This window comes from Charadrius vociferus, unplaced genomic scaffold, assembly GCF_000708025.1.
Source record: "Charadrius vociferus isolate BGI_N301 unplaced genomic scaffold, ASM70802v2 scaffold92, whole genome shotgun sequence".
Classification (NCBI taxonomy): Eukaryota; Metazoa; Chordata; class Aves; order Charadriiformes; family Charadriidae; genus Charadrius; species Charadrius vociferus.
The window spans coordinates 1,447,102-1,518,314 of NW_009647874.1; the positions used below are offsets into that span (position 1 = coordinate 1,447,102).

The 71,213-nt window shown below is 41.4% G+C and overlaps 2 protein-coding genes across 2 annotated transcripts; one reads left to right on the forward strand and one right to left on the reverse strand.

The window, feature by feature from the left end:
- Positions 1–2,724: 2,724 nt before the first annotated feature.
- Positions 2,725–50,343, forward strand: UXS1 (UDP-glucuronate decarboxylase 1). The gene is made up of 14 exons (XM_009883063.1): positions 2,725–2,752; positions 5,583–5,631; positions 7,711–7,754; positions 11,812–11,872; positions 16,388–16,470; positions 22,797–22,901; positions 24,393–24,452; positions 26,783–26,904; positions 36,867–36,986; positions 41,993–42,036; positions 43,281–43,341; positions 44,889–44,946; positions 47,408–47,511; positions 49,502–50,343. The coding sequence occupies exons 6-14, from the start codon at positions 22,844–22,846 to the stop codon at positions 49,631–49,633; spliced, it is 759 nt and encodes a 252-aa protein (XP_009881365.1). The 5' UTR covers positions 2,725–2,752; positions 5,583–5,631; positions 7,711–7,754; positions 11,812–11,872; positions 16,388–16,470; positions 22,797–22,843; the 3' UTR covers positions 49,634–50,343.
- A 7,813-nt stretch (positions 50,344–58,156) lies between these two features.
- Positions 58,157–64,168, reverse strand: LOC104284702 (chromosome unknown open reading frame, human C2orf40). The gene is made up of 4 exons (XM_009883064.1): positions 64,075–64,168; positions 62,798–62,845; positions 60,351–60,508; positions 58,157–58,318 (listed from the first exon to the last, which is right to left on the reverse strand). The coding sequence occupies exons 1-4, from the start codon at positions 64,166–64,168 to the stop codon at positions 58,157–58,159; spliced, it is 462 nt and encodes a 153-aa protein (XP_009881366.1).
- Positions 64,169–71,213: the final 7,045 nt, after the last annotated feature.

Below are 71,213 nucleotides of genomic sequence, written 5' to 3' on the forward strand. Positions count from 1 at the left end.
CAAGCTGGTCTTGGCATAACCTTTAGGGCAAGGAAACTACAAGTCAAGGAAGTCCTGTGTAAGCCATAGTCATACTGCTGGTTCTGCAGCTGTGTAAGCCCATTATATAAACAGTTGTGATACACATTTAGAAAAAAACCCAACAAAACCTTAATTCCACTGTAGTGCAAAACCTTACTTCTGATCTCTTCAACCTTGATGTAAGCTGTATGTGAACACACAGTAGCCGAAGAGGTTCTCTGTAGAATTGTGCATTCAGAAGCCTTTTTGAGGGCGCTATGTTCAAGTGAGTTTCTGCAGCACTTCTCTGCATGTGAGAGAGGCTTCAGAGTTCTTCAGATCCCTCCATCTGGTATTTCCTATGTGGTTTATTTTGCAGTTTCTTTTTTTTTTTTTTTTTTTTTTTTTTTTTTTCTGTTTTTTTTTTTTTTTTTTTTTTTTTTTTTTTTGCAATGGTACAAAAATATGTTTCCTAGAAGTTTAATGGAAGGTCCCGTACTCCTACAGAACAGTGTTATCAAGCATAGTATTTCTGGAAGTACTCAAATGCCTTTCTGAGCTCCCCTTCCCTGCTGGGGACACTGAGTACACACAATTAACACATTTTCTTTAGGAAGCCAGTTTCTTGTATGCAATGTAGCTGCACTCTCTTTGCAATGAAACTGGCAGGGTGGTATTTATCGTGCAGCTGGCAACTCATTTTTCATCAGTTACTGCTTCACCAACTAAGCCCAGATGTTTCCTGCCACTGTGTAAACAATATGTTACATTATTTGTATGGGTTTCTGTAGCCCAGAAAAATTACTCAGCTATACTTGCAATCAGTTATGTATAACTCGAGAATTCTGTAGCTGTAGTTGCCAGGTGGTCATCATTCACTTGGGGGGAAAAAAAAAAGGCATTTTTCCATTAATGTTATCACAAATTAGTCTAAAATCCTAGACAGAGGGTAAATAACTTGAATTTAATTTACTGATCAACACTGTATCCCTTTTTCCCATAGAGTATTTACTTTATCTAATTAACATAAAACCCACAGTGTTTTTTAAATTCAGTTGGATTTTATTGGTCAGCTGTTCTAATATAAAGCTTTCTTATCTTTTCCCCGGAAGACGATAGAGGTTTTATGATGCCACGACAGATATCACAGTGGCCTCCTACAGTTTGTTTGATAGTCTGTCATGGATTCATTTAAGTTACTCAGTAGGTAAAAACAGTTCAGTAGCTTTGCCATCCCCTGAGTGATGTAACAGCAACTGCATTACTGCATCCTCACCCATGTCCTCCCCGCTCCTTTTTCCTGGGTGTGCCTCATTTCTTCTCTTGCTTGGAAGATGGCTGTGACTGTAGCAGCGTTTTTTGTTTTCTTGTTTCTGTAACACCTCATTGTCTGCTTGATATCAGTAAGTAATAATCATGAAAATGTATGTGCCAAGCCTGAATCTAGGGAAAATACTTCCTTAGCTTCTACTTGAGACCTGAAGTGCAGCTTACAAAAACTGAGGACACTTTCGAAGCTTTCTATATGTATGTTAATACTGCATATAGGCGGCTACTCCTTCTTAAGAACCAGTGGAATTTGGATCCTTAGGTTGAGCCTTTTCTATTAAAGTGCAATTGCAGAATGATTTTTTTTTTTTTTTTTGATGGCGATATTCTGGGTATATTTCCTGTGTTGCTTACTGTTGCAGAGTCCCTTACGTAACTGTTCTGTATTAACCTTGTTTGTCTTGATGATCTGAAGTTGTCAGCTCTTTAGTGTAGGCTGGTTTATGGCTTCTCATTTTTTCGATTTAAACTACATTCTGTGTCCTAGTTGAAAGTTAAAAGGAAAATCAGTTTTCTGGTAGTCTTCATGTAATCACTTAAACCTTGAATAGTTTCAGAAGATTTTTTTTTTTCTAGTAGAAAATAAATTGGGCAGATGAATCTTTTTGTGAACACAGAGGAACAGCTGATACGTTTGCTCTGCTATTTTACACTGCAGTTTGTCATCTTTAAAACTTCTCAATACAAAAAGAGTGTAATAAATGATCTTTGTTTGCTTAGTGAGGCATTTGGTTATGTTGCTTAGGTACCTTTTGTGTCTGCATCACAATGTATGCATATTTAGAGGGAGAATTCACATGCACACAAGTACTTGCTAAGTTTAATTCAGGACTGTTCTGACAGCTCTTTGGACTGGTGTGGCTATCACATGTAGTTGCCAGTCTTTTTACTCTTATCAGTCTGCAGTTTCCAGTTTGTGTGGTTCAGGTCTACAGGACTTCTTTCTTGCTCTTGCTGGGTTTTTTCAGTATCCCTAATAAACAGGTCCAGAGCTCTGGTTTGTTTAATCTGTGTGTTCTGTCAAATTATAGTTCAGAGGATTCTCGTACATTTTGTTTATGTAATATAATGTGGGGATAATAATCAGATAAACATATCTGCTGATTTAGTAGTTCCAGGTGTGCACTGGAATCCAAGTCTAGTCCTTTTTTTATTGAATTACTGTCTTTTCCTACTTTTTTTATAGTCGCATGTAATTTCATCAGAAATCATCCCATACTCTTAAACTGTGTTCTAGTCACTTTGTGCATGTATATATATCACGTATGTAACTTATTTAGATAATTTGTGATTAACATACATAACATCATTTTAAATTCCTTTTGATGATAACAGGGAAAAATGATCTCAGGTACTGTTATATAACACTAACGTGTCTCTTTTCTTATTTTCCAGCTGTATGGGGAAACTTTGTCAATATGAGGTAATGTATATATTTTTTTAATTGAATATCCTTATCTGAAATAAGATTAACTTACCTTTCCCATCAGCATGTGTCACTGCATATCCAGTAGGGAGAAAATAGAACAGCAGCTCACATTGTTGTTTGGATAGTTGCTAAGCAGCTGATACCATTTTTTAAATACAAGGTGTTCAGTCTCAAACAGGGTTATACATCTGCTGCAAATCTCGCCTAGATCTTGCTGTCACTTCAGCATCTGCCTTTCTTTACACAAATTAATCTTCTGATTTTGGAGATGCTTCCAGGCAAGTTGCTTGGTGTAGTTGCGCGCTTAGGCTTGGATTCTGCTTTTCCTCAGCACAGATCTGACCATATCTCAGTGACAGTATAGGCTTAAACATTGAAGAGCACTAGATCTTCCACTGCTTGCCATGATTATGTTTCTCTACCTAGAATTAGAAATGTGGTTTTGAGGGCTTTTCCTTCTCCACAATTAATTGGGAGGGAATCCGATGGTTTAACTACTGAAAAGCAAAAAAATCCTGCGTTCTCTCTCAGAATTTTTGCCTTAGAAATAGGAAAGCACAGCATACACATGGAATACATGCAGATTTTCACAATATTTCTGCTTGTATGTGAGTTTTTGTCCTCTGGAAAAATTCACCGGCAAGACAAAACTGCAAAAGAAGGTGAAGAGAATATGAGGACAGTCTGTTCCCTACAACAAAGTCTTTGTGCATAGAGGACAACATATTTCACCACGTTGTTTTGCCAGTAAAGGGTTTTGGTACGCTGTTGCCACACGTAGCAGCACAGAGTAAAGAAGGTTTGAGGCAAAGTAAGAAGATGAATGAATTCTCTGTGGGCTTTTCTTCACCCAGGACAGCTTAGCCTGGGATCTGTTCCTGTTCCCAGCTATGCGCTTTACTTCTCATAGAGCTTCCCACCCTTGCTGCAGTGTTCAGCTGTTGGGCAAACAGCTGCTGAGCTGCTGGGCCTTGCAGATGGAGATAGCATTTAGATTACCATGTTATCGTGACCAGCAAACTATGGCAGCTTAGCAGCTGTTACATGAGCAGCTGAGCATGTCATAAGGAAGGACAAGAACCTCAGAGAGGGGTTTGAGGAGGGCAGGTGGGTGTGGGATCCAGTGTGTTAATTCCCTGATAAGCTGTCCTTACAAATTCTACTACTAGCTGCATCTGACTTCTTATATGTGGTGTCCATTATAGAGCTATTGAGGGGGAAACCTTTTACTTCTGAAGGTTTGATGTTGGTCCTCAGCCAATAAAATTGTCTTTGTTAGGAGGAAGAGCTCATTAAAAACTAAACCGCAGAGTGCCAGTCCTTAAGTTCCACGATTTGTGAATAAACAATAGTAGGAACTATTTTTGAGGGAACTTTTTTGTATTCTGAGAGGCTTCCCAAATTTTTCTTGCTCATTTAGCACAGAGGAAAGGCTATGTGTTCCACAGATTGCTCGCATAGCTTTTTGTAGATTTCTGTTATTTAGGAAAACATTTGAAAAATTAACAAGAATTACTTCACATTGCTTCCTTGTAATAAATTCATACTATGATAACTTGAGGGTTTTCATTTGCCTCTATTATAATAAATTGCAATTTGTTTTGAAAGGATGGTTCAGGATCTGTGCGTCTTAATCTAGGAATTTGCTGCACTCTACTGATATGACAAAACGAATCTGGTCAGTAAGTTTTTTGCCTCAGTAATAGGCTGAACTGACTTTTTAGTAAGAGAGTTTTACAGAGGGATATGAAGGGAATCATTGCTCTGACTTCTAACAGTGTGGCATATGTATATCTGCTTAACAAAGGATCTTCTGTTTCCCGAGGTGTAATGACTTCAGGTCCCAAGTGAAGGAGCTCTGTTTTATTTGAAAACACTCCATTTTATGTTGGATACCCATGAATCCTCTAGTATGCAAAAACTTACTACTGTAAGATAAATAATTCCCCTTTCAGAAGATTTAATTGGAAAAAAAAAAAACAACCACCACAACCCAAAACTATGCAAACTTAAGGAAAATTGTATAGACTAGATACAAGAGGTAAAATTTAAAAATACATATTTTACACCTGTAGAAGTTTACTCAAAGAAAGAACCCAACTAATTGAGATACTTTACACCATTGGATGCTAAATAAGGCCACATATATTTGTGCAAGACACCATCTTTTCTTAGATGGTACTCTGCTTTCACAAGTTACCTTGACGTTCTTCAGTATATAAGCTTGGCTTCATTTCAAACAAGTAGCATTTGTGCGCTAAGTTAGTATTGCCCATCAGATGGTCATTTAAGACAAGTTTTGGTTAGGTTTTTTTTTCCTTGTTTTTGTAAAAATTCAAAATCAAAACTAGACACATTTGCCCTTTTCTCTTTTTGATTGAAATTGCAGTTACAGTTGTGATATTAAAGGAAAACGTTTTGTTAGCATACCTGTAGCATGCAGTAAACAGAGACTCTCAAAAAACTGTCTTACGCATTTGCATAGTAAAGCTACACTCAAAAATGTTTCTGCTGACCCCACCTTAGTGCAGTAATTAGACACTTTTCTACAATGAAATTAACTTTCTCTGTAAAATCAATGTCATCTTTGTTGCTATTATTCTCTCCTGTGGGCTTGGTTCAGTTTCTGCCAAACTTGGTGACGAGACTAACTGATTTCAATGGGAATGGGACCGTCTGCTTCATTGGCTCTGGGTGTGTCTTTGAAATAACACTAACCTGGATTGCTTTGAAGATATTGTCCTAGCAGGAAAAGCATGGTGCAGGTGCAGTGGAGCAACTGTTGCTTAGGTGTGGATTATGATTTTTCTTTTCTTGCCAACAGGTCTCTTCAAGAAAATGGGGATCAGAAGGTGGAAAGTAAAATAGAGGAGGTTAGTTTGCTAATAGTTGTAGTCTGTTTTGTTTTGAGGACTCAGTTTCCCCCATTTTGTATTGAAAGGGTGTATTTAATTCTATCTTATCACTCTCCATTCCACTCAAAGCATTGGATTTGTGTCTGTACATGAGTTTTTGAACTGTTCTTTACTATAATGGAGTTTCTGCCATAGGTCTGTGACTCATATTTTTAATTTTTTCCTCTAAACCTTTCTTGAAAGTAATAGCTCTACTGTCTTATTTGCTGCAGAGACTGTGGTAGAATCCTCCCGAGAACTGTTTTTTTTTCTTATTGAATGAAGGATATACACAAATTCTTTCTTCTGTCGCCCCAACAAAATGTTAAGTATATATAAGTTTGATTAGAAATTTGAACACTCCCAAAAATGCTTTGCTTTGTCCTTAACTAATGAACAAATGTAGCGGTGTTTGTGGTCGGGGATGGTGTGCAGTACCAATGCTTTAAGCATAAGTCCTGGCAATTGCTGGAGTAGGCATAGGTATTGAACACACTGGTGGTCCTGAACTTCTGTACCAATACCTCTGAATTTCCATTCCAGCCTCACTTTGTTGTGAAATATTACGAATGTATGCAACAGATCTTTCTCCAGAAGTTTTTAGACTTCTAGTCTAATACAATAAAATAAAGAATATAATAGATACAAAAGTCTGTGAGGCCAATACTCCCTACCCCTTGTCTGGGTGTGTGTGACCGTACTACCGTAGTCTGGTGTGTCTAGTGTCTTGTATTCCAACAGGTTTATATAGCTAATCATTCCCCTGGACACAACAAGAAATTGCTTAAAATCAATGGAAGGATGGTGTTCTTAGTTCTCTCTTTTTTTTTCCTTTTTTGTTTTTAAAATTCTGGTAAACCTTGCATAAGCATTCTAAAAATCACAGTTTAACAATGGTTAAATGCTTGAAATTCAGTGGTTACTCTAAGAAATCAGAGTTACTCTAAGGTCTGAGAAGTTGAGCATTTCTAGATCTTGTTTTTAAAGCTTTAATTATACAGTATCTTGAACCATCAGAATAAGTACAACTGGTTCAAGAACTATTTGCTGCTCTACAGAGCTAGATATTTAATGAATATAAATGACAATACTGTATTTCCTCTTAATATGAATATGGAGCTTATTTCGGTTCGTGAAGTTCCTGAATTGTCTAGCTTTAACCAGCAATATTTGTATAAAACTAATTAATAGTGATTGGTGATGTGTTGCTGTATAGTACCATTTCAAGTGGTAACCGTCTGATAGCTTTCAACTTATGTATGGTCCTAGATGGTAAATTTTGTGACAAGGTTTTAGTAAATTTAAACACAAGAGTTCAGTGACTTACTGAAGTTTGGCAGGAATGTTAGAAATTTGGGTCATGTGATAAAGAACCTGAAACTAATGCTGACTTAAGTGGTTCTCTCTTTCAAAGCCGTGAAAATGCAAACAGAAGTCTTGGTAGGTGAACTGTATTTTCTAACAAGTTTCATTTTAGTATTTTTTTTTAAAAGCCTAGATATACCCTTGAATCATGATGTAAAACATGTCTTAGATTTTAAACATGATGTTTATTTAAAGTTACACACCATGTTCTGAGAGAGTTACAGCCTTTGCACTGGAGCTAATGCTTCTGCATCTGTGTACTCTTTCAGTATATGTATCTGCTGTCCATTTAAATAGCTGAGGTTTTACTGACTGTCTTATTGTAATGTTGCTTAATATAGATAGGCTTTGACAGCCTTGGACAAGTCACTTGTGACTTCAGTTAGCCAAATAGGAATCATTGGATGTTCTTATCAACAAGATTGTGGTACTCCTAGCCTCGATGTTTAGTTTTCAGTGGTAAGTTAAGGGATTTCACACTGTACTGGGTGATTTGTTTTTTGCCAAAGAAGGTTCAAGGATTTTTTTGACATAAAGGATGCTTTAAGATGCAAGTTTTCTGGAGTGTCTCCAGTGAAGCTTTTCATAGGAGGCTGCCATGATTTTTACTCTAAAGTAACTTTCTATACGCATGTATTGTGATATGAATCTTGTTCTGTTCTTCAAAGGTTAAATATTATTCCTTTATTTTAGGCTGTTGCACCTCTACGGGAGAAAATCAAAGATCTAGAAAAAAGGTACATGTTTTTTGCTAAATTTGGGAAGCAGTTAAAAAGATCAGTTTCTGTTCTGTAGTGGTCAATACTGTAGTTGTCGGCTTGAGATAAATGTTTTGCATATACCCTCAGTGCCTTTGGATTTTGATCACATCTAAGTGAGGATGTGGCCTTGAGTGCTGGAAGATATTAATGCTCAAGGTATTCAGGTTGATTGATCCCCCTAAAGTAAACTGGGAGTGCTAGATTTTTGTAAAGTTCAAATCCTGGGGAGGAGCTTGCTGTTTTGAGTCCAGCTGGTGAATGGACTACTGTGATTTAGTAAGTCCAACCCAGGTGTGTGCTAAAACATGCTGGTTTCAACTGCAAGAGACTGAAAATGTGTTTTACCTCATATTTCCCACACTTGTGATCAGTTACCACCGTTCAGCTAACGCACAGTGATTTGCCTGTGAATCTTAGTCTGTGCATGGTGCTTTGGGTGAGCCCGACTGACTCGCTTCTCTCAGGATTTGTAAGGGAATCTGGTACCTTGGATTAAACTGCATGATGTGATTGAGGAAAAGCAGACAGGCTGTTTGATGAACTGCAGGTATTAAATATGTACCGTAGTTCCACAAGCACCTTAAATTGAGATAGTTAAAAAAAAATTAAATAAATCCAAGCCTGGTCCATTTCTCTCTGGCTGCTTGTGTCCATCCTGCAACAATGTTGCCTCACTTTTATGCTAGCAGAACCACTTTGAGTGCTGATAGTAAGCTGGATGGGGAAACCAGGTATTTCAGTCTCTCTTTGCAAATAACTCACTCCCCAGCCTGGTTGCCTTTCTGGCAGATCAGTCCTCACGGGCAACTGCTTTACATCACGAAATAAGGTCTGGAATAGGGGTGGGAATTGTCGGCTCTGGCAAGGACACTGCTGCTTTTGACAGTGGTACTGTTTCACAGGTGGCACTGTTGATCTCCCAAGCAAACAGCTAGCTGAGAATGCTGTATGACAAAGGGCCAAATCTGGACTTATCCAAGCAGTACCAGTAAGCCTGAATGGTTATGTATGGCATACTGGTGGTTGTGTGCTGTTCCTCTGGAGAGGGTAGCAGAATCCCATCGCCCTTGGCCAGCAGTATGCTGGACACCCACTGTGTTTTGAGTTGTCTTGCCAATGAGCAGTTACCCCTCCTTCTCCCTCCCCTCCTGTAGTGAAAAAGAAAGAAAAAAAAAAGAGAGAAAAGAAAAAAAAAAAAAAGTTGTCAGTTCTGTTCATTACAATGGATTGGAAAGATTCAGTGGCCTGCCACATGCAGTATATTTCAGTGGGAATACTGATCTGATTGCTCATCTCTTAATATAAGCATGAACTTCATGGATGAAAGTAGGCACTGTATTGGCAACATGAAACAAATAGACTGTGTCACCTGTAGTAGTTGCATGTGATACTACCATACCCATTATAATGGCCAAATTATAGAGTAAAGATTTTATGTTCAGAAGAAATTTTTGATGTCCTGCCTTTGTTCAGTTGACTTTAATCTTTAGTGATAGCCCAGTATATCTTCAGCTTCAGTGGTTGGCAATTCAGGTATTTCCTTCTGCCATTCACAGAGGACCTTTGTGGGAGGTTATCCTGTTTGACACTTTTTTTTAAATAATTGTCATATTTTGTCCAAAGGAGCAATGAGTTTTTCGGTGAAATCAATAAGTTAAAACTTCTCCCAGGAGCCATCTAAATGCTCTTTTCAAGTAGTATTTGCAGTATATTGATGAGCCTTGTTTCAAATGTCTAGCAATGAGGAGGAAGAATAATTTATTTTTTTTTTCCCCTCTGTATGATCTGATCTGGGAATTATACTTCCACAAAGTATGGGCTTATGGTCTCTTATGGCCCATGTCAAAATATGGGCCCTTATTGTTGTTGGGCTTTTCAAATAGTGGAGCCATTTACCTGTGATGGTTCAACTGCATATGGGTTGTTGCAATTAATAATTTCTGAATTTTATACCTATGTAAAATGACAGTAAATAACTAATCGCTATTAGATCCCTGAAGGCTGATCCTGCTTGCAAAGCTTACTGTCTAGTGTGGATGGTTTTTTTTTTTCTGTCATAAACTGATAAAACCTGAAAGCAAGGCATCGTCATGCTTTTGGGAAGCAGGAAAGACAAGAATTCCTTAATGTTAGTCTCATGACAAGAGATTGTTTAACTGAAGCTGAAGTTGGAATGTTTTTATTCATAATTTGCACAGCAAAAGCATTGCAGTGTAGTTATCAAAGCAAGCGTTAGGTCAAGATAAACTTAAGATTGTTGCCAAAAGATAAACATTCAACTGGATCAGTTTCAGACTCCTGCCCACTGCCGCTAAGCCTAGTAATGGTGTAATGGAAGGAGCAAAAATGGTTGGGAGGTACCTGTGGCAGCAGTATTACTGCATGCTGGATTAACGTGACCTTAAAATAGTGGTCTTCAAAGTGGAGGAGACTGACTTTTACCTTGCATCAAGTTATTTGGCACTTTACTTTTTTTCCAAACTCCATAAGCTTCTCGTTGTTACTGGTGGATTTGCCTTTCTCTCACAGGAAGGCTGTGTTTTACGTGTCTGCATTATACTTATGCATTGCTGTTTCTTATTGCTTCTCAGTTTAAATCAAAGAAATAGAGTTACTGTTAGTGAGCCATGTGGTGATATAAGGCAAGTGTAGGTAGCTTCTTATTTCAGTTTTCCTGTATGAGTAATATTGGAAGATTCCGCTGCTGTATTTCCCCTATCCAGGAAACTGAAAATCACTTTCACTCTGGGATGAAAAGTTGACACAAGTACAGAAGCTTTGCCTCTGAAGAATTCCTGTTGAGCCAGTACTGCAGGTTAGAAGCAGATGAGGTGCTTCAAGATCAGAGGTGTAGGGTCAGTTCAGTCAGGTACTGCTTGTGAGTAGATGAAACTGTAATTTTAGTGTGAAGTCTTGGCATATGTACCTCCTGCGTGCTACATCCAATTGCATCTCTAGCATGTCGACTTACTAGAGAAGAGTAATCGTAGTTTGTTTTCTGTCCAGTGTCATGCTGATATTTAGTTAAAAAAAAAACTGAGCTATGAAAATATTGCCAAGACTACAATGCTAAGTACTGAAAGAAAGAAATAAAATAAAATTCACACCTTCCTTTGGAGGAGTTTGTTGCTGTATGCAAAATGCATGCCAGTGGGGAGAAAAAGAAGTGATACAGTTCTGTGCCCATGAAATCATCTAAGGTTCCTAGGATCAATTTTAAGCTTGAGAGAGCACCTAAGAGTTGTATGTCACATAATTTTGTTTTAGGATGTTTTAGTTTTGATTAAGTTCCTGTAAAGAATAAGGTATAAAAAAGTAAAGTGAAAGTAGCTTGAAGACCATCAAAACAATGGCAGTCTAGCTATTTCTGGGGAAAAAAAAACAACAAAACCCACTAGGATTAGCTTTCATACTGAGTAAGCTCTTTGGCAAAAATTGAAGTATCTTAAAAAGAGTTTCTTTGATATTCTGATGGTAAACTTTACATTGATTACTGTGAAACTCTAGGGAGAATTAAAACATTATATTATAAACTTCATATTTAAACTTTAAGAAGAAATGTTTGAAGTCAGTGTGGTAAGTCAAAACAACTTACTTTCTTTTCCAGAACTTTTAAGATGATTGTTTGCTTTTTAAAATTTAAAAAAAAAAAAAAAGTCCAATAGTTGCTTGTGTTTTATTGTTTTTTGGTTTTTTTTTTTTAAATTTTGGGATGTCATGCCTGGCACTAGTTCTGCTCTCAAAAGGTAGAAGTCAAGTGATTCATTCTAGAAAATCAGCTAAGCAGAAATTTTAAAAGCACTTTTTGCAGAAAAATGTTGATGCTTCTCACATTGCTTTTACAAAGTATAGGCACTTTCTTATCTGGGCCTAGGTCCTTCTTTAGAAAAAAGGACTAAACATACCCATAGCAGAACTTTAGGAATGGGAGGTTGCCAGAGCACTTCTTCATATTTAGAAGACAGATATGTGAAAGAAGAAGCAAGGCTGAAACTTACATAGTTTTTTTTCTTTATTTTGAAATGTTCTGTAGCTTCACCCAGAAATACCCTCCAGTGAAATTTTTATCAGAAAAGGATCGTAAAAGAATCCTGGTAAGTTGGTATTTACTCAAGGGTTGTTTTTAGGAAATAATAAAAAAAAAAAAGTTCTGTGGAACGTAATCAGTTTTGTAGGATTAAGTGAAGATGTGAGCAGGAATAAAGTAAATTACCTTGTATGTCATGTGTGCTTCACAGGGTTTAGAGTAGTACTTCACTTATTCTGTGTTGACATACTCAAACTCAGCATATGGATAATACACTTGGGCTCTGGTTCGGAGGTTTGACTTGCCAATTAAGCTACTGTTCTCTGCTTGTAACTTCTCAGGACTGCATTGCTAAAGGGTCTTTCATCTTGTGCTCCCAGATGACTTAAACTTGCAGAGACCGGGATACTACTTAGGCACATGTTGACAGAAAGCTTGTGTGACTGAATTGGACAATGCTAGTCATAAGTCTAGAAAAGTAGCTGCTCTGCAGCACTGTTAAGAAGGACCCGTTAATTAGACTGAAGGAATGCTCATCTTTCTGGTATCTTCGATGTTGTTTCTGATATTTTGAAGCATCACGGGTGTTTTAGGGTGGAAGAAGAAGGTAAGTTAAGGACAAGTAGTCGTCAAAGGCATTCTTAAACTCAGCAAAATGTGCTGCAACATCAGCTTTCCAGTTTTGTCTACAATCACTTTTGAAGTTAGCTGTGTCCTAATTTTTTTTCCTTGTTTCTGTCTGTCCTGGGTAAAAAAACTGTCCCCACATTTTGAAGAGGCAGAGAAAGCATAGCTACTTAAGATGTGTAAATATAGATTTATGAATTTCTGCCTCTGTAGTAGAGAGCAGTGTCTGGGACAAATCCCTGGTAAAGCGCCTCACTTATCTGATGTTCTCTGCTTTGATGCTTTAAAATTTTGAAGAAAAACTGAAAAGATGCAATTAAAAACAAATTTTGGTTTTACTGCTTTATCAGACAATAGCAGTCTTTACTGCTATTGCAAAACTTCATAAAGAATAAGTGTTACCAAATTAGTTTAGTTTTTCAGTGTTATTCTGTCATTTTTATGACAGTCTGAAGGAGATAGACCTTTAGGCTCCCTGTTCGCTTGTTGAATGTGGAAAGTACACTGAGGAAAACATCAGAGAGGCTTAATTCTGAAAATTCCTAAAATATTCCTGAAAATTCTTTTGAATAGCTGAATTCAGCTTATTGAGGACTCCTACAGACCTTGCATGACGCTTGGAAGTTTCTCAGGAGAAAACACAAGAATTGGCAAGCCAAGTGAACTTTGGTAGATAATTTGCTTTGTATTTTGTTGATACTGCATCTTTTTCTGGAATCCATTCTAAATTCTGATTTTTCTCTGAATGCAGTCTCCACAGTGCTGACCTGATCAGACAACAGTTCTAGCAGTTATTTTTTATTATGCTGCATCTGTTTGGAGATGGTTGCTAGTAGGGGTGGTATTTCAGCTGAGGCTAGATACTATGGCACTTTCATTCAAAAGAGTCTTCATCCTGTTGTGCGTGATTTATCTACTTGCTCAGTTCTCTGAAGTGACTAGCCACAGGCTTTTGTATGCAAGGGAAGGATTTCTGTTAATATTATGGATGATAGTGTTGATAATTGGTTCAGTCTGTTGTGTGGGTTTTTCCTGAAATAAATGTGGTAGACCAATGAAAGCATAAAAAAAAAAATTATAATAATTTCCGTATGGGACATTCGATGTTTTGAATCTGACCGCAGACAGCAGAAATGAACCCGTCTAGCAAATACACAAACTTAAGTGCCTCTAGTGGAGGAAATTATCAGTAATATTTGTGCTTTTTAGTAGATGCTGAAGTTACCAAGCATATTGGCACTACTAAGTAATTAAATACTTTATTAATGATGTCTTATTAAAGAATACCTATTTAAGCCCCAGCTGCTGGTGCTTCAATTCTGATATGGAAATGATTCTCATACAGTATATGATTTTGTAGATTAATATGTCATTGTGATTTGCAGGAAGTCATATTTAGAAATGAACTATATTGTCCTCGATTTTACAAGTGATTGCAGGAAGATTATACAGAGAGCTTCAGCGATAAATCATCTTTTCTTCTTTTTAATGTAGCCTCAAGTAATGATAAAAATAATTTATGCAGTTGTTTACTTTTCCAGGGGAAATTCAGCTCCTTTTCCAAGTAGTTCTTTATCTAATACCTATGGAAGTGATATGCTAACACAGATTTATCGTAAAAACTACTTACAGATTTAAAGTAATTGGAGACTTCTTTCCACACAAAATTGGTTTGTGCTTTTTTTCTTTTTTTTTTTTTTGCTTGCATATAGTATAGAAGAGTGCTGTAAGTAGTGCTTGGTTTGGTTTACATTTTTTTTCTAAAAGAGAGATGGGGAAGAAGACACCTTCTCTTACTGCACTGAAGATATATTGCGAGCATCAAGTTTGTCTTCTCTGGAATTCTGGAAATAGAAGTAGCGGCAGGGGATTTCCTTGGGCTGTAGTTGAATGAATAGGTTCAGGTCATGTACAGAATACTTTTGTTCTGGTCACCACAAAAAACCAAAACCCTTGGAACCTTCAGCAATGCTGCAACTCACTTCCAAGTCAGGATAAGCTTATGGCAGTAAGTTTTCCATGCATAATATTTTTCCCTTGGTGAGTGGTGGCACCTGGCAGAGGGCTGTTCTCACTCAGTTACTCCCCTTCTTTCCTGGTCACAGCATTCTGCCAGAAAACTGTTCTTCCTTCCATGTCTGTTCTGGGGTAGTGGGACCCCTGAGATTTTTTTTTTTTTCTTTTTTTCAAAGAGGGCTTCTCCTAAATCCTTTTTCTCCTTTAGGTTTGTCAAGGGACTGAATCACATATTGAATCTGCTACAAAGAAGCCCTGATAAACCCAAAAGAATACTATATAGACCAACTAAATGATTATTTTATGAACTGGTACTTAACAATGTCTTTGACGCACTGATGGCTGGGAATTTTTAAGGAGAAAAACAAAGTGTGAGAATATAAAAAGTGGATGTTATAGTTTTTACAGAAAAGAACAGATGTAGTTATCTCTTTTTTTTTTTTTTCCCCCTCTTCAGTTTTTGATGGCTTTCAATTTGCCTTTGTGTCTTTCCTGTTTTTGTTTTTTGTTTTGTTAAAAAAGATAATTTCTGCTAATCTGGCTTTTTTTTCAATAGTGGATCGGGAGGGAGCGGGTAAGATAAGTTTAGGCTTTGACTAGCCCAAAGGGAAAGAACTTCAGGCGTCTGCATCCTTCTCCACACAGCACATTGTCATTGTAGCACATCATCCGTTCATGAGTTTCCTGCTTGACAATTTCACCATGTCATTTTGTTGTTTGGTTAGTTGTCACTGCAGCTGAAGAATGGAGCTCAACAGCTGAATCACTCTCAAAATGTGAATTTGATCATGTGGTCATATAACATAGCTGATGCCACACAGGGCTTTTACAAATCCCCTCATTCTTTGAGAGTGGTGATCTGTCATGTTTTTGTGTATCCTTGAAAATGGCTTATGAAGTGCAGGGAAGATAATTGCTTCTGTAGATACGTCTGTCTGGATGTGTCACACAACTTGCAGTTCTACTACTTACTGTGTTGACTGCTTCAATACTGAGTTAGTGATTTATTTTTTGTTCGTTTGTTTACGGTTAAAGACTGAAGTGCAGAAAGGGAAAAAATAAACAACTTCCTTGCTTCTACATCTGCAATGGAACAAGAGTACAAGTTTTTAAATATTTTATTTCTGCTTATTTCTTTGCAGTAAAACATCATAAAGTTCCAAGACAGGCAAATGCTGGATGTCGGAGCTAATGGTATGAGAGGCTGAAAACAGAACGATAGGATGTGGGCTCTGGATGCATTAAAACACAAAAGGAATAATTTTGGGTTTATCAGATATTTCAAATGAGAGATCTTCCAAGACTTGCTTTTGTCTGAGCATACGCTTCCTTCCTTACTTCTGTGAAGGGTGAAAGAATTTGTAGTACTTACTCAGAACACCAAACTTGTCTCCATTTAAACCAGACGAAAGCTGGCTTTGACGTTTCTGATGTTAGAAGTCTTCCACAAAAATAACCTGGCATTCTGTCATCTCTTTTTTGGGAAATGAGAATCGCAGAGAATCCTCCTCTTACCTTTTTGGGTCTTTTTAGGCTTTGCTGTCGCATAAAAGGGCACAATCCAATTTGAAGGAAAAAAATCTAATCTGAAATGAGATTTTATTGGTGAGAATGGTTAGCTGAACTTCTAGTCTGACAGTGATGAAACAAGTCAAGCATCTCTCTTGAAATTTTAAATGTTGTACATATTGGATTAAAAAAATTAAGCATGGAAATGGAGTTGTTTCCCCTGGGGTAAGCAAAGACCTGAAAGCTACTGTTCTTCTGTCTTCATGTTTGTAGACTTTGTCTGGTGTTTCTGTAAAAAGAAAAAGAAATTTATACCAACTGTCCTAACGCAGATAACTGGAGGAGCAGGGTTTGTGGGTTCTCATCTTACTGACAAACTAATGATGGATGGCCATGAGGTTACAGTTGTGGACAACTTCTTTACGGGCAGGAAAAGAAATGTGGAGCACTGGATTGGTCATGAGAACTTCGAACTGATAAATCATGATGTCGTTGAGCCCCTGTACATTGAAGGTGAGTAGTCTTCTGCTTTGGTATCTGCACTTTGTTGTACTTTACCCTCTTAAGTATGTATGTCTGTAAAGAAATGAAATTTATGCACTGAATTCTGGATTACTCTATCTAATACCTATATGCTTTGTTTATTACTAGCCTAATGTCTGTGACCAGTGTGGACTAAGGTTCAGAGCACTTTTGTCTTTGAAATCAGTTCTTCCTTTCTAAGTGGACAGGAGGAAGGAAATCTTAAAACTTCCTAATGTGACTAATGTTGTGAGAAGGCAAGATGGCAATGGGTCACTCCATCTGTCCCATCTGTTGTCTTATGTCCCTGTGTGACTCCACAGGCTTACTACGCACACTGAGTCTGTGGTGTGGATTTGTCATGACCTAAGAAGTTTAATTCACGGCTGCAGTTACACTAGATGGCATACATCCTGCTACTGTGTATGGCTGGCTGAGAGGAGAATAAGCTCTTTCAGCGGGCAAGTTAGCTCACTTTTCTTAATTGCCTAATGTGTCTTCTGTGGAAAACATTGCTCCTACTTTAGGTACAGGCATTCCACAGCTAATAGAATAGGAGGAAGGCAGCACAGAATTTCCCAAGTTTTCAACAACAACAACAAAAATACCCTGCCCCTAAACAAAGAAAGAAACAAAAAACCATTCCACTTCAAAGAAGTGGAAGCAACTCAACATCTAAACTATTACTACAATCTCTGTACTAAAATACCATCCTGAAAGTCTTACCATTTCAGTCTAATTCTGTTTTCAGATTTTTCTCCGCATACTCTTCACTTCCTTTGCCATATACTTAATATATTCAACTTGATGGTTTTAAATTGTACAATTATAGAAAGTAATGACAAGGCAGATGATGACATATGCTACTCTGATTTTATTTGTCCAGAGCCGAGTGCAATGGTGCCTGGGTTTCTGGTGAAGCTTTCAAAAAAACCTGCTTCACTATGAACCGTATCACGGTAAAGCTTTATAAAGTAATTCTAGTTTGCTTTAAATTACAGGCAGGCAACAGTTTTAATATTAGGAAAATAAATTTGTAGTCCTTTTGAGTTCAGTGCAATAAAAATGTCTCCCTTCACTGTGTCAGCTTCTGTGGCCTGGCCTACAGTAATGGAATTGGCATAGCTTTACAAGAAAAGTCCATATGTTTTAGCTCTAGAAATTTGTTTGTGTGCCTCTGATCAAAGCTTTTCTGCTGAGTACTTCCTGACTAGCATGTACAGTGATGGATGTGGGTGCTTAGTGGATTTAGTGACCCGTTGTGTCCTTTCTAGTACCATGACACATGTTGAAGGCAGAAATTGAAGTAAAGGTCATTCCTTCCTATGAAGGAATGTAATTTCCTATCATAGGAAAGGTAGTAGATTCTACCCTTCCTAGTCACATAGGAAGCATGCAGAACGCATGCAGTGATATGGCCGGGAAATAAAGATAGGTGATATGAAGGAAGATAGTTTTATTGCAATATTTTGTGAAAGTGAGTGATTATGTTGATCGTACTTGTTTAGCATTAAGGAAAACAAAAGACTGAACGTTTGTGTCTGGATTTAGGTATTACAGAGTACTTGTACGCTAGATTATAGGAGGTTTTGAGCTTTTCACATAGAAAAGGGCACAACTGACAAATTTTAGTTGCTGTTGCCCTTGCAATATGTTCCTAAAACTTTATTTATGTTGATTGTAGATTTCTATATTTGTCACTGGGTACCTGATGGCTTGAATGCTTATGCCAGCTTATATGTATGTACTATTTTGAAAGGGATTTATTTTTTTGCTTTTCTTTCAGCAAAATTGTAACATGAAAATTTTTTTTAATGTTTCTTTTTTGTCATTAGTCTATCATCCTGTGCTTGGTAAACCACTTCTTGTTGCTGTGTTCACAGTGGCTTACAGAGTTCTAGCCCCTGATGGGAGTTACATACAAAACGTGCAGAATTTTATTGTTAGTTTGTTCTTTTATGGTCCTTACCTGTCTACATAAAGCTTTGCACAACCTTTCACACAGTCATTTTCAATTAATTGCACTATGGCTGAATTGCAAAGCTAGCTGAAGGCTTCATAACAGCACAATTAAATGTTGTAAAACTTTTTATTATTTACCTAATACAAAAGGAAGAGGAATGGAGATCAGTTGCAAGATGCATTTGTTCCTGTCCTCCGGCAGATGCTGTCCCAGTCACCCAAACAGTTAATCCTCTTACAACTTTTTACAATTTTGGCTTGAGGAGAGTTTAAGTTGCCTCCTGAATTAAATAACTGCCAACTTTGTGCTAGAGCACACAAGGTTGTCAGCCAAGCTAGGCAGATCGCTTTGTCTGGCATGTCTGACTGGTGTGCTGGAATTCTGAGACAAAAAAGTACATGTTTTTTAGACCTGGCAGTTAAAAGAGAAAAGGTGGAAGGAGAAATAACTGTACTTGTCTCAACATGCTCAGCTTGATGGCTCAAATGTGACCAGTTTGGGGAAGAGACTTGCCTTTCCATCTTTCTGATACGTTGGACGCTCTTTAAATGTTTTGGAAAATGAGTGATGTTTTGAATTGGTCTAAAGCTTGATACTCTAAAGGTTACTTCCTAGGCAAAGGAGAAAGGTCCTGGAGCTGTCTGGCTGCCTGTCCTTTTCATCTAGAAGATGACCATCTGACATGGCCACATGTCCCATCTTCCATCCATCTGGTAGTTCTGTTCTTGCTGAACTTTTTCATCACAGGGGTCTATTTTTGCCTTTAAGCATATGGGTGGAAGTATGTTGAGGCAAGCCAAGCCAGACTCAGACAGGCAAGACCATGTCTTTGGCAAGGAAAACCTTTGTCTCCCAGCTCCTTCTCTTTGTCATATTTAGAGCAATTGCCAGCTGGGGGAAAAGAAAAAGGAGGAAGAAGGAACAGGAGAAGAGTGCTTTCTCTTTTTTATTTTTATTTCTTTCTTTTTCTTTTTTCTTCTTTCTTCTAAGCGCTGTCCGTTACACTTAGCTACTTGTTTAAAAATGAATAAATAAATAAATTTGAAGATTATAAGGAACCTTTGGGATTTTTTTATTTTGTTTGCATTTATTTCTGGCTAACAATTACTTGGCCACATTAATAATCACAGGCTTAGCTGTATTCTGATGCAGCAAAAGGAAAGGTAGTTTTTGGCCCTGTTCATCTGAATTGCCACATACTGTTAAAGGAACCATTCCTATAGCAGCTGCTGTGTGTCAGAAATTCAGCAGGTATTTAAAAGACAACAAAACCGAAGTGTATGGAGATAGGGAAGCAGGAAAGTGTTCACTTCTGCTTTGGCAGTCTGGGATTGGGCAGTAAGTTACTCAGTGACCACAATGCTTTTGAATTGACATTTTCACTCTTCGAAAATTCCACCACAGCTTGTTGAAAACTAGATTTAGAAAGGGTTTTGATGGAACAGGTAGAGAGAAACAGCGTAATACTCAAGTCAGAGTTCAACTCTGTATTGGCTGCAGGTGGCTTTAGGTATTGCTTTGTTCATTTTTCTGAACCACTGCTGCTTGAGCAGCTTCTCTGAGTGTTTCTTTTGTCAGCTTCCAGTCTACCCCTTTTCTTTGGTTTCATGACGGTACCATGCTGTGAGAAGGGGATGCTTGTGTTCAGAGGCATAACTTGAGGCAGTCATATTTCATTCATATACATGGCTCATCTGTAGGAGGCATGTCAAAGTTCAGCAGACCAATTAAACTTTACCCCATGCTGCTACTTTGCATTACTGCCCCAGCACAAGAAATCCTGCAAAATAATTGGATTAGATTTTATTCACTGCTGAAGCTTACAATGTCAGCAGTGACCAAAATAAGGAGAAATTATTCTGTGTCACGCTTCATCATACAGAGCGATTAACTATTTTCATGTTGCAGACAGAATCCCAAAAGTTTCAGTTCCGTTAGCAATGCAGGCAGGGCCTGGAATCGACGCTGAGCTGGGAGCTCGTCTTCTCCAACACTCACTGTGTCAGGCTGTCTTTGGATCTATAGGTTACCTTCTGTGAAAAGATCTCTCTTGATTCTGCGCTGGAGTTGATGATGAATGGAAATACCAGTTTCTGTTGATGAGAGAGCAAATAGCAGAGCAGTCTGTACGTGAAATTGTATTTCTCTGCACTTCTTTGTGTGAGAATAAGTGCTCACCAATGTGACACATTTGCCAAAATTGTATCTCTGTAGCTTTCTGAACTGTTTTGACATCTTGTAGGCAGCTGGTCATGTCTGCTCTAGAGATTAACAGCTGTAGACCAAAGAGGGCATGGCAAGATATAAGAAGAGGGTATATTTTGTGGCATCTGCCTGAGCATACTAACTGTCAAATGTCATTACTCTGTCAAGACTGTAAAACTTTTGGGGGTGATGGAGTCATGCAGATTGCCTTAGAAGCTGATCTTCTGTTTATGCTGAAAGTTAATTATTCTGTGTGATGAGGTTTGACTTGAAATGACAACTTCTTATTTTGGTCACTATATTTACAAGCTTCATCAATGAATAAAACTTAATCATAAATTATTTTGTTGTCTTGTGCTAGGAATAATGGTTAAATTAAGAATCACAGAATCATAAAATGTCTCAGGTTGTAAGAGACTTAAAGACCATTTAGTTCCAAACTGCTTGCCATGGGCAGGGTTACCTTCCTCTAGATGAGGTTACTCATAGCCCTGTCCAACCTGACCTTGAACACTTCCAGGGATGGCGTATCCACAACTTCCCTGGGCAACCTGTTCTGGTGTCTCACCAGTCTGACAGTAAAGAATTTCTTCCTAATATCGAATCTAAATCTACCCTGTTGTAGTTTAAAAAGGGTACCCCTCCTCCTGTCACTACACTCCCTGATGAGGAGTCCCTCCCCATCTTTCCTGTAGGTCCCCCTTAAAATACTGGAAGGCTGCTATAAGGTCTCCCCAGAGCCTTCTCTTCTCCAGGCTGAACAACCCCAACTCTCTCAGCCTCTCCTCATAGGAGAGGTGCTCCAGCCCTCTGATCATCTTCATGGCCCTCCTCTGGCCCCTCTCAAATAAGTCCATGTCTGTCTTGTACTGGGGACCCCAGAGCTGGAGGCAGTACTCCAGGTGGGGTCTCATGAAGAGCAGAGTAGAGGGGCAGAATCACGTGCCTCAACCTTGTGGCTGTGCTTTTGATGCAGCCCAGGACGCAGTTGGCTTTCTGGGCTGGAAGCACATATTGCTGGCTCATGTCCAATTTTTCCTCCACCAGTACCCCCAAGTCCTTCTCTGCAGGGCTGCTCTCCATGCAGTCACTGCACAGCCTGGATCTGCGTTTGGGATTTCCCCAACCCAGGTGTGGGACCTTCACTTGGCCTTGTTGGACTTTGAGGTTCACACAGGCCCTACTCTATACTCATGACAGTGTAACTGTTAAGTTTTTTTGTACAAGGCTCTATTTTGCTGTTGTGTGAAATATGTATTTACTATGGGTGATTTGAATCTTTAGGTTTGTTTACACTACAATCACAGAAATACAGCAAATTTAATTAGTCAGGATTGGGACTTGCACTATGTGGGCAATCTGTTGCCAGAACCCAAACTACCTTGTTTTAAACTAGGTTAGGCATCAGTATACCTCCACTGATTGCAAGGTATGGTCTAGTGGGTTGGCTAATTACATTTTGTAGCTGGGGAGGCTAGAATCTCTGTATTGGGGAGGTTTTGTTTGGGTTTTTTTCAATAAAGCTAAAACGCTGTATTATCCAAAGTGCAGCATAGAACACCAGTGGAGCAAAGGCAGTAGATAGGGAAAAAAGGACAGAAGTTTCATGCCCATATCTTGGCGTATGTATTTCAAATATATATATGGTACTAATCCCATTAATATTTCATTGACGAGTGGCTTACAAATAAAAATACAATATTTATTTTTCCCCAAAGTTTTTGCCTGATATTAAAAAGTGGTTTTGCCATCTTTGCTTGGGATTCCATTTGAGAAAGATATTCTGAAGCTGGTAGTCACTTAAAAGCTTGAGGGTAATAGAATGTTGCATATACTTTTGCAGCTTCTAAACATCTCTGAGGTACTCATAATTAAATTTTTTACAAGTGAAAAATGTCAACACTCAGACGGACTGCTGTATCCGTGTCAATAATGTTATATATATACTATGCTTTAGTTTTTGTTTTACTAAAAAGTAAGTCTTGCTTTGAGGTGCAACAGGTTTGTATACATATATATTGTCTGTAGGTAGCAATATAGGAAATGCCGAAGGAGGCACTTGTTTCTTGACCCTAATGTTTTCTCATTTAATATGTTACATAGGAGAATAATAATGCTTTCTTCCCTCCCCCCCCCCGGTTTTCTGTAGTGGACCAGATCTATCATCTAGCATCTCCTGCTTCTCCTCCAAATTACATGTATAATCCTATAAAAACATTAAAGACCAACACTATTGGGACGCTAAACATGCTGGGTAAGTGGAAATTTTTTTCTTACTTTGCTAGACATCATATAACCTGGACAGAGGTACTGGAGGGAGAGGAGGATGGAGCAGATGAGCTGAACATCTTAAAAAGTTGATTCCTTAAGAAAAATAAGGGCATTTTTTTCCCCCCTCTTTGAAGATTTTTGTACTTTAAATATATCTGCAGATGAACTCTGACAACATGCAAGCTCAGCTATCAAAGCACAAGAATTTCGTGCCTGTAACTTGGCTATGGAGTAATAACTATGCAGTAATTATAGAAGTCACATGAACAATTGAGAGCATTGGATTTTTATAGCAAAGTTGTGCCCATGACTTCACTTCTCACCTTGGTGACTGTGGAACATTCCCATGTTTTGCCATGATTGGCTGCTCCTTTCTGCCACAGGAAACCTTGAACTAGGTGGAACTGCATTGGCTCTGTAAACGCTGAACATCAAGAGCGCTGCACCGTCTTGTGCATGCCTTGGCTAGCAAATTCTGCAACAATGTTTAATGGCTAGCTTTATCCTAGATAATTACAAGGTGACATTTGCAGCTTGGTGTATTGGTTTTGATGCTGAGAATGAGCCTATGAAAAGAAGGCCTCCAGCCTATGAAAACAAGGCCTCAAGCCTTCACTGCTTTTTCCTCCCCTCTTTGATCCATTTGGCGTATGCTGCAGCTTGAATGGGGTGTCAGTGATCCTAAATATTATGAAGAGGCAAAAAATCCGCTGGGCATTAGTTCAGCTGAGTTTCTCACTTGAGTGATACTCTAGTGAGTACAATTCAGAGAATTAAGTGATTTAGAAGTTATTGAGGTACCAGACAGTTGTAGAGCGTAGATGAGAGATTTCTTTGATCGGCCATGCCAACTTGAAGGCCAGAAAGTCATTGAAATGGAATGCAGAATAATCTCGAGTGATGGGTAGGATCATCCGGGCTGTTTAAAGGGGCATAATAAAGGGAAAGTGATTCGTTTTGGCCTGTAACGTGTTAATCTGTATTGGTTTCTTTATGTAGCTTATCTTTAACTTTTGGTAATCATAATAAGGTGTGTTGTTTCAGGATCCTGATTTCATAACTGGAATGGCTTATGCTTACTTGGCCTTTATTTAGGGTGTAATATATTTAAGTTCTTGGATCTTCATAGAATCATAGAATGGTTTAGGTTGGAAAGGACTTTGAAGATCATTGAGTTCCAACCCCCTCGCCATAGGCAGGGACACCTCCCACTAGAACCTATCTTGGTTCAGTGTAACTTTTTAGTCCCAGAAGCAAACACATCATACATGTGGGTGCTTGTCTGCTATTTCTCAAGTCTTCTAGCTTGGGAGTGGGAGCTTACGGAGGTGATTTACAGCTAGATTTATCTACTGGGAGAAATCTAATTCCCTTTAAAAACATGTAAAATGGGATCACTCTAAAGCAGTTAATGTGACTGAAAGATTCTTGAATTTGATCTAATTATGCTCTTCTTTCCCTGCCCAAAATTTAGGGTTAGCTAAACGTGTTGGAGCACGTCTGCTGCTGGCCTCTACGTCAGAGGTGTATGGAGGTAAGAAGGATAAAACATTGCTATTGAGATGTGACTGTGTAAAAGGGTATGTACAAACCTTTTGTCAGATGACTGATAGATTTTCACTGCTGTCTTAGCTTGATTTCTTCATCAGATGTACTTCTCATAGCTTAAAATGTCGGCATTAGTAGTTGCTTTAAATTTCTAGTCAGAGTGGCAGAAGGAGGCTCAGACTTTGTCTGTAACTTTCCTGTGTCTTAGTTTATGGCTTTATTCCAAAAGGGCTTGTGGGGCAATTTTGACTGTTGAACTTTGATTAAAATCCAGATGCCATAATGAAAACCTGAGAAGAAAGATAATTTCAGTAGCAAATCTGCTTCTCTCTTCTGAGTGTATTTATGAATTGTTACGATTTAGCAATCGCCCTAGTGTCTGCAGCACAGTGCAAGAGACAAGGACATAACCTCCAAGCTAAGAAAATAGTGATTGTGCATGCATGCCATTGCAGTGTCTCTTAAAATGTATTACTGAGCAATGGTGCCGTATCTCTCCTCCTTCCTTTTGCTGTTACTAGATGTGAAGTAGCGAGAGAATGACTGATAGAACTGTTTGCTGGATGAAACGAGGATCTTTAGTACTTCCTTGGAGTGTGTGACAGACTGCGTGCCTACTAGAGAACCTTTCTGCAGTTGTGAACTCTTGCCTAATTGATAATAGCGCTGTTGCAAGGTTCATGGCGGTATGCAGGCATGGTCACCGGTTCATCAGTAGTTGTGATAGTCTAGGGTTTAAAAAACAAACAAACAAAAAATACTCATCTCCGTAATAAGATACGAAGCTTTGTGAGGGGGGAAAAAGTGACAAAGGACAAAGACCATACCTCAAGGAGTACACTTTTGGTGGAATAACTTCAGTCAAGAAGACTCAAAGCAAATACCCAAGCAAGAGATTCACTAAGATGACCAGGCAACCAAATAAATGGCTTGAGTGTGCCTTGCCTTTGATTATCCATGAACAGGCTCTGCAGACAACAAAGCCCCAACAACTCTTCTGTAATTGAAAAAACTCTCTTCTGGAACAGCAGACCAACAGGCAAAAATAGCCAAATTTTGGAGCCTCATTGCCCTGCGGCAGTCTGCCTGCTGAAGTGGAAAACTTGAAACTCCCATTATCAGGCTTTGTTGTGTCAGTAAAGCCAGTGGAGAGAGTCTGTTCATGTCATGCTCTGACTAAACAGATGAAGTCATTTTGCTGAAAAATAAAGGACAGAAAATAAAGTCAGAAAATGTTACCTGTTTCCACGGAAGTTCTAAAAGCAGTGTTACATAGAGAGTTTCCTAGTGCTTCTTAGGGCTTCCTCTGCCGGAAAGGAGATGGAGACTGAATTACTTTCCAGATCACAGCGCCTTCTGGGGCACTTTTAAGAATGCTACAGGCTTTTATAATAATGTAACACCTCTCTGCATTTACCATTGCTCTGTGGCTCTTACATGGCAGGAATTCATCTGTAGTCATGTCTGTGAGCAGCTTAAAGACTGGAAGGATTAATCAGAACTGACTGTCAAAGTTGTTTCAAAAATTAGCCTGTAACACTTGGAAGTTTAGTAGTAACTTATGCAAACTTCACGCTCAGTAGGGCAGCACAGGTAGCAAAGTGATTGTTTAACAAAATATTGTTTAAAGCATAGAAAGCGCATACACACAGAGCTTCCTAGGAGATTGTTCATTGGTTGTTTTTTCTGTAATCAAGAACTTCTCTACAGTATCAAACCAAAGGATTGTCTAACCTGATTATCTGTGCCTAGTGATAGCTAGTAAAAATGCTTAGGCTAAAACAGAAGAAACACATAGCAAGTACATTTTGGTACACCAGTCTACTCATTGTTCTTTAAGAAATGCAGTACTTCTCCATTTTGTCCATTTTTCTTTCCTTGTTTCTTATTTTAGAGAAGTTGAAGATGCTTTGCTTGCTTTTTTTCCAAATACAGCCTTCATAACCTATAATATTTCCTCTTGAGTTACTTTAGATAAGTCTTACTTGTGCCCGTGAGGTAGTCTATCTTTGCAGAGAAGAGCTGAATTTAACCCTCAGTTCTCACATTCTTTTAGGGGAAAGCAGATGATGGCTGTTGTTGGCTTGTACTCAGTTATCTTACTAGTCTCACATCTTCCATAACTGTAATTTTTCTCATTCTGTTGAATACACGTATAAGGAATGGTGTTGAAACTTAGTATTTTTTTAAATGCGTAGTTCAGAAAGAAGCTGTTAAACTATATAACACCAGTGATTTACTGAAAGATTCATTATATATAGTCACCTTTTCGATAGAAGATCATTTAAGATTTTTTTTTTTTTTCCCCCCCTGTAGATCCTGAAGTTCACCAGCAAAATGAGGATTACTGGGGCCATGTGAATCCGATAGGTCCAAGAGCCTGCTATGATGAAGGAAAGCGGGTTGCAGAGACCATGTGCTATGCATACATGAAGCAGGTATTAAACTTGTATCAGATTCAATGGATTTTCTGTAATTATGAAAGCCAAACATATGGCGGAACTGGAGTATGTGTATTTAGGGGTAGGAGGGTAAAAGAGAATGTTGTGAGTAGGAGCGTTCATACGGTAACTGCAAAATCTGTTTTCTTTAATTCAGAAGTTTTATTGCTCCCATCCATTGTGTTTTTTCAGATGAGCAGTGTTCCTCAAGAAAATGTGCTTTCGTCTTCTTGATAGACATATTGTGTCTTTCAGTATCGTAAATAGTTTAGACAGATTAAACTGAGGTGACCTTACTAATTTGGGAGCCAGATAACAGAGTTGTTTTAAGTTGGCCCTGTGCTGAGAAGTGCTTTGCTGAATAGAGCCATTAATTATAAATGTGGGATGTTTAATAAGCATTATTGAAATCAGAATATACAGGTAAAAATGAGGAAGCTCTTTAATGAGTACCTGTATAGGAGCAATGTATTTTAAATCAGTTCAGAAATGTCTTAAAATTATGTAGGTATAAATGCAGCCCTTAATGAAAGATATGAATACTCAGCTATCTAATGCCCTCTTTCAGAGAAATGCAGTAACATGAGGATAAAAATGCAATTTAAAGTATGTTTGTGAAATGATACATGCCAGTTTTTGTGGGTTTTATGATCAACAAGTAGAAAACTCATTCTTAACTAACCCAGCATAGACTCTTCACTCGTGTGAATCTTATTTAATTGCTGTTCAGCTATTCCCTGGGAGACTATTAAATTAGAAAATGTGGCACACTAAAGAAAATCATATCACTGTTTCTTGGTGTTTGTAGCCTTAATATACAAAGGTATAAATCAAATATATATTCTATAGAATTAGACGATAACATACTAAGTGCTTTTAAAAACCTTGAAAACAGAATTAGACTTAAGCGGTAGGACTTTCAGGATGGTATTTTAGTACAGAGATCGTAGTAATTTTCTCTTATCTCTTTTGCCAGACAGAGAAGGCAGAGGTTTGTGTCTCCTTTGTTCCCTTTTAAATCATTTAAGGTCCAATATGCTGTTACTGCTCTTGTTCAGGATGATGTCTTCTATACTTCGCTGTAGCAAAATATTCCTTATGGGTCTGGAAATCCATTTGCAGTTGAATATTGTAGTTTTGATGAGAAATTCTTGTGCTGTAGGGTATTGATTTTCTTTTTTTGTGCAAGTTTGTGGTACACACTGCAGTATTCTTTTAGAAGGACAAGAATGTAGATGATTTTGAAAATCATGGGTTGTATCTTAAAGCTACAGGATGAGTCATGATACTATCCCATAAGTTTTATGCAGGATTTACAAAGTATAGTAAAGGTTTGTAGGTGGAACTGTGATACACACATACATTAAGTGAAAACTCATGATGCAAATGAGCTCTTTGTCCTAGGGACTGCTCTGTGAGATAATTTATTGTACTTTATTATGGGCTAGTGAAGTCTGCCCAAGCTTGTCCCACATTCAGGTATATTCTGAAACACTCTTGAGCTGGGTTTCTTTTCAGAGTTTAAATAATAGGCTGTTATTAGTGGAGGAAACATTATATTTTATTAGTGGAAAGGTCTGACTTCTGCTATGAAAATAAGTATTGTGCTTCTAAGAGGGTTTTCAGACAGGAGTGACCTAGCCCAAAACAATTGGATTTATAGGATTACAGTCTCCAGTATTTCCAGAATCTTCTCAGCTTCAATAAAAAGAAGAAACAAACTTATTTCTCTGTCTTTTTTGTCATTTCCATAATCATGCACACTGTAAGGTACATTAGGTACCTTAAATATCTAATCATGTTTCCAAAATACATAAAATTAAAATTAACTTTTATACTTCCAGACAGGCTGTTTGAATAGGAACAGTTCTCGAATCTAGTCAAAGATGACTCTTTATTCATAGTTGTTGGGAGTTCCTCAGCAGCCTGCTCTGACCAAGACCTTTTTGGTGCAGTCTTTTCTGCTGGCAGTGTTGTTCTGTTCACTTATTTTCACCCTATGAATTAAGCATTTTTTGACTTTATTTCCTCTTTACAACTGCTGTCTTTAAACAAGCCCAGCAGTGATTCCTTGTCAAAGAGTCCAAAGACAGTAGCAGCGTTCAGTAATATAAAAGGATCTGCTTGAAAGGAGAGGTAAGGAATGAAATAATTGCTGGAGAAATGGAGGGCTTGCAAATTCAATGTGTGTACACAAGTTCATTTCATCCCATGTAAGGCACATAAGGTTTGAGAGGGTATTTGCTATGGGCTTCTGGGAGTAGCTCTCCCTCCGTAAATTCATGTGGGAGCATAGGTTAGCCATGCTACTTAGTGTGAGTGGAAGTACCTGGTTCTGGAACTTTTCTCAAGCCTCAGGAAGCTTTAGTTCCTTGCCCTGTTCATCTGGGAATGAAGTTGCATCCTCTGATTCAGACTTCTTCAGAATTCCCTGCTCTTCAGCTCTTTTTCAGTGCTTGCAAGCACTCCCTCCTGGAAAGCCTTTTTCAGTTCACTCAATTGCCTTAACAAGATGCAAGGCATAGTTTTGAAACTGTCTTATAATAACAGCTTCTCGATCTGTTTGCTTTCTCCATTTTGTACTCTTATCTTTGATACTATTCTGCCTATCCTTCCTATCCTCCCAAAGTGCTTTTCTGCATAAACTTCATATACAGGTGCTTGCTATAGATGTGATATGATTGTACAGCTATTAAGTTTTCTCTCCACAGAACTTCTGTTTTTCTAGATAAGGTAATACCACCATTTTCGAAAATGAACAGCGTTTTCAAATTGTAAGAAAGGTCTTCCTTGACATACATAGGCAGAGAAAACATACAGCTGCAGGGGGTATAAAGAGGTGGGAAGGGAGTTTCAGCAAATAGTACTACAATGTGAATTTTTTGCTATGTTCAGGAGTTGCCCTTCATTATGCATTTAACTTTTTAAAAATTAGCAGTTGGAATTATGGAGCTACCTGGAAATACAAATATTCATGTACACTCCAACTCTGGCTTAATTTAAATACTAGTCATTTAATTTAAATACTAGTGTCATCTGACACTACCTTCATGGCAAGAATCTGGTATCTTCGCATGGGCATGTTGTAAATACAAACACACAGCATTTTAAATGCTTAGCATAATAAGGGTGTTTTGTGAACTAGATTTAATTTCTCCTCTTATGCCATTGATCTGTAAAGAAATTCTACAGAGCTGAAGCAACACTTCAGGTCACCATGGAACGTTGCAGGGAAATTCATCTTCTACTTTCTTCATCCTTTTTTCATACCAACTGTGTGAATCGGCAAGCTTTAGTGGTAGCAAATGGGCTTAGTTGTATATGATGCGACATGATGGTTTTGAAATTGCCTTAGAATAGCTTAGGTCTTCCAATTAAGAATTCCATTGGATGCCTTTCTAACCATATGGGAGTGAATTGAGTTATCGTAAGCAAATGTTAAGTATAACCTTCTTTAAGTGGACAAGCGTTATGCTCTGCATTATAGAATATTCTATAACCAGGACTGTGAAGACTCAAAAAAATCTTAATAGGTAACAGAAGAAAGGAAAGACATATTAGAGGTGTATTTTATTAAATTGTGAGAGAATAACATGTGAGAGAATAACACGTGCAAGCTGATGCTGAAATTAGTTAAATATAGAAGTGTGTTGCAATTGCAATACAAGAATGATTTTTCTAGTTTATATTGAGTTGTACTTTCCCCTGATCTTTAATTCAGAAATTGAGTTGGCTTCAGCAATCATAAAAGGCCTTGATGTAAAATGTAGGGGTAATGAAAACTGTTGATTGAATTGCAACTGAAGAGGCGTTGAATAGTGACTAACCAGGTAGTTATTGAGTAATTAGATAGAAAACAAATAGCTATGTTGAATTAAAGCAGTTTGCTTCGATTCTTTTGGGAGTTCATCCTGTATTCTCTAATCATTGCTTGTTGTTTTCTTTCCTTGATACTCATATAGATTATTTTTAGGTATGCAGCATTCTTTTTTTGTGTTGTCACATGACGTTTGCTTAAGAGAAGTTGCAGAGTTGATGCTTTTTGTGGAAGAATGGAATTGAATTGTTTCTGGTTCCGAGCACAGGGGGGGGAAAGGAAGAACTACCATCTCCTCAGGGCAATAGTAAAATGCCCATACAACAGTCCTTTAATGACACACATGGTGGTTACTGTTGGATGTATACCAGGCCAAAGCTAAACTGTGGTGATAAGAGCTGTCATGAATCCCTTTAGCTCTTTGGAAGCCATGCAGAGCAGTTTTACATCCAGGAATATTAGTGAGGCCAAGGTTGGAGAGGGGCATCTGTAAGATGCTACAGAGAGTCAGGCACCTTGGGTACTGCCTGTAAGGTAGAGTTGAGATGCTACTGCCCCTCTCCCAGCGGACTGAAAGGGCGTTGACACCCTTGAAGTGCAGGTGTCAACACTGCAACTCGCATCCCATCTGAGTTACTATATACCAAGTCAGTAAAATTCAGAAAGAAAAGAAAAAAATTGCCTGGAGTTCCTTTCCTCTGCAAAGTCTGAGAGGTCACACATTCACAGTTATATTAACATTGTCAATAAATGTGATGGTTCCATTGAAAATTTCAAGTACTGCTTGTTGTTAGTTGCTTTAATCATCTTGATGAACTGGCTCCACTTGAAAAGAGGAAACAGTGCTGCTTTCAACCATTGTAACTGCATGGTTCACAAACAGGCTTTTATACTTTATAAAAGAGAAACCACAGATAAAAATCCTTCCCCGTAGTTTAATAAAGTCCTGCAAACTGTAATATATTTAGAGATTAAACAATGCTAAGCTTTTCAAACTGGCTTGTTCCAGTTAGCCTTGTACAGTCCTGATGGTCGTGCCATTTTCTAAAAATTGCTGGTGTGTGTTTGCTGCGCTGTTGGATTAATGGATCTGCACATTTTCTAGTGAGTTGTTAGAGCTGCCTGTAATATTTTTTTTTTGCTGTGCAGGAGCTCTGCACATGAACCAAAACATTGTGTTTGGTCCTGTACAAATGCAGAAGTGGCATATAGTTTTCCAAAGCTGTCTGTTGCTAATGTTCAGTTGGAGGAGATAAGGTGAAAAGGGGAGGAGAGCGCTGCAGTAACTGAGTCAGTAATAAAAAATGCAACCAGTTGTTTCACTGGGACATTGGTAACAGGAGCCTCTCTGTAAGTGGAGAGTTTCATTATTTAAGTTCCTGTTTCTAAATTGTATTGTTTTATCTGAGTTGTCAGAACTTCCTGATACAAATGTAGCGTGGATATAATAGGAGGCTTTATTCTGTTAGCGGAGCAACACTTTTTCTAAATTACATGAAAATGAAGCAGGAAAAAATTGTCAGGTCTTCTGGCCCGTATTCAGACATAATGGTTTTGGTAATGCTTTAGTGTCTTTACTGTTTTTATATACCCTGTGCTGTTAACAATTGCAAAATAACCTTGTACCAAAGACAAGGTTAGAAGACTGTATTTCAATGATCAAAGCTGTGGACTAAAATAGAGGCAGTTTCCCAAGAAAAGTCTGAATACTTTCCATAGTTTCTTTGCTTTAGTTTTGTTGGGTTTTTTGTTGGTTTTTGTTGTTTTTTTTTTCTTTCCCTGCAGTGCTCTAAGTTATCCCATCTTCTGATTTCCCTCAGGTAACTGGAGAACTTAGTTCTTCGGTTTTGTTGTTGCTGCACTGTTGTGCAAATTGAATTTTGAAGTCATGAAAACTTCAAACTTTCTTTGGAAATTGATTCACTTCAATATGTGTTTGAATAAGAATATATCCATAGCAGCATTCATCTGTTGATGCAAAGTATGTGTTGTTTCTGATGTTCTTTGCAATTTGGTGCATTTCTTATTTTTGGCTATAAGATGTGTCCTCCTCATACAGCCACTGTTGCTCTAGAAGCACTGGTAAGGCATTTTCTTTTACCTGTAGCTGTCATTGTTACACGAATTCATGAGTATAAGCCTGCAGAACTCTCCATTGTAGAGATGACTAAATTGTTTGGAGTATATATTGTTGTTTGTTTGCATGTATTCCTGACCCTTATTGGAAACTTACTGCAATCTGTGATCCAGCTCTCATTCGCTGGGTTATGTTATCTGCCACCTCATGTTCAGAAGCCATATTGTGCAGTAAATTACTGAAGTTAAAATCCCTGTCTGAAGGGGAAATCCTAGTAATTCAAGCACAGATGCACTGAAGTAGGTATACATGACTTCCCAATGTCAGTGTCTCCTGTCAGTGTTGGTGGAACAAGCCTGTGGCTGGTTGCATTGGTCACGTACAGTACGTACAAGAGGGATGCAAGCTGAGGCAAGTGAATTAGTAAGAAAGTGACTAATAAAGCAAGGGATGCAGGCAATAATCTTAGTAATTTTAGCTGAAACATTGATAAAGACTTGTATCAGGTCACAGTGATATCCATGCAACTGTCTGGGCTTTCCCTGGCAGATTTTTTTAATGCAGTTGTCTGCTGGAGAGCAGACAATTGCAGCTTTCCCTTTCCTGAGTTTGTATGCAGGGAGGTCTAATTCATGCTCTCTGTTCAGCTAGATACGGACTTGAAAAAGAAGGAAGCACTGTTAGTAAGAGAAGCTTACCTGATACCCTTATGAATTACAACCACAGCATATGTTGAAGCTGTTTCAGTTAAAAGAACCTCTTGACATTTGAGTTGTATTCTGTATTGACCTATTTTCTGAGACAGTCGACACAAGAAGGTATCTTTTCTTAAAAATCTGATAAAATTATAATGTCTTTTTGAATTAAAATGTTATCTTAGCATCCTTGATGCTTTCTGGAGCAGGGATCTCTAGAACTAAGTGGTAAAGACTCATGGTGAAGACCGTGGACGAGTTTTTTTTTTAGCAGGGGAGACTGGATAACTAATGCTAATTTTTGGCTGACAGCTATAGAATAGTCTGTTTGTTCAGAGGAGGCATTTCTGTAAGTGGTAGCAATCTTTCTTGCATCTATTCTGTCTTCCCTCTCCTTCTGTACAGGCTCGGTCTCTGTGAACATATCCATACTGGTAAATAATAGAATGAGCTGAAGTGTTTTGATAGCCCACAGTGCTGCATTTTATTAGCTTGTTCCCGGGCTCTTTTTTGGATTGCTCAAGGAACTTTCTCTCTGATTAATCTGCTGTATGAAGGCAGAGTCTTAAACTGCGAGGACAGAAGCCAGTTGATCGCGTTTGATCTCAGCATCAGGGATTAGTCTCAAGCTCCCTTTTGTTTAGCAGGATAAAAGTGGGTAAAAAAAAGTTTTTCTTCTTTCTCTAGGTTATAATAAAATATTGTACATGACTTACTGGCACAAATCTGGGGAAGTAATTGGCTTTGCTAGAGGGAATGCAGTGGAGGTAATCGTCATAATTAAGGTGGTGTCGATAGTCAGAGTAACAGGACATAGGTAAGAGTGTACCATAAGTATTCGTAGGTAGTTAATACAAAAAGGAATAGTTACTCAACATGCAAAAAGAATTTTTAAGGAGGTGTTCATGAAATGACAAAAGGAAACTCAGGACAGTTCTTAAGTTACTGGCTCCAAAATCTTTGTCTGTGGAAGTTTCTTTTGAGTAGATCCCAGTTATACAGGCACAGATGTAAATTCAGCTGCACAGAAAATAGATTTTTCAAAGCAGTAGGCTGCAGAGAGCAGCTTTGCTAGATGACCTTATAAATAAAAAGTTACTTATTTTAAAAGACAACATTACAGTGGGGGGAGGGGGGGGAAATAGAAGGGAGAATAAATAGTGGATTCACTATGGCTGTGAGTAAGTGCCTACAGAGGATGTGTTGTTTTTCTTTTCTAGATCTCACGCTAGTTTCTAGCCAATACTGGAAAACAAGGCTGCTGCTGTAGCTTGTGCAGTATGAGAGAAGCTTTTTGGTCAGCATTGTTTAATGAGTTATTTTTACCTTGAGTACTAGCGTCCAAGTGCCTCATTTTCTGTACTTGTTACTAATGTCAATACCTGGAAAGCCCACATGAAATACAGTCCCTCCCTGAAGGAGTCAGTGTCCTTTTTAAAATAGAGTGCTGGGCAAAATGAAAGAATGAGAAACTGTATCAGAGTATATATTTCCAGATACAGTGAAGGCATTGGGAATGGCTCTGTAATATGCTGCTAGAAGTATATGTTTGACATGTTACACTGCCGTGCTTTTTTAGCTAACACGAAATAAAGAATGTGTCCCAACTGATGCATTTTGCGTGGGAAGGGACTTCTGTTCTTTCCAGGGTGTCTCAGCAGGGCCAAGTGGATTTTGTGAGATTATTGGTTTTGCTCTGTTGTGGATGCAAGCTTGTTTTGTGGCGAAGACCCAAGGCTGTAGCTTTTCCTATGGCACAATAGTTACCTCCCTGGTTACTGTTAGCTTGCAATTTAGTTGCCAATGTAAGTGTTTGATCACTGCGACTGAAAGCCTACTTGCAGTTAAACAGAACTGGATGTTGCTTGGCCTTCTCCATACTAGAAAGCCTTGGTCTTTACCTATGCTACTTAGTGTTTCCCTTTTCTCAACACCAAGTAGGAACTAAAGTGTTAAATGTTTGCCTCTCTTACGCTCTCATCTGTAAAAAGCTATTGCTATCACAAAACGTCTTTGAGGATTCATTTGTTTATGAATCAGTTGGATACCCAAGAGAGAAGATCAGATTTTCCTGCAAGTTTCTCCTGTACATAAAATTACATTTATTTCCAAGAAAAATGTGTTTCTAGGTCTTTCTGGAGGGAAGTGTGTGCAAGCTGCAGCCTTCAGTCACAGATGTACCAACAATACACTTTTTACACACACAATCTTGTCTTCCAAGAAAATGGCAAGCGTTGGTCTAAGCCTTAGTAAAAGGCATTGAAAATAAAAGATATTCTGTGCATCCTTTGAAGGAATAACTGAATGTTTGCAACTCCAGAACATTGCACTTGTGACTTCAGTTGCTTCAGTTGGATCAGAAGCACAAAGTTTGCTTCAGACTAAAAGTGCTTCCGATGACTGATTCAAGGATGGCTTTTTCTGGAAGGCAGGAGGACCAGGCCTGGGCTGAAGTTGACACCTTCCTCCCTGCCTTGTGGCTATCACTCCCACGTGGTAGCATCTGTCTGTTTATAGCATACCATGCTGCTCTGAACTCATCAGGAGCTAAGCGCATGCTTCAGCTCACAAAGGCCAAACATCCTTCTTGTAGGCTTTATCATGAACTGTGGCTTGTCCAAATATGTAAGTGCCAATAAACAGAAAATACCTCTAGAGAGATTACTTCAGTCTGCAGTCTCCCAGTCTTAAAATGTTTTGTCCAGACAGTTTCCAATTTCATATATTTGTTGCATTTTGCTTTGAAGATTTGCAAAATGTCCTCCAGAAGGGACTTCTGAGAATGATAGTAAGATTTCTGGGGAAAAAACTAAGCCACTGAAGAGACTTGGATTGTAATGCCTGCATTTACACAGCCTAGTAAGGAGCATGGAGCTTAGAAACCTTGAGTCTGTGGTTACAAAGCCACTTACTTTATAACGTTGGTAAAGATTCTTACTTGAAGCATTCAACTTTTCTAATCTTTGGAAATGCTACCTTGGTACTATATCTGGTGATTGTGAGACATCACTAATATGCGAAAAATGTAGATAAGTGCCAGGTGAAATGGGTTGTTGTTGGAAGGGTACAGCTGAAAAATCTTAAAGTTCTTATTTGAAGAAAATGTGCTGAAATCATCAGTGGTTCTAGCACTGATTTAGAATTTGCATTACAAATACTGAGAACTAGTATAAATTACCGTGCCGTATGCACTACAGTTTCCAGTAGCATTGATGAGAGGTTAAAAGTGTTTCACAGTGAGAACACAAGGCTCGTTAAAGCTGTAAGAGGGATTCTTAAGAAAGTTTTTGGACAAGGGAGTTAATTTGCATTTTTAGGAAGAAAGACACTTTTATTAATGGAGTAACAATTCTTTTTTCTTTGCCTACAGGAAGGAGTTGAAGTGAGAGTTGCCAGAATATTCAATACCTTTGGTCCTCGAATGCATATGAACGATGGTAGAGTTGTCAGTAATTTTATCCTGCAAGCTCTCCAGGGAGAACCACTAACAGTAAGTAATGACATCTCAGTGACACGAAAAGTTGATCATCTTTATATCCTATCCTTATGTGCTAAGAAAGAGGCGAAATTTTAGAAAGCATTGAGTCCCCCCCGTTCCTCCCCATAAAATCTTTCGGTATATCAAGCTCAAGTGGATAGAATTATATATGCAAATATGTGCTCTGTTGATGGTATTGGTGTTCCTTTAACAGAGAGAAAACTAGTTGCAATCTGAGAAGGTGTTTTAGTTATCCTGAATTTGAAGCTCTGTCTGTCACAACTCTTCTATGGGAACATGGCATGACAAGGTTTACAGTATCATATTTTGGTACTTCTCCCTGTTGAGGAACTTTCTCTGAAACCATTTGGGAAGTTAGGCATCTTGAGATATTTTTTGGCAAGGTTGGAGATCAGCCTAAATTTTCCCTGTAAAGTGTAATGTTAAAGGCCTTCAGGCCTTTATTTACTAACACACCACATGTTAGTAAATAAAGTAGGTGAGGACTGGTTTGTTTTTTTAACCATTGACAAACTGGTGTGGCGTGGCCTACATCTGTATGTCTAAATTTTCCAGCCAAAACAAGTTGCCATATCCAGACTGTTTGCTGTGAATGGTTATTGGCTCTTGGTAGCGCTTAAGCAATGTCACAGCATTGTCTGGGAGAGCAAGAGCTGGCACAGGCCAATACTCTGCCAAAGATGCTGCTGGTAATTTAGCAATACAGACAGCACCTGACTTATGTCCTGATCCTGTTTAGTATACTGTTATAAAATAATGAGGATACGTAAAATAAATTGAGGAAACATCCTGAAACAAGGAGAACTAGTTTGAAATCTGAGATCAGTTGTGAGCTCATGGAAACATGTACAGTTTTTGTGACATAGAAATTTCATACAAATATTTGATAATATTGCCTAGATTAGAAGAGTGACATGCCAGGAAATCACTGAAAGGCATCTGCTAAATAGCTGAAAATACTGCTAAGTACATCCACGGGGTAGCTATCTTGAGGTTGAGACAGCATTCCTTCCATTGGAGACTGTAAAATCCCGAGTTCAGCCCGGAATTCCTCAAGGAAGGAGCATATAATCCAAGGAGGAAAACAATGAAAGTTTTGTGGCAACTTCTACTATCATGATTTTTGTAGAGCACAAGCTGAAACTGGACAGAGCATTGAAGAGTCTGGACCAAGGAATAAGTCATGCCTAGGCAAGATGAAGCTTGGTGTCCTGTGATAGATCTCCCCTACCTTTAATCTTTTAAAAATAATATGCCGAACTATGGCTATCGCCTGCAAAACGTGGATAGTAGACACTAACATACTGACTGGGTGAAATCTAGAACTCTTTATAAAATTTTTTTTTTTTTAAAGTTCAAATAATGTATATTCTGCAAAGCAGTGCACATCACCCGACTTAAGTATACTCATAATTTTTGAAAGATTGGTCTTTTCTGGAGGTCAGCATTTGCTGACTTGCTGTTGATGATTGATGACTTAGGCAATCTATTACTATTTTTTAATGTAATCAGGGATGCATCTTGGCTACTCTGTTGTTCCTAACCCTTGCTAAATGTCTGGTTTAGACCTGTGGTTATTTCAGAGTAACAATCCTGTAGTAATTTGAATGCTGTGTTCACTGCATCTCCTAAAGATTTGCTTTTCCCCCAGAGATTTGCTTTTTTCTACAAAGCACTGTCAGTGCTCAGAGCATGGTAGCAATTGTGTGATGCTGATGGTGACTTATTGGCCAGTGTTTACTAGGACCTACCATATTTAATGTGTCTTTTTGTATTATAAGTCAGCATCAAGACTGCAGATATGCAGATAAGAAGGACATGGATCTGCTAGAGCGTGTCCAGAGGACAGCCACGAGGATGATCCGAGGGCTGGAGCACCTCTCCTATGAGGAGAGGCTGAGAGAGCTGGGTCTGTTCAGCCTGGAGAAGAGAAGGCTCCGGGGAGATTTTACCGTGGCCTCCCAGTACCTAAAGGGGGCCTACAGGAGAGCTGGGGAAGGACTTTTTACTAGGGCATGTAGTGACAGGATGAGAGGGAATGGCTATAAACTGGAAGAGGGCAGATTTAATCTAAACATTAGGAAGAAATTTTTCACTTTGAGGGTGGTAAGGCACTGCAACAGGTTGCCCAGAGAGGTGGTTGAGGCCCCATCCCTGGGGGTGTTTAAGGCCAGGCTGGATGTGGCCTTGGGCAACCTGGTCTAGTGGGAGGTGTTCCTGCCCATGGCAGGTAGGTTGGAACTTGATGATCTTCAAGGTCTCTTCCAACCTAAACCATTCTGTGATTCTATGTCAGGTCTTAGTCTCGGGTAGCTGGCAACACCAGGGAGCCCAGCTTGCCTAGTCTCTACTGATAGGAGTCTCTTCAGTGCTGAACAGGCTAATTGCATAACCACATGGGTTCAGTACTCTTTTTTCCTTTCAAAACATAAAAAAAACAAAAAACGCACTCAGATTCCCGCTAAAAGAGTTTCATTTTCTTACCTAGGCATCTCCCGAAAGCTGCAGATTGAGGCTGGTTCTGTTTGTTGCAAGACAGTAAGCAAACAGAAGCAGTCAAGAAGATGGAGCTTCTTGCTTTGAAACTTTTGATCCTTGTAGGACTTTCTTGTATCAAAATATGAAAGTAACCATATACTGGTTTGTCAGTATTTGTATGTTCCCAGGATGGCATCTTGGGGCAGTAAACTCTGAGCCTCTAAATGCTCTCTAGAAAGCTTATGTAGCCTATAGAGGATCAGAAGGTACTTCCATTTTTCAATTTTATTCTCCTAGTGCATGTAATGAGCTGTTGCCATATTTGGCCTTTCAGACTTTTTTCATTCATGCTTAATTTCTCATGTTTATTGAGAGTAATCCTGTAATCTTTTCTAACAAGAACAGGGTGAGAACACCAAGTTTTGCAAAGCCTTACTAAATATGAAGCAGTTACCTTGTTTTAAAACATGCAATCCATGGGATATTTCAGAGCATCAGTAAGAGAAGTCTTGAGTCAGGTTTATTATGTGGGAGGGAATATTGAAAGCTTTTTTTCTCTTTTGTAAGTGCCATGCTCTCTAGACTTTTACCAAGAATGTAATAGAGGATAAAATAGGACGTTTTGCTCAACATCACTGTTCTGTAGGGAGTAACTGTCTGCCATTGAAAATTACTGTATGTGAGAAAAGAACTAAAGTGAGAATTGTTTAGCTGACCAGGTGAAATAAAATGAATAATCTGCAAGAAGCACTAGTTAAAACCAAAAAAATCTTCAGCCTTGTATCATCACAGAATTTGGCTGACAGGAATACCTAGCCTTGACCTTTTTTAGAAACTGAATGTGTTCAATCTCTTAGTTCAAAATAGTTGTTCAAATAGAGTAAATAATCTCTTGAGAAAACAATCTCTTTAATTTGAAGAAAGTATAGCCTAGGCAAAAATGACCATTGTTCTGTTGTTGTAAAGGAAGGGTTTATTAAGAGAAATTGGGAAGTATTAAGAGAAATTGGTAGGAGGAGACTACGTTGTATTTCCCAGCCTCTGCCTGCATGTATGAAAGGTAGCCACAGGGATGACTTTGCAGAAATCATGCACAAGTGACTTAGTTCTATAAAACTTATCCCACAAGCTAGAAGACAAGCAGGAAGCTCTATATATACATAAAATCATCTTCCTGTTTGCTTTCAGAGGCCATCAGGCTGTCAGTGTGCTCTTCTGGTGCATTACTCTCAACCAGTTATTGGGTAAACTCTTAAACCCGTCGTCTTACCCAATGCTTACTGAAATGTGAACTCTTTTGGTTCTGAGTCTGCCTCGGAGAGCAGCAGGCTTACCAAGTGACAGATGATGGCATGTAGGGCCTGTTGCAATAGGACAAGGGATAATGGTTTTAAACTACAGAGGGTAGATGCAGACTAGATTTAAGGAAGAATTTTTTATGGTGAGAGTAGTGAAACACTGGACCAGGTTGCCCAGAGAGGTGGTGGGTGCCTCATCCCTGGAAATATTCAAGGTCAGGTTGGACAGGGCTGTGAGGAACCTGATCTAGTTGAAGATGTCCCTGCTCATTGCAGGGGCGCTGCACTAGATGACCTTTAGAGGTCTCTTCCAACCCAGTCTATTCTATGTATACTAATTGTATTGTATTTCCTGTCCCCTAGGAAAAAAAAAAAAAATGCTTTCTGTTCTGTCCTTCCAAAAACCTTTTCTGTTGTAGCAGATAAGATGTGTGTGTCCCAACTTCAGTGTTTTCCCCACTTCAGTATGCCTGCTGATAACTTTGAGAATTTAAGTATTCATGTTCTAGGGATTTTAAGTGCTGCATGCAATTAAACTGGGGAGGGGGGATTGTTATCTGATACCATTATGTACACTTAAGGTAGGTTTTAATATATACTTTAAACTTAAACAATTTGCTTGCTCTGAAGTTCTAGCCATTAGAAATTATTCTGCTTCCTATTTCCCGAGATAGTAACATTTAGACAGTCATGATAATTTATTTTTGGTTCTCATTCCTTCAAATGCTTACGATGCTATTTTTCTTGACAATTTTTGTAGAGACCAGTAACATTTGGTGGTCTTTTTGAAGGTATCCATTGTTAATGAGCAAATAAAAACTGCTCGTCATAACCACATCTTAGTATTCTGAGGTTTGCTTTAAATATTTGGCGCTCTTTTCTGCCTGAGTGCATGCTGCGGCCGTTTTTCAGTGTTCCAAGAGAGGACAAAGCATCACCCTGTCGTACATCCCTGAGAATGTTTCCTACATCCAGAGCTGCGGTTAACAAAATGCTTTAGAATACGTTTAATCGAGACATGTCCAAGAGGAAGAAGACCTTCAAAGAACCAATTCTTTGCCAAAGGCTCTGAAAGCACATCTTTTTCCATTCCTGTGACATTGAGCTGGTGTCTCAGGTGTTTCTCCTCAGGATGTTTTTCTAGAATGGTGAGGAAAAGTTAATTGGACTAGAGAGGAGTTAAATATTTATGTAACTTTTCTAATTTTCATCTGATTTTAGGTCTATGGACCTGGAACTCAGACAAGAGCTTTCCAGTATGTCAGGTAAGCCTTGTTTGTGCTGTGTGATGTTTACTTCACTTGGTGGTTCTTTGAGCTTGGCCAGCTTTGTATGCATGTGCGTTTTAGTCAAAGAAATTAGGTTCATTCTTAGGCCAGCTTTACTTTCAGAAGGAAGACAGTGAAGTTTTTAAAAATACCAAGAAACAAAACGTTAGTTGATTCAGAACTTTGAATTAAAATATTAATGTGTTCTTCCCTTCAAGGGACAGCAATTAACCAGTAGGAAAGTTTTTAAGCCTGCTTTAAGTCTGAGCAGTTTGTCAGTCCTTGAATTGTAACACAATAGTGCCACCTTGTGTCTTCGGGGGTGCTGTGGTCAGGGTGTGTACTGTACATGCATGTGTCCCCTTCTGGGGGAAGGAACCAGCTGAGGGGGTATTGCTGTAGCTAATATTTGCAGTGTAAGCAAGGCCAGAATGTATACTTTCACTACGAAAAAGTGAATGTATTCCTCAGAATTTTCTGTTGTGTCATGCCAGCTGAACTTCTGTGCCAGGCTTCTGGGTTGTTTTAATTATTCACCACTTGGAAATGTTCTTTCCCTCTGCTGAAAGTAATAACAGTGGTGATAGGCACTACGGAAACCCCATCAGTTCAAAGTAGCCACTCCCTTTCTGATTATAAGTCATAATGAAAGGGATCTGGATTTATATGTCCAGGGATGAGCGGATAAGTTTGTTGCTGATAACCCAAAGTAACTTTGGGTTATTTTGCTGGGGAAAGGTAACACCAAAATAGTGGGTTTAGCAAGCTTGGTTAAAGAATTTCTGAAAGCAGGAAGACAATCCCAACACCACACTGCAAAGCAGGTGGTGGTGTTTTGCGCCTCTGTCTTACCAACTTACTCTGTTCTGTTTGACATGTGTTGGAAATGGGCCTCTAAATATGCTTATGTGCTGGAGGGAAGAGGAACTATTAATTGTTTTTTAGTAAGGTGATATTTTTTAATATTCTTTCATATGCTCAGATGAACTGTAGCCAGTGTATCCCAAAGATAATCACCCTTTCAAACTAACCTCCCGTTCAGTGTATCTTACAAGAGGAACTGTGGAACAAACAGCCGAGAAAACATGCATCTCTTGAAATATACACTGTAAATCTGATTTCAGCATTCCTCACTCAGCTGCCTGATCTACTGAGAGCTCTGAGGAGGCAGCTTTTTTTAGACAATAATATTATTTATAGGGAAGTGGAAATTGCCTCAATCTGTTCTTCCCTTTTCATAGTGATCTTGTGAATGGGTTGGTGGCGTTGATGAACAGCAATGTCAGCAGTCCTGTCAACTTGGTGAGTGTGAGGGCTCTGCTCTACTGTGTTTACTGTCCAGTGGCCAACATCACCTCCATTTTCCTCCTTGTCACTGATGCTGATTTCTGGAAGAAATAAATGGAGACAAAAAATCTCTTTCCATTATGAATAATGTATTCCTCTGTGTATTCTCTTTATAAATAAGAAGATTAAGCCCCTAGATGTTGAGATCTTACAGTTCCAAGAACAGGATAAATTTGCTAGAGTTTTTCATTTGTTTTAGCAAAAAGATTTATGTATTTTAATTAGAATATTAAAAAAAAACCAACAAAATATGAGCAGGGGGAGGTGGAGGGTGCAAAATACACCAAGGAAGTGATTGCAGTCTGGTTTTAATGAAAAAAGCACTGAAGAAATACTTAGCTCTAAATAATTAGAAATCACTTCATACTAGCCTTGATTAGAGGGAAATGGAATAGTATTTGGTTGTATAATTTTCTGAAATTGATTAAAGCTGCTTAGAACTTAACTTTTCTAATAAGATTTCTGTTCTGTGCCATTTGCTGTCACCTTGTTCTGAGCACTAGATGTAAGAATAGAAAAAGGATGCATATGCCAGGTCGTTACTGTGTATGCCAACTTTTGCCAAATCAGATCTTGAACTCTGCAGGGCAGTTCACTAGATTTTCCTTTTTTACTGTGGCCATGAATTCATGTGTATGTTTCTATCCAAATGCTGATATTTTTAAACCCCATCACAGGTTTTTTTTCTCCAGAAAACTCAGTGTTTAAATCTATATGTACCTAAATGTTCAGGTTTAGGTCGAACAAGAGGCAGTAAAGAGTTTTGCAACAAGGAAAGCTAGGGATGGAGGGAATTGAGATTGATGAGGTGAGCTAATGCTAGCAGGAAGCTTTCAGCATTTTGTTCTGAAATGTTGATCAGAAGTCCATGTGGAAGTTGGTTTAAAAAAAAAAAAAAAAAAAAAAAAAAAAAAAAAAACCAAAAGGTAAACACGAATTACATTCACCATAATTAAAAAAAAAAAAACCACCAAAAAACAAGTTAAGAAAAGGAATATTGTATAGGAAAGCAAGTAGCCCTTATACATACTGATCCGTAAGCTGTAGTAAATGCAGAAGCAATTGTTTGCAGCTAAATTAGTTCGGTTTCCTAACTTTGGATGAACTGCGAATTTAGCATGCTTCTTCATTATATTGTCTGTCCTCAACTCAGCAAAGTCCTTGAATCCAGATTGCAAACTGATGATGTGGTTGTGTGGGCTGCAGAGTGGCATACGCCTTTACTGTGATTGAGGTGCCTTTGCCTAGTCTTTACAGACTGAATTTTTTCAACACCCTCCTACATACATTGAATTACCAAGGCAAGTGTAATGGAGGGCAACTTTTCTAATCAGTGTGGAGCTTGTCAAACTTACATTTATTTTCATCAAAGTAGGAATAAGGCATTATGTTTAGCTTTTTCAGAGTTTAGCATGACCCTGTTAGAATTGTCTCATATCAGAAAGCTAGCATGGTGTAAGGTGTTTAATCGTTATTGTAATGAATATCTCTTCTATTTCTAGGGAAACCCAGAAGAGCACACTATCCTAGAATTTGCCCAGTTAATTAAAAAACTTGTTGGTGAGTATGATAAGTAATTTTTAGAAAAGCTAATGAAGTAGTTATTTTCATTAGATGATTATTACTTGATTAGTGTGTATAATGTATGGATAATTTAATTGGTCTTTGGATTTCTTAATAACTTTATCAAAGGCATTTAATTGTTTCCTGATCATATAATTAAATATTAATAAGACAATCCAAATCCTCTCAATTGTATGTAAAATATTGCATGAATGGTAGAATGAATGCATGCTTTCTGTGCATCTGTGCGATCTATACCAATTACTTTGTATAATGTTTATGCATTTTTTTGGCTCCATTTTGGCACAAGGGCAATTCATAAATGAAATGGAAAATACATGAATGAAAATGTCTAGCATAACATCTTAGCTGAAATACGGATGCTTCAGCAAGGTGGCTCTTCACAATTACGCAGGCTGTTCTCCTTCAGCTACCATTAAAAGCCTCATGCTGCGGTGACAGTCTTTCTCTACTTTTCACTGATCTGCCAGTGACTCTTGCAAGGGCTGTCAGCACCTCCCTGGCGTGTGGCAGGGAAGAAAGCACTGAGGCTTTCTCTCCATTCTTGCAGTGATACCTGTAGCAAACCAGAGCTCTCAAGAATAGAAGCGAAGGGCTGTGCTTAGTCTTCTAGTGCAGCTTCCTAATGAGATGAAACACACTGATGCCATTAGCCAAGGGGTTTTAGTCTGTAGATTCCAGCAGTGCTTCTGAGGGATCTGAAAAAGACAAGTTCAAACATACGCTACAGAAGCTGATGCACGTGATGTTTCTAATAGAGAACTATCCCTCTGGAAAACATGAATCCACAGATCAGGGAAGGAAATTGAAAATCAGAGCACCAAACCCATCAGGCACATAGAATAATTGTTACCTCCATTTGTCTGTCTGTTCACAAACAACTTGATCTCCTTCAGTCATCCCAGGGAGGCAGTTTAGTTTTACATCCATTAAATCCCACAGTAACATGGCATGTAAACTATTTGCTAGATTTGGTTTGAAAAATTGTCCTGTTTCTGTCTACTGTCGTGAGGAAAGGCAAGTAGTATGTTGGCTATTTAAATCAGACTGGAGAATATGGGCAAAGAGGAAGTGAAGTCCTTTTACAATGCCAAAGTGCTGACAGAATCACAGAATGGTTGAGGTTGGCAGGCACCTCTGGAGGTCATTTGGTCCAGTCCTGCTCAAGCAGTCGCCCAGGACCGTGTTCAGACAGCTTTTGAGTATCTCCAAGTATGGAGTCTCCACAGCCTCACTGGGCAACCTGTGCCAGTACTGGGTCACCCTCACAGTAAAATAGTGTTTCCTGCTGTTCAGAGGGAACCTCCTGTGTTTCAGTTTGTATACATTGCTCTTGGTCCTGTCACTGGGCACCACTGAAAAGAGCCTGGCTCCATCTTCTTTGCAGTCTCCCTTCAAATATTTATATACATTGAAAAGATCCCCCTGAGCCTTCTCCAGGCTGAACAGTCCCAGCTCTCTCAGCCTGTCCTCATAGTAGAGATGCTCCGGTCCCTTCATCATCTTAGTAGCCATTTGCTGTACTCTCTTCAGTATATCCACGTCTGTCTTGTACTAGGGAGGCCAGAACTGGACTTAGCCCTCCAGACATACCTTACGGGCGCTGAGTAGAGGAAGAAGATCATCTCCTTTGACCTGCTGGCAGCACTTCTCCTGCTGCAGCCCAGGACGCCATTTGCCTTCTTTGTGGCAAGGGCACGTTATTGGCTCATACTCAACTTGGTGTCCAGCAGGACCCCCAGATCCTTTCCTGCCAAGCTGCCTTCCAGCTGGTTGGCTCCCAGTCCGTACTGGTGCCATGGGGTTGTTCCTCCCCAGGTACAGGACTTTGCACTTCTCCTTGTTGAACTTCATGAGGTTCCTGTCAGCCCTTTTCTCCAGCCTTCTTTCCTGAGGTCCCTCTGGATGGCAGCACAGCCCTCTGGTGTATCAGCAACTCCCTATTGACCCCTGGGGGTACACCACTAGTTACCAGCCTCCAACTAGACTCCACACCACTGATCACCACCCTCTGGGCCTGGCCATGCAGCCGGGTTTCAATCCACCTCATTGCTCATCCAGCCCTCAATAAGGATGTTATGGGAGACAGTGTCAAAAGCCTCACTGAAGTCAAGGTAGATGATATCCGCTGCTCTGCCCTTGGCCGCTGAAGCGGTCATTTCATTGTAGAAAGTTATTAGACTGGTCAAGCATAACTTCCTTTTTGTGAATCCATGCTGAAAGCTTTGTGAAATGCTTTGTGAATCCGTGTTGCTGTGGGACAGCTGGTTCACCCAGCTGTTGCATGCAGTGCAGCTGTGTCTGTGGAAAGCATTTAAAATGGTAGAATTATGAAGCAGAAAGCCGCAGAAAGACCTGATGCTCCAATAGGTAGGAAAGATATAAATGCAAAACGTAGTGAATTGCAGATGGTAATGCACAGTCTCTTGTTTAATAGGCAGTGGGAGTGAAATCCAGTTTCTCTCAGAAGCACAGGATGACCCTCAGAAACGAAAACCTGACATCAGAAAAGCCAAGTTATTGCTCGGCTGGGAACCTGTGGTATGTACAGCTGTATTATGGTGGTTGTGTGCAAAAACACAGGGAGGCAGAAGGGTATGGGGGAGGACCACATGATAACAATACATTTCAGTTATCAGAATATCAGCTTAACACAATCTCCAGGGCAGTTGTTTAAAAGGCTGCCTTGTACGTTACCCTAGCTCATGATTCAGGAACTGCTGGGTAAGACCGTATGACCTGTGCCATGCAGAAGAGCATCTTATCATTAGCATTTGTAATAGACTTAAGTCGAAACAAAAAATTTTACGATAAGACATTTTAACTTTTTCACACGCGTATTATGAAGTGTCTACCTACCTTTCTGTAAGCCCGATGAATCCTTTGAAAAACGTGGTACGTAGTTATGGGAGCTTGTGAGTTTGCTATTGCTGCAGTCCTCATTCCTGTTTTGCTACGGTAACACACATTATAGAAGGAAAAAATTGCTTTTATTTAATTAAAATATTTTTAGAAAAATCCTTGGAGTAAGACTATTTTTAAGATTATCTGTAACATCATTGTAACCAACAAGTTTGTTTGGATTAATAGGGAGAAAATACGAGCATCAGAAAAATGTTCTGGCTTTTAGATTTTGTTTAAAGGGAAATATGTGAAACTCGAGCAAAACGGAAGCTAGCCAGAGAGAGGTCACACATTTTATTTTTAATTTTATTTTATTCTGGTGGACTGAAGTAAGCCAGAATAAGAAGCCCGTCTTTTAGACTATGGATATCAGACATAGAGATGTTCACAGCTTTTTCCGTGTGTTAATAAGCTTGAAACATGCTCAGGGTTAGTCTTAACATCTCACCACCCACAGTAGTGTCTGTCCACCTCAAAAGCTTATTTACCAGCCATCTGAGGTTGTTCTGCAAAGCAAGAAACACAAAATGCCCGTGGCTGCTTTTTTTTTTTCCTTTTTCAACCTTTTTGGTGAAGTTAACTGTGCAAGTGTATAACCAGGCATAGCTGATGATAAGCTGGCGTGTTTGGGGAGGTAAGGCCTGCTTGATCCCCAGAAAGGGTGTGACTTTCTTAGCCAGCTCCCTATTCTAGCTAGCACAGTGGTTTGTAGGCTTTTTTTAGATTTGCAGACAAAAATCTCCAAACCTTCTGAAAGGATTCACAGAGGCGTTGGATATTAATAGACTATGCCTGAAAGCACATGGACAACGGCAAGTATTACAATCACGAAAGGTTTAAAGCAGTTAACTTTTATACTTCTAACCTTCTGTGTTTGGCACAGTCAGTACCAAAACTTACTCTGAAGTAGCAGTATGCTGTTGGTACATCAAGGCAAGCAGGTTTTGTGCTGCAATTTTATCCTCCAGTATTGATGATGGTAGCAGCAAGCGTGTCAGAGCATATGGCTCCTGAGAAAAGTGGGTAGTGTTTCTGTTGTTCCTGTCCACAAATCATGGTGTTTAAATACAGGCCTAAAATATGAAGAATTACAATTATTTGTATAGGATTTAAGATGATCCAATGAGATACTGGAAGATAATTTGCATCCCTATTTCTGTATATCAATGGAGCACTGAAGAAATAAAAAACTGAAAAAAAAAAAAACCACCACCTTTATACTTTCTGTGGTGTATACCATTCTGTGAGATTCTGCGAAAGAAGATCTTTAATCACTAAAATCAGAAGGGGCTTAAATTTCTGTGTGCTTCTCTCTTTCAATGTGTTATGAATTCAAAGTAGAATTATGTAAGTCTGTTTTAACACTAAACGGACCAATCATAACCATCTGATGAGATTTGAAGTTGTTGGGTTTTTTTACTTACTACCTCCGAAAATACATGTTTAAAAGCTAACATGCATTAGCAGTGCAGAGATGCAACCAGCATGTGGTGCTGTTAATACTTACATTGGCTAAGAATGAGACTTCCTAGCAGTCTTTTGATAGCTGTATTAAAAAAGATACCGTTGTGAAAAGAGCTGATGTGAACTTAGAGTGATATGATTCTCTCCTCACCTTTGGGAACAGGTCCCGTTGGAAGAAGGTTTGAATAAAGCAATTCATTACTTCCGTAAAGAACTTGAGTATCAGGCAAACAATCAGTATATTCCCAAGCCAAAACCTGCAAGGATGAAGAAAGGAAGAACAAGACATAACTGAAGACTGTTAGTTGGACAGGAAATTCCCTGCTTGACATTTGACGGATGTAATTTTTTTCTTCTTTTTTTTTTTTTTTGAGAGAGAGACTTTGAAACAGGTATCATGAAGAACAAACTGGAATTTCATTCTGAAGCTTGCTTTAAAGAAGTGGATGTGCCTAAAAATAACAAACAAATATTCCCCTTCCCCTGCAAATCTTGCCTTGCACTTTTTAAATCTGTCTTTTTATGTAAAATAGAGTAGAAGCATCTTTTAGTATCTTCAAGTTTTATATCTTGCTGTGAGATCATTTTGTTGTGACTGTCCTTGACAGTTTTATTTACTGGTTTCTTTGTGAAGCTGAAGATAAACACAAATGGGATGGAAAAATGCCAATTTATTTATAAAATGGGTACTATAAAATATGAGATGTTCTACTATGCATAAGAAAAAAGCTAGTGGTATTGTCAGGTGAGAGACACTGACATCTAAGTCTAGAGGAGTTTAAAAGAATTCTGTATGAGAGCTTTATGTATTCTTTAAAGGAGAGATTTTTTTCAAAGGTTTAGTTTTAGTTGTACACTTGAATTTGAGATATTTTCATTGATTACCATGGATAAGGATATTTTGAATCACTACTGTGTTGTGCGTACTCTGGGAATAAAGTTAATGTATTATTGGTTACAGTGGTTGAATATACTATTTTAATAAAATATTGAAACTTCTGTTTACTAGTTTCAGGGTTTCACTGTGGGCGCTTCTCTGGCATTAAACATCTGTACATTTATTGTATATTAATTAGAAAGTAACAGTCTGTAAATAATTGGCTCAAAGTTAGTAACATTGGTCTTTCATTGGTCATCTCTTAACAGATATATAGGAAGGGTACAGGATGTCTTTTGAAACAGATCAGACAAAACCATCATGATTTATTCCAGTTCAGGTCAGGTAGTTGATAGTGATGCAGGAGTATAAGATTTTCTTTAAACTGTAGAGTCTAACTTTAGCATCCCTAACTGAGGAAATGTTTCTATTTTAAGCAGTTATTGAATTGCCAGTAAATGCTTTCAACTTTGATAACTGTGCCTGTCATCTTAACAAATAAAAACCAACCAAGCAAACAAAAAAACCCCTGCAATTCCCCGTATTTTTAATAGCTCCCCTTTATTTTTAATACATAAGACTGGATACCCGGGAGGGGAGATTGGCAGAGTTTTTAGAAGGTATTTTGGCTTCGTGCCACTCAAAATTTAAAATCCTAAATCGGATCAAGCAAAGTGACTTGACTTTATCTCGTTAAACCTTAATGTTTCATTAGCTTTCAAGTATCTTTAGGTTGGTGGTCAAAGTGGGAGTTATGTGTAGGAATGACTTGATGCCTGGACCCAGGGAGGACTCCAGGAGCAGTGTGGTATTTAGGCGCCCTTGTCTGAGTGTGCCATCTGCCAGAGCCTCCCGGTGCCTGCAAGGCTTGGAGTCCTGTCCAGTCTGTCTGGTAAGAGTTCCCTAGGACTCCAGCAGTGATGGGGCTGCCATCTTTGTGTGCCCGGTCTGGGCTGGGTCTGCGGTCATCCTTTTAAGAAAAAACGGTTTCTTCCCTGCTCACATGCGCAAGTTTTCTTCCAGTGGAAATCATAGAATCATAGAATGCTTTAGGTTGGAAAGGACCTTGAAGATCATCGAGTTCCAACCTCAAAATCTGCCATGCAACCAAGACAGTGAGCCAGGAAGCATTTTCCTGTCTGGACTCAGAGGTAGAATTTAGGTATTACATGTTGCCTCCATCTTTTCACAGCTGCGCAGCTTGAGGTCTGCTTTTTGTTTGAAGCCTTTTTCTAGGTACTCGATCTCGACACTTATTCCATATTAAGTTGCCTGAAAAGTACACCGTGGTGTGCATGCTCCAAATGTGCCTGTAACCTATCATTACTGATGGACTCACAAAGCACAGCCTCTCCCTATGCTCAAAACCACAGCTGGATGTATGTGAAAGTAGTGCCCACTTCTGTAATAGTTTTGTGGCAAGAGCTGCTAATCAGCTCCCAGCAGGGTGTTTTTAACCCTTAAGCTCTAGATCATATTTTGGGGAAGGTTCTCTTTCTCCTGGTGTTTACTCCTAGTTCAAATGGTGCCATTGGATGCCAAAGCACATATGAAGAGGTGGTGGCACGAGGGTGCAACCCTAGTCCAGCATTTAGAGCGGCCATTGAGAATAAATGGGAGCTGTGGGTACCAGCTGTTAATTTCCAGGACTGTTTTTCATTTACTCCAATTACTTCGGTGCAAAATATGTAAGCTGTATTTCTGGAGACTAGCAGAAAATGTGTGTTTTCAAAAAAAAAAAAAAATCCCCTCGGGAAGTCTGAACATTTGGATACTACAGATGTGAATTTAAAAGCTTTTTAGGTTACTTCACAGCCTGACCTCCTTCATAAAAGGAGCAAATTGGAGAGAGGGCAAACGGCTGGTACCAATACAACCCATCTGTGAGTATGTGGCGTGCCTCCCGCTGGGCCTGAGTGACAGACTGTATTGATTTGCTGCTTTCCTTGTCCTTTTTCTAGCTTTTGTTTCAGAGGTTCCTGGTTCAGTCGCCATATTCTTTCAAAAACAGTGTCTTCCAAAAACAGCAGCTGAGGCAGCTATTGTGCCCTTTGTGTTTGAAGCCGGTGCCTGGCCTTCTGGCTGATTCGAAAGGCGTGAATCGTGGGTGTTAGAACAGTCTGCTGGTGCTTAAGACGGAAAGTCTGGGGTAATTTCAAGTTTGGTCTGGTCTGAACCGAGTCTTCGAGACGGCAGATGAGGGTTTGCGTGTTGGTTCTCTCTGCTCCCGTCTGGGGTTACGCATCTGGGAAGCTGAAAGAAGGCATCAAGTTTGCAGGGAGCCACAGGCGAGGAACAGCTACTGCCTCTCCAGAAGAGCCACTTTTGATTGAGGGTGGTGGAATAAAGCGCTGAAAGCTTGGAAACGTAGGACTCGGGAGTAAATGAAGCCAAACCATGTTCTCATTTCCATGCCTGAACAAAACGTACTGTTTCCGGGGTTGTTTTTTTCCAGAAAATTTGGGAACTGGGATTTTCTGCTGCCACCTGGTCAGGCAGACATGGTGAAATGGACATGACCAGACTTGAGGTGCCTGTTTAGCCACAGTGATCTGCACGAATGGGCAGCCCAACCAGGGTTAGGTGCAAGTCCTCCTCTCTTAGTAGGGAATGTGCAATGCAGCAGAGGCCTGTGGTGAACGGGCCAGCTTGGTGCTGGCAAGTGAGATCAGCCTTCTAGGAGAGGTGTGCAAGGCACCCACTGCTGTGGGTTCCTTGAGCCTCACAAGGAGGACCACTCTTGCTGCTGGAAGTTATCAGTGTGAGGTTCACCGTTGGATTTATTAATTATTTTTTTTAAAAAAAAAAAAGATGGACTTTTGCTTTATCTCTATATGTAGGCTGCTCGGAAGCTTTGTAAACCACATTGCCGATCTACAGGCAAGCTACAGTGAGGCTTGCAGACCTAATTTATTTTAGGTAGTTCCATGAATGTGTAGTCTAGAGAAGCCTCATGTCTATCTTTAGGTTAGATATTTTGCTATGCAGGGAAACTACGATCTGACAGTCTTCCTGTGTCTAGAGTGTTTGCAGCTTTTCTTAACCTATATAGACTCTGGTAGATTTAGTAGCCAGTGAGGTCACCGCCCTCTGGGCATTTATGAATATGTCTGTCACCTATTTTTTCAAGAAACTTACAGAAATGTAATATATTTGAAAAAACTTTCATTTCTGTCAGGTAGGGTTGGAATTGAGTTTCGAAGTTGAGAGAAAGAGGCAAGGAAGGAGGAGGAACACATAAACACAGATGCATAAATTCGTTAGCTTTGGAGAACAGGCTACAAGAGGGCAAAACAGGGCTTTGATTAGTGTGACGGATTGAGCTGAATCTCCAGGCTTTTAATTAGTATTGAGTTTAATGCCACTTGAGGCCAAGAAGTCCTTGAAGGTTGCTAGAGGCTGATCAGAGAAGACCTGTTGATGGGAAGAAGATGCATTGTCAATAGCAAGGGAAGTACGTGCTCGACATTGCTAGCCCTGATATCTGTACATCCTCCCCCTGGAATCAGTGGGAGTTGCAGCCACCACAAATCCGTAGTTGCTCTGTTGTGAACGTTTCCCTGCGCTTGGATCACAAGTGGTGGGAGAAGGGAATGCCTCACTTGCGGCTCTGACTCCCGAGAGTTACCAGGAACGGCAGCAGTAGCTCTGGAGAAAAGCAGGGCTGCTTTTGTATGGCAGGAGGTTCCTGTATGTGGCTCCAGATCAAGAGAGGCTTTTCTGAAACAAAAAAAAATAGACTCTGGTTCTCTATTCCTTTTCCCAGTCCCTTTCCTTCACTCAGCTGCTTATTCCATAATAGCAAATGTGGCAACAGCTTTTTGTCCAACTTGTCTTGTTACCATTTACAGCCTGGAACAAGCAACAGCTGGTTCATTCTTGCAATGTTTTGCCTATTTTCTGGCATGCTCTTCAGCAAGGAGGGGGATCCTCTGAATGGCTTGGTCTGTGCCATGGCTGTAGCAGCTGAAAGGTCAAAACGTGAAGCCACAGGGAACTGCGAGGTGGCCTTAAGTACTGCAATCTGGGCTCCATCCACCCCACTGCAGAGAAAGCTGTTTTGAGCATTTGGGAAACAGTCCTGGGGTGAAAGTGCCCAATCCCCCATCCCCAAAGCCGTTTGTGCTGCAAGTAGGAACTTAAAGGGAATGAAGGCCCCAAAACTAAAGAAGAAAATAAATATATATTTAAGACTGCTGTTGAAGACACTTAACCAGGAGAGAGGTGTCTGTGCAGACCTTGGGGGAGTATATGAGAGCGGGTGCGGAGGCACAGCGGTAGCACTTCCATGCTTTGACGTGGGAGTGTTACCTTAGAGGGATTACCAGCAAAGGAGGCAGGACTGCCCCGTCAGTCGGACTGACGGACGTGCCCGGCTGACACCCACGAACTTGGGACCAGGGGGCTGTGACAGCATTGGGCCTTGAAGCATGAAGTGCTGGACCGTGGCCAAGCTGGTCCTGTTCTGCAGGGAGGCACAATGGACAATGGCTGCTCTTCTGTCTCGGTGGAGAGGTTACATGATGTCAGCGCTGGGTTGGCTGGGAATGATGATGTGAAGCGCTCCGTGGTGTCTGCACAGCGGAATGGACAGGCTGGGAGGGGGTGCGCAGTTTTGTCCCTGTTTTGGGACAGAAGTAATCAAAGGAAATGAACTTTGGTAATGTAGTTAACTTTGAAGGTTTGAAATTTGAGCAACTGTTTTTTCTAAGAGTTTTCTTCCTTTTGCCCAAGCCCGAGATGGCTCATACCTGCTTCCTTTCTTTGTAGCTTCCTCCATGTGCTTTTGCATCATTGCAACTGCTGCGCTTCAAGTCAGGTGGGCCCTTCTGGAAGGAGGAGAGTGCTGTCCTCTCACAGCTATTGCCTTGTGGTGGGTTGACCCCAGCTGGCAGCTAAGTACTCTCACAGCCATTCACTCCCCCTGCCCCGACAGGACAGGGGAGAGAATAAGAAAAGCGAAAGTGAGTAAACTGGAGGGCTGAGATAAGAACAGTTTAATAAGAAGGAAAAAAAAAAACCCAAGTGATGCAAAGGCGCTCACCATCTCCCCTAAGCAGGACTGATGCCCAGCCAGTCACTGAGCGATAGCTACCCTGGAAGACAAAACCACCACCCCGTTGTTCCCAGCTTTTGTTGCTGAGGAAGACATTATATAGTACGGAATACTGGTCAGTTGGGGTCAGCGGTCCCACCTGTGTCCCCTTCCAACTTTTTGCCCACCCCTAGCCTGCCTGCTGAGGGGGGTAACGTGGGCAACAGAGAAGACCTTGAGGATGTGCAAGCGCTGTTCAGCAACAGTGAAAACATCGGGATGCGATCAACACTGGTTAAGTCACAAAGTCTAAAACACAGCACCATACCTTTTGTTATGAAGAAAGTTATCTCTATCCCAGCCAGACCTCTGTACATGGTGGGAAACTTCAACGTGTAGCACAATGTAGCGCAAAAGATTTTTTTTTTTTTTTTTCTCTCAGAGAGAGATCTTTTTTCTCTCTTTTTTTCATGAGAGAGATCGTAGACTTTGTGAGCCTGCAAGGCACAGAAAGCTGCTGGACTGAGTCAGCCTGCAGGAATGGACACAGCGCACAAAGGCCTAGGGAGGCATGGTATTTATTTACAGCACTTTTTTTTTTTTTTTTTTTTTTTATTCTTCCTTATTCAGCAGGTCTGAATTCCCAGTTGTTGTAAATTCTGGGAAATGATGGAAGTTATCAGCACAGTTCAGCCATCGCCAAGTTCTGTGCATGTTTTTGATAGGCCACAAAATAGAAGTATTCTTCTAGGAATAGGTGTTTTCCAACTGTGCAAAGAGTGTGTGCTTGACTCAGAGTATGATTATTCCGTATGGGGAATAAAGGGTCTTCCGATGAGGAAACACACGAATTTAAACCAATTAAACTGGCAAGGATTCCGCTGAGAGCAAGCGCTCCAAAACCTGAGGGAAAGCTGAGTTTTTGGAGCATATTAGGCTAGCGCGTATCTGTGCGTGCGGAGAAGTGACTAGCACGTTCGTTCAATTTGGCTCCCTTGGCAAAAAGCTGTCTCCCTGGAAGCGTTCCTGCAGGGAACGGGAGAGTTGCTCGGCTGCCTCCCCTGGACACCAGTCCATCACGCAACGGGGGCTTTAAGTGAAATTAGGAAATACACACAGGGTTAAGAAAGGAGTGAGGGAAGTATAAAGAACGGTGTTACTGTAATCCGTGCTTCAGAAATTTCTTGTAAGCTTTAGATGACAGACAAGCCAAAATATCTCTACCCTCTTTTCTGACTGCTGTAGTTCGCGTACATGTTTCATCTCTCTCTATCCTGATTCTCCTTCAGCTCCTGAAAGCCCAGAGTCAGCCAGCCTTCCTCACCTGCCCTTTCCCAATCCTCTGTGCTGGACAAGCTCCAGCAGCGCTTTCCCTCCGCCGGCTCCTCCTGAAGGCCCCGACAATCTCCCTCCCAGGCTTCTGTCTGCCTCAGGGCTTTCTCTACAGGAACAAGAGAGAAGCAGCAACGGAGCTGATGTTGCTGTGGTCGAAACATTAGTTGTGTTTCTGGGTTGTTAATACACACACAACCCCACCAGCCAACACCTCGTTAATACCCTGTGCTTCATTAACAAATGTCTAGTCTCTGGTATTTTTTGATGCTCAGCCTAATGTGTATAGGTGCGAGTTCGAATTGCGGATGGAGGCAACTTCATGGTAGAAAAGCACATCTGGGGACTGTATTGATGCTACCTGATACTAACTTCCTTTTAAATAGCTCATTTTGTTGTTTTATTCCCTGTTTGCAGCTAGACTGCAAGCTGGCAGCTAAGTGGAAAGGACACAAAAGGGAGTATTCATCACCGATAACCTTTGGGTTATCGTGCCTGGGAGGGGTTGGGGCCACTCGAGTGAGATGCTCTGCGTCTCCGCAATTACTTCTGAAGTCAGGTTCCCGCTTGGAGCCCTTTCCCTGGAGAATCCTTTCCTTGCATGGGCTTCGCAGACAGGTGAGCTCCTCCGCACTGAATTTAGCTTTTGTGAACAGTGGTGTCACAGAATCTTCAGAGTTGGAGGGGACCTCTAGAGATCATCTAGTCCAACTCCCCTGCTAAAGCAGGATTGCCCAGAGCACATTACTCAGGACTGTATCCAGGCGGGTCTTGAAAATCTCCAGAGAAGGAGACTCCACAACCTCCCTGGGCAGCCTGTGCCACTGCTCTGTCACCCGAACCATAAAGAAGTTTTTCCGTGTGTTGGAACGGAACTTCCTATGTTCCAACTTGTGCCCATTGCCCCTCGTCCTGTCACTGGGAACCATTGAAAAGAGTCTGGCTCCATCCTCCTTCAACACACCCTTAAGATACTTGTATGCCGAGTGTCCTTGCCCCAAGAGGAACGGTTGAAGGGCCGTGTCACGCAAGTTTGGAGGGCTGTGCAACAGCTGGTACGGAAACAGCAGAGGAGGCAACGAGGCAGCACTTCGCTTGAGAGGAACGGGTTTTTTCTTTCCCCCCAAGAATAACTGGATTTATTTGTTGATACAAATCTGGCTGAGCAGGCCCATCTGAAACGGATTGGCTTATATTATGTTGTCTATGTGCCAAACTAGATGATATAATGTAATTTTGCAATCGATTGTAAGAAAGCGAATGAAAAAGCCCTTTTAAAAAAGGAGTCTGCAATAATACAATCGGAATGAAACTTGCTGTTGCAAACTCTACTAAATAACAGCGACCTGTTTATTTTATCAAAAAAGCTTTATTTCTATAGCACTTTATATATAACATACTACTAAGAAACGGTAATTAAAAAATAGTCATGCTGCTTTCTTTGAAGTCTGGCAGTTCCTTTACTCTTGCTGTTTTACATGGATAGAAGGAAAGCAGGGTCGTTCTGACTGCAGGAGGACTTGGCCTTGCCCAGTGCAGCCCTATAGGCATCAGCTATAGTAGGATAAACGGCATTAGTAATCATCATAATTGACACCTGCTCCATGCCTGAAGGTGTGGGGATTGCGTGGGCCAATTGGTGAATCTTCATCGTAGTGGTGTTGGTAGTATCCGCCATAGTATTCATTCCGAGCACGCCCTAAGTTTGTCCAGTAGGACATGTCATCCTCAAATTTCTGCGGAGAAAAAAAAAAAAAAAAAAGAAAATAGTTGCTTTCCAAGCCTGAAACGTCACAAAGAGAGTGAAACAGAAGTGGTGCAAGAGGTTCCTTTTGTCTCTTTCAGAAATTCAGATCCTTTGCGCGTCTGTCCAAACGAAATCTTTAGATCTAAGGGGGTTTGCGACGTGTACCCACCTTCTCTGTGGGGTTATCGGGGTCCTGAGAGCAGGAATTGTCCTGCCCAGCCCCACCTGGGACCCACTCCCCCCTCTGCCCACTGTATGGTGCTTAAACTGGAAGCACCTTCAACCGCAACATGCACCGCGCACCTTTAATATTTACATTACCTTTTTGGTGGCAGACTATAAAAACATATCAATGTTTTGTACTTAAAAATTTAAAGGTTTGGTTCTCCGTTGCCCCGTGCCTTTAGTCACGATGTCCCTGACTGCGGTGCGGGTACAACAGGCTTTCGCTTTACGCCGGTGATCTTTCACTCCCCATTTCGCATGGGTAAAAACGAACGTACAGTGCAGCCTTCTAGCTATGGAAATGCAATAAGCAGTTCAATTCTGCTCACAGCAGCAGGGGAAAAACAGCGTGCGAGGATATCAAATACTTGCCAAGCTAAAGCTTTTCTGTCTGAATGACTCTTTGGAAATATTTTTGGCTGCGATTTGGGAGAAAAAAAAAAAAAGAAAAAAAAAAAAGTTTTGCAAAATACACAATGGGTAAGTATGGCCTGAGTCCTTTGCTGGAACAAACAGTTATTTCATTGTTAAAACTGTGTCTTAATGCTCAAGAAAACCTACTTAGTGGATTCATTGTATCCCACAACAGGCCTCATTTTAGATGTTGAAACGCACACAGGAACTCAGAGGAGAATTCATCTCATCTGCATAGTTTGTCCCTATTACTTATTTCTCGGTATTTGCCCCCGGTCTTCAGTTTTTGATGCATAAAACCATTTTTCCTATTTTTCCTGTTCCTATTGGGATGGGGGAATATAACCAGGCTGTTAAATAGTCACTTTTATCTGTATACTGTCCAGGAGGAAATAAATAAATAAATAAATAAATAAAAAAGTCCTTCATTATTTCAGTTCAAGCAAAGGATTATTTTTCTAATTGTTCCAGCTTTGAAAACGAGTGCATTCATCTTCTAAGCAGTCCACATAGCGTGAAGGTCCAAAATGTGCTCCAGCTTGCCTGTGCCAGTGCAGTCTCATTAAGCGTATTCATGCAGCTGACAGAAGCCAAGAATCCAACATCTATAACTATTTTTACCTCTTATTAACGTAGAAATTATTCTACATGTGGGACTGCAACTAAATGCACACTTTTCACCCTCTTTCAGAATCTATCGCTGTAGAGCTCTGTGCAGAGCTGGGAACTCTTGATTCCGCTCCAGTTTTCTTACAAATTAGCCGCTTTTAAAAAAATCCACCCTTCTCATTTGAAGGGAGGTCGGCTGCACATTATCAGCTGGTTTTCCTTTCACATTTCGAGTGGAGGCACAGCTGCCGGTGCTCGCGAGGGTCAGGAGCTGCCCGCACCAGGCAGGCACGCGCGTGCAGGAGGTACGTAATGTTGGTGGGGTTTCACTGAGGAATGCCAGTCACGACCCGCTTGGTGTGGATTTCTCAGCGTGTTAAGAAGCGAATTGATTAGGCTGAGGCTGCCAAATTAATTTCCTGAAATACGAATGATTGCCATGGGTCCGGCCGCCTATTTCTCAGAGCAAACTTTGCCTGGGTGCAATTTGTTAAGCTGAAGTTCGGTAGCAGGCAAGAACTCCACAGGAGATTTTAATGTCATTTTTCCCTATTAACAAAATAACGCAGAAATCTCTTAACGGATGTGGAGCTTATATTTCTGCGTGATGTTTGCTACTTTAAAAAAAGAAGTCACGGTTTCTGTGCACAGTAACAGGGCAGCGTCTCCTCGGGTGCCCCCCGTGGCTGTGCATCCGCGCTCGCAGCCGCTCACTGGGAAGCCCTACCCACCCTTGAGATCCCGACACCCACCCTCGAGATCCCGACACCCACCGCCTCGTCGAATCCCAGGTACAGGAACTGCTGGTACCACTGCTGCACGTCGGGCTGGCTGCGGTCCCACAGCTGGCGCCTCTGGCGTCTCAGGCTGCTCAGGAACTCTTTGGCCGCCTTTTCTTTCACTGACACCTCGGGCTTCGTGGCAACAGGAGCTGAAATTAATTCACACACACACACACACACACACAGAGCCCGCCAAAAGGCACGCCAGGAAATTTTTAGTCAGCCTGAAGCGTACTGCTTGCAGCAAGTAAAAAAATGCTTCTCGCATCATGCCATCACCTCTGTGCTGAGCGGCGCGATGCGTGTCGCAGCAGTAACAGTCATACACCCAGGAATCACTGATGTAATAGGATTTCTCAGCTACCCTCATTCTCTTGGCTTTGACAAAAGCTGTTCTGAGCTCAAAGACATAAGCTAAGTAAGGAATTTAAATAAATAAATCCAAACTGAAAGAGCATGCGCTGTTGCACTTTTGAGGAGAGAATGGGAATGTACAGTAATGGGAAAGAGGACGAGATGTGAAGTTAAGCCTGAAGAAGATGGAGAAACACCGCTAACTTACTAGTGTGAAGGGAGGCACACATAAAAAGATTATTTTTTGTTTTAATCTTGTGTAAAAATGTAGCTTTTAAATAATAGGTGCTACTAAATGCCCCTTATGCCTGAAAATAAAAACCCATCAGGCTTTCCTAGCGCGCTGCCTGGTGGATGGATGGGAATGCCCCCAACCTGCCAGACCCAGCCGTGCCGTCTGGCTCAACCCGTGCCTATGAGACAGGCAGTTCTCTGCGGCTGCTGGAGGAATTGCCGTACCACCAAGAGGTACGGGTGTGAGGACTGGCTAGTCCCCGGCCACCCACAGAAACGATAAAACATGGCATGATGTTTGGGCTACACAAGAGGCATGTGTAAGAGTAGGAGGAACATCTTGGCTTCAGAGGGCTCAGGGCAAGGAGGGAGAGACCAGGGATGTACGTGTGGATGGGGATTTTCGGAGGATGCGAGAGAAGAGGCAGAAGGGGAAGTGGGGTGGAGATGTGAAAACCACTGAGGCAGGAGCTGGGCAGACTCGCCGGGGGAGGCAAAGGACTGCAGCGGGAAGGAGATTAAGGAGGTAAAAATGACAGCCGAGTTGTCGCAGGAAGGGTGGGAAACAGCGGGCTGCCCTGCGGTGATGAGCTGGAAAATGATAACTCGCCGTGCGCTCGAGCTGGGCGTTATTGCTGGGAAGCAGGACAGCTGAACCAGTGTCACCTGCATAAGCCTCGCACGAGGGACACTGCCAGCGAGGGAACCAGTGCTTCGCCCGCTCGCTTTAGCAGACAACTGGAAAAGGGGAGTGAGGCTGGAACTAAGGGGCTGCATGTTCCCTGCATCATCTGTGCAAGTCTTTGCAGTTCTTCCTGGGCCACCCCGCGGTGTCTGCACGCTCCAGAAGCCTCCCCTTGGGTGGTCCTTCTCACCAGGGGACCTGCACAAACCAGCAGACCGCTGCAGGGGAGGCGGTTGTTGCAAGTGGTCAGTCCTATCTGTGTGCCAACACTGCAGAAAGGTGCGGAAGGGAACCCGCATGTGAGGCAAACAGACATGGATGGGCCACACATTTTAGGGCAGGCAAGAGGAGGTGGGCAATGGCAGGAAAAACCCAGTGAGAAGTCAGTCGGGCTTGCAGAAAGAGGGAATCCTCTCTGGGGGTGGTGGTGTAAAATTCTTTGCCTCAGCCACAGAGTGGGTTGAGAGTTGGCAACTCAAATTTCTAGGGTGTTTCAGCCTGCCCCCCCATCTGCTGCAGTGCTGCGTGTCCCCGACCACCTCCAATTCCATCCCCTTCCCTCAACCAGCGAGCCGTTCGGTGCATCTGCCCACCGGGCCCTCAGCCATCATCTCTCCCGTAGAGAGAGCAGTCCTCCAAGAAGGAAGCACGTGTGGGGCCAAGAGGACAAAGGGAACAAGTCAAGGCAGCGCGAGCAAGCCCGGTTTGCGCATTTTCTCCTCTGCACCTGAGCCAGCGATATTTCCGGGTGTTAAAATTCCTTGGAAAAGCTTGTGACTTCCCAGAATAAATCAGATAAACGCCACGTCTGCCATGCGTATACTGGAAACAGTAGGGGCTATACACTGCTTGGAGCAAAACGCAGGCGTACCCCCTGAGGCTGCCATCCCATCCCTGGTTTTCCAAGGGGGCTGTGATAAGCAGAGCCTCCAGCCTCGCCGGTACCAAGTCCCAAACGGGCACGCAGGCACAGGCTCCGTATGCGCAGGAGGTTTTGGTATGGTACGGAGCGAGAGCAGCCGTGCGCTACCAGCTTTGAACTGGGTGCTCCTCCGGCTGCCCGCTTTGGGCCGGAGATACAGTGACAACACATTGGCAGTTTTGACTGATGGCTACTGACTCAAAGGAAAAATAAGGGAAAGCACTTCGCTGCCTCTATACTTACCTTCTCGTTTCTGAAGCATCAGTTTAAGCTTATTTCCCCTTGAGATATCTAGACAGGTAAAAATAAAACGCATACATTTACTAAGAAGGAAACAAGAACAACAAAAAAAGATGGTATCTTGAAAAATACTGGAAGTATTTCTGTCATAGCTCCGGACGACCAGGCAAAACTCTGCAGCAAAGTTTCTACCAGTGCCTCCCTTTGCTCCCGTTTCCACGCTCGAGTGCAACATACGCTGCAGGGAGGCTTTTGACACTCCAGCATCCTCTCCCCAACTGTCCCTGGCAAGGGAACCCCGAAACTGGCTGCATTTGCCAATTAAATTTCATTTTTTTTGCGGCAAAAGACCGCAGCCGGTGCCAGCACTGTGACACAGTGTCCAGGGCAGCACGATAACCCTGGAAAACCCTGAGTGATGGGCACATTCCCAACTGGACTCCTTCAAAACTCTTCTTCCCACCCCATCCCAAAGCGCATCAAAGCTGTTGTCCTGCCGAAGCCCATTCCCAGAGGGGATCCAGGGCTTCAGCCCACGGCCAGGCAGCACAACAGCAGACCTGCAAGCCCTCGGCTGCTCCGAAATGCTTTATTCCCTCGGAAACAAGCCCTTTAAAAAAAAAAAAAAGATGCTCAGCTTGCGGGAGTGACCAAAAACATGCGGCCACGCCAAGGGAAGGTTTTTGCCCGCGGCCATGCACGGTACCAGGGGAATCACAGAATCATAGAATTGGTGAGGTTGGAAGGGACCTTTAAGATCATCAAGTCCAACCATTAACCTACCCTGACAAAACCACTTCTAAACCATGTCCCCAAGTACCACATCTACCCTTTTATTAAATGCCTCCAGGGATGGCGAATCCACCACCTCCCTGGGCAGCCTGTTCCAATGTTTGATAACCCTTTCAGTGAAAAAATGTTTCCTAATATCCAATCTAAACCTCCCCTGACACAACTTGAATCCAGTTCCTCTCGTCCTATCGCTTTTCACCAGGGAGGTCAGCCCCCACCTCTCCACAACCTCCTTTCAGGTAGTTGTAGAGGGTGATAAGGTCTCCCCTCAGCCTCCTCTTCTCCAGGCTAAACCACCCCAGTTCCCTCAGTCGTTCCTCACAAGACTTGTCCTCCAGACCCCTCACCAGCTTTGTAGCCCTTCTCTGGACACGCTCCGACACCTCAATGTTGGAAAGGAAGGCTTTTTCCCACTCAACGGGACATGCCGGCTTAGGTTTTCCCCACCCCGTACGAGGTCCCGGTCCCGGGCGCGGGCGCTCACTCACCGGGGGGCGCGCAGAGCAGCGGGAGGAGGAGGAGGAGGAGGAGGAGGAAGAAGGCGGCCCCGGGCAGGTCCCCGCGGGGGCACGGCGGCGGCATGGCGGCGCGGAGACCCACCTGGGCGCGAGGAGACGGAGAGGATGGAGATGGAGATGGAGCCGGAGTCGGAGCGGAGGAAAGAGGGCGGCGAGGGGGGAGGTGGGGAGAACGCCCGCCCCACGCCGCGCCCCGGCCCGGAAGACACGTTTCGGTTGGACTAAGGAGTCCACCCTTGTGTTTGGCACGGCGCAGTTTGGCAGTTCCCAGCAGCGCTTTTGGGGTGGTTTGGGGTTTTTTTGTTTGTTTGGTTTGGTTTCTTTGTGGTTACACATAATCCAGTGCGACAGGCAAAGACTTTTCAGCAACTCAGCCAGGCTTTTCTTACAGGGCAATCAAAGAAATAAAATAGCTGTAGTGTGTCATTTAACATTTCACTGCGTATAACACCCGGTTGTCAGTCGCCTGTAACAGCAGATGGAAATTGAGAGTTTGTCTCGGTGGAAAAATTAATCAGCATAAAATAATTCGGATTTCTTTTCCGACATTTAAACAGGTTTAGCTTATAGTAAGAACTCGGGGACCAAAAGCCAAACTCACAAACTGAAAGTCCTTACTCAGCAGGATCATGACTGTAACGGTGCCTAAAGTTACACTGCCTTTTCCTAATTGGGGTTTAAGCTGCCCTCAGTGAATTCAGCTTCTCTCAGCTCTTTCCCCTGCAAATGCCAGAAACGCCCCAGACGAAGCCCAGTGACATCCTTGCCCATCCTCGGACACAAACCTCTCTCTTCCCTCGCAGCAGCGACCCACGACGCCCAGGAGGCGGCTATGGGCCTCTCGCCTCCTGCCGAAGCTGCGCCAGGGTGCAGCAAGGAGCGCGGGAGGGATTTGGGGGGAGGCAAGGGTGAGGGAGGGAGAGCCGGGATCACTCTCTAACCTACTTGTGAGAAACCTGGCAAGCGCTGGGACCTCGGCTTCCTGATCCAGGGATTGTTTCCAGATTGGTGACAGCTGAAACATGAATATATATACATATGCACACACACTGTATACACCGTATATATTGTAATTGTATATAAATATGTATATTGAATGCATAGCTATATTTATACATACACCACATGTGTATGGTGAGGGAGCCATGCAGTGGTGTGGCAACTCACTGTGAGGAGATGTGAAGCCCGTCAGTGCTATTTCAGGCACAGCTAATTGTGGGGGTGAGACAAGACCCTATGGCTGGCTTTACCACTTGCCGTAAAACGCAGAAGCAGCACCAGCACGGGCTGGTCCCTCAGCGGTTCCCCATCCCCAGCCTGAACTGTCACTTCAGGTCAACCCCCCCGATTGCCTCATGCATGTCTCCCCTTGTGAAGAAAGTTCTTGGAGCTGTGCCCAAGGCCTTTCCTCCACCTCCCCCCGTCCCCCACCACCCTCAAGCGCGTGCTCAGGCCTCTTTGCTCATCCCAGTTGAAGCGGCAGTGGCAACAGCATGAAAAAGTGATGCCGAAGCGCCCCTTGGTCTCTGCAGGAGCCACAGCTTCGGGGGTGGCAGAGTGGGAGGGAGCAGCACCTTCCAGACCCCTGTAGTGGAAGCACTCCCATAGGAGGCCAGTATCCCAGGTCATCTCCCATGAACCTGGGAACCAAAATTAGTCTGTCCTTTCCGTCACTGCTTTGGAGTGGTTTTTTCCATGTAGCTCCATGTTTCAAGTGTCAACCGGCTTAAACGCCCTGTGTTGGAGCAAATGCCTGTTCTTCAGAATCAATGCGCCCTTTCATGAGCGTAGAACATTGACAGCCTCTTGACTAAAACCACCTGAGGTTTTTGGATAGCTAGTGGCAGAATACAGCTAGCAGCAGGGACAGAAGTGAGGAGTACATCTGTAAGGCTACATGAGACAGCCATCATGCAGATAATTTAGAAAACCAGGGCAATAACTCTTGAATATTTACAGTCCGCTGCTCTATCGGTAATGGCAGAGGGTGTTTTGTTCAGCCGGTGGGTTTGTAACAAGCCTCTGCAGAACTTCAGGTACTTGGTGCCTCTGGGCCAAGGGAATACAAAGCACAGAACCTCCGCCGGGTATCAAACATATCACGATGACTCAAGAAACTGCTGAGATAAAATGCTATCTGGTGAAACCCAGAGTATGGATTGACTCAAGTGCAAGGTTATTGTAGAAAATAATTGCTCTAGTGGTGGAAGAAGTGATTGACAGAAGAACATAATGCTCAGGGTTAAACGGAGCGCAGTGTCTTCCCAGAAGAGGTCACTTTCTCAGTTCAAGGGACCGAAGTTTTTGACATAAAGTAAAAAAGTTGCGTAAAAAGATAACACCACTTCTTTTCAAAGGCATTGGGGAAAGGTGACTGGTATTTTCCCAGCAGCAATCTTTATTTCTGTTCCAGGTTGTTTTAAGGACTAAGGCAGTGTTGCCCTGGAGTTGTAGTACGACACCTTTTTTTTATGCTAAGCTTGCAACTACTGCATCAGTATTAGAACTATTTACCTTTGAATGAATATCCATGTTTATGGATGTGCCTGCCGTACTTTCTTTGCCATGTGAAAACACAGCTGTGTCTGTGCAACTGATACTACAGTGTTTTCCTGGGTTCTCTCCATCAGCAGTGATGTTGCCCTCTTTAAAACATCCCTTTCTTCAGCACAGAGGAGTTTAAGGCTTGTCTTAGGGCTTAATTGGCCTCCATTGGCACGCCAGTGCTGGGAGCTCTCTGCCGGCACGGCCGCACGCGTCCCCAAGGGCTCTAGGTAAGCAAGGCTGGGCTAATGACGTCATTCGCTTAAATGTTCTTCATCACCACTGGTGAAAACGGTAGACTCTTGGTGTCAAAACTTTGTTGAAAGACGCTAATTAATGTCGTCAGCAGGACTGTTCCCCAGACGGCTCCGGGATGAGGAGCGGTGAGTAGGGCCCCTTCCACGCACCATGTAAAACTCCCGTCAAGTCCCTTAGCGTAATTGGGATCGCTAATTGGAGGGATGCCTGCGGCAGGATGGCAGGATGGAGCTGGCAGGTTTCTCCGCTTCCCCAGCACGGGGCTGGGCTACGGTCTTGCAAGCCTGTGTGTTGAGGCAGAAATTTGGGAGCAATCCAACAGAAAGCCACTCTGAGCCTGACCTTGAGAAACAACGGGCAGGAGCCAGGCAAGGAGCTCGCTGGAGCCGCAGAAATCCCCATCACTGAGCCTACTGCCGGCCAGCATTGTCTTCGGAGCCTGCTGGACTTTGTATGCATTTTTTTGGGGGGGTAAGTAGGTAAGATTCTAGCTGATTTTATAAAGAGCTCTGCAACTCGCTGCATGTTTGGTGACAGCTCAGGAGACCTCGTTTCCCCTGTGTGATCCTTGAGTTTACATGTAGTGGTTTTAAGCCCAGTGGCTTCTAAAATGACCTAAAGTGGTGCGGGCATGTGCGGCTGCTTAACTGATCTGAAGTAAACTAGGGGAAAAATCTCAGCCCCGAAGCATCACTGAATTTTTAAGTGTCTAAACTCCTTTATTATTATTGCACATTTTGCCTAAAATTAAGCACAGTGAGATCCCTGAATAGCAGAGAGACACCTCTGCTTTTGTATCTCATCACAGTAGCTGTTGAGAGAACTGTGTTGTATTCATTAAAATGTAAGAGATGATAGCATCAGTAACGACCATTCAAGGATAATCAGGCATTCAAAACACAAAAAATCGTGTTAAAAAAGATTGATCTTGGTTTCTTTCCTTCTTCCTTTATTAAGCTTTACGTTTTCAAGCATTGCAGCACAATAACATTTTTAAATATGGTGTAGATTACATGCTTATATAGTCACAGGACTCCCAAACCTGGATTTTCAAGGAAAAAACCCACCAAATATAACAAGACTTATGATAAAATACTGAGACCTGCAATCAGCTTACTAACTTAGTAGGCAAATAGGTATGTTGGAAATTGGCCAGGGGTTGCAGGAGATGACACTTCCTCTTTTGCAAAGAAGCACCATGAAGATTTTAATGATCCACTGAAACGACCCATTTGATCAAGAACATGCCAACATTGAACAACGTTTCCAACACCCAGAAAGTGATTATTTTCTGTTAATGAGGCCACATTGCCCTGGTCGCTAGCCTTAGGACAGAGGCACTTGGCACTCCAGATGATTGTTTTCTGCATCCTGTTCCAAGAAAACCGCAGGAGTTGTGTTTTCCTTCCAAACAGAAGGAATAACATTTAAGTCAGTCAGTTCTTTCCAAAACATTTTGAGTTTCACACTATTTCTTCCATCGCTCCAGAGTCCTCCCAATGAGTGACAGGACCAGCCCCAAGTCCCAGGGCAAACACCTTTGCTTTCAGGAAAGTTTATTTGTTGCTGGCTGTGAGTCTCGTTGGTGTCAACGTGTGGTTTGTGACACATTTCATCCATTGTGTCTCAACTGGTCGCACTATTACTTTGGTCCATGTTGTTAATAATTATTAGTGTTTATATTTTCCATACAAAATAGCTTAAAATACAGTCTGTCTTCCCCTCCCTCCCCGTGCTTGGCTACTGCTGATATTTTTTGCAGCTTCTGGCTGATACTGTCAGATAAAAAATGGCATCTGTTGGTCTGTCCATCCTCCTCCCTTCACCAAATGACAGTACTTTGCTGCCCTCACTACAGAATTAACCTTATTGCTCTCATGATAAGCACAGTGAGAAGCATTAGTTCAGCAATGTTATCTCATCACGGCTGCTTCCTTTCTGCAGAGGGATATAAAATATCCTCTCTCTAAGAAATCCTTCTCCTTTTTCTCTTCCACTGCCTCCAGTATACTTTTTTAGGATAAACCTGGAAGCATCTGGCAAGTCTGAGTCAGATCTGGCAGGAAGGGGGATGGAGAGGGACTGTAGTACATTATGTGTCTTTTTACCACAGCCTGATTTCACTCGAATCATTCTTTCTTTTACTGCTGTCTCTCGGGACTCTTCTTTTTATGCTTCAAAACTTTTCTCCTGAACTCTTATTTCTGAGCTATTTTTGACCTGTTTTCATTCCCTTATTTTATTATTCACATCCAGAATGCACGCACACTCTTTAAAAAAAACCACCAAAAACCAACAAAAAACCCTACCCAACAAACAGGCTGCAACTGCTCGAAGTAGTAAATGTAAAGTCTTAAAAATCTTAAATTTAGCAATTTGGTTTTAGCATCCCTCTTCCCACACATTACTGCTGTTGTAATGTTTTGTACACATTTCTGTTCTTTCCCCAAAACTCTGGGCTTACTCATGGGGTGGCTGTTATGCATATAATAAAAAAAGCTATCTGACCTTGTGCTACATCGTGTCATCAGTGACCATGCACTATTCATGGTGACCAGGCCCTTCCCTGAAGAGTGTCCCATACCACCGCCAGCTGCCCTGTCCCCACTGCCACGGTTTCCCCATGTTTCCCAACCAAATCCTCATCACGAGAGCATTATTTCCTCCCTTCTGCTTCACCAAAAAGCTGGTTTGGGGACACAGCACCATCATGTCAGCAACTGCAAGGCTGGGGGAAGCTGTGAGAAGAGAAGTTTCGTGCAAGCCCAGCCACCTTTAGACACTTGGGCACCTTCATCACGGCTGAAGGAATATGTCTCCAGTCGCCTCCTGCAGCCCTAAACCCCTTTGCAGAACAGTGCACTGAGTCTCTTCCTTTGTAAAGAGCATTCCCAGAGGAGCCAGTCTTTCCAGCACAGAGTTCAGTACCTTATGATGAATCCAGCACAAACTGGAGAATGGCTGGAAACCAGGTTGTGCTCCCTGAGGCAGCTGCCTTACCTTTAAGAACTTAAGTCAATGTGGTGGCTTGCTACCATCAAGATCACAGAATCACAGAATCACAGAATTTTCAGAGTTGGAAGGGACCTCTAGAGATCATCTAGTCCAACTCCCCTGCGAAGGCAGGATTGCCCAGAGCACATTACTCAGGACTGCATCCAGGCGGGTCTTGAAAATCTCCAGAGAAGGAGAATCCACAACCTCCCTGGGCAGCCTGTTCCAGTGCTCTGTCACCCTAAATGTAAAGAAGTTTCTTCGTGTGTTGGAACGGAACTTCCTATGTTCCAACTTGCACCCATTGCCCCTCGTCCTGTCACTGGGAACCACCGAGAAGAGTGTGGCTCCATCCTCCTTCAACCCACCCTTTAGATATTTGTAAGTAGTAATAAGGTCTCCCCTCAGCCTTCTTTTCTCCAGGCTAAAGAGTCCCAGCTCTCTCAGCCTTTCCTCATAAGGGAGATGCTCCAATCCCTCAATCATCTTGGTTGCCCTTCACTGGACTCTCTCCAGCAGTTCCCTGTCCAAGATGAAGAAGTCTTTCTGCCCCCCTGCTACGTCATCCTCCCTTCTCTTACCAGCACTGGCTCTAGGACTTTTTGGAGCCAACGCAGTTTGCCAAAACAGCAAACCCAGTTTACTTTTGCTGGGCTAATTATCTTCAGGACCAGTGAGTTGTGATGGCTCAGGTAGGTGGTTTGCAAGAGCTGGGGCCAAGTGAGAAGGTGGTGGGAGAGTATGACCAGTGTGAAACTGGTGAAACAGTACTTCTCCATTTTGCTGGAGGATGGTAGTATGTCTAACCCACCCCAAGGAATAGCTGGGGGTTGGGGTCATGCAATGCTGAGTAAGCACTGGGCCAGGAGCAGGTCTCTGTGGAGAGAGGAGCAATCTGAGTCCACGCTGATCCCATCCCACCTGAGTGCCCTGGCCGGATTGCTTCCTCCTCCTGTGTTGTGTCTGAGGCTTTAGTGATGCCTAAAACTGGTCCCTGCAGGCCAAATCGGTGTCTTCATGACCCCTTGGTGATCACTTGCCTGCCCGTTAAATTTGGGCATGCTCCAGGGTAGATTTCTGCCTGCATAGGGACATTTACCAGCAGAACAAGTTTGCTTGCTGAGGAGCAAAGGGTTTGAGAGAGTGACAGGTTAGCTCTACCCAAGGTTTCCTTCCCTGCCCCTCTGTCCCCTCCGCCCCCCAGGGCAAGCCCTGTGCATCTCCTCCGCAGCCCCACCAGCATGGACATAAGCCTCAGGGACCCGCAGGGACACAGCACACACCTGCTGAGCATGTGCTTCAAATCCCCCCCT

Bases quoted from the DNA above. Each gene is read 5' to 3' on its own strand.
- UXS1 (XM_009883063.1), top strand. From the start codon at position 22,844: ATGTATAATCCTATAAAAACATTAAAGACCAACACTATTGGGACGCTA. The intron at 36,987-41,992 runs GTAAGTAATGAC...ATCTGATTTTAG, and splicing joins TCCAGGGAGAACCACTAACA to GTCTATGGACCTGGAACTCA. The intron at 42,037-43,280 runs GTAAGCCTTGTT...CCCTTTTCATAG, and splicing joins AGAGCTTTCCAGTATGTCAG to TGATCTTGTGAATGGGTTGG.
- LOC104284702 (XM_009883064.1), bottom strand. From the start codon at position 64,168: ATGCCGCCGCCGTGCCCCCGCGGGGACCTGCCCGGGGCCGCCTTCTTC. The intron at 60,509-62,797 runs GTAAGTATAGAG...AATTAATTTCAG, and splicing joins GATGCTTCAGAAACGAGAAG to CTCCTGTTGCCACGAAGCCC. The intron at 58,319-60,350 runs GTGGGTGTCGGG...TTTTCTCCGCAG, and splicing joins ACCTGGGATTCGACGAGGCG to AAATTTGAGGATGACATGTC.